Source organism: Triturus cristatus, chromosome 4_2 (genome assembly GCF_964204655.1).
Source record: "Triturus cristatus chromosome 4_2, aTriCri1.1, whole genome shotgun sequence".
NCBI classification, from domain to species: Eukaryota; Metazoa; Chordata; class Amphibia; order Caudata; family Salamandridae; genus Triturus; species Triturus cristatus.
In genome coordinates, this window is record NC_140586.1 from 452,262,723 (window position 1) to 452,334,811 (window position 72,089).

Below are 72,089 nucleotides of genomic sequence, written 5' to 3' on the forward strand. Positions count from 1 at the left end.
TCATCTGTCAGTAGCACTAAGAGACAAGTTCAAGAGTGAATGTGACTTCTACAAATATCATACAAATTTAAATCATTCTGTAATATCATAAACATATAAGATCATACGAATATGCACGTCATGTCTATGTGAACATATAAAATGAAAATCTATCCAAAGTACTGAAACACAAGCCATTTTAACCCGTTTGGTGTTGCATTCATTTGGCATCCTTTGCTCTGTGTGCCCAGCCATACAGCAATGTAGCTCTGAAATGGATGTTTCCAGTGTTCACACTAGGCCCTGAGTACCCAGCCAGAGAGCAATGCAGTTCTGAGTAGATTTCTGGCAGGAAGCACCATTGGCTCTAAGCCCCCAGTCACAGGCCCATGCAGCCCTGAGCAGACTGCTAGCAAGGACTTTGTGGGTCGTTAGCCCCCCCCACACCCCCCCCCCAGGCCCCCAGCCATAGAGCAATGCATCTCTGAACTGACAGCTGGTAGGAGGCGTCATGATTCCTGAGCATCATCAAGACAGATATGCAGCTCTGAGCTAAGTGCTGCTGGCCGGCATTGAGACAATCTGGACAGATTCACCTCCTCCAGTTAGTTTGGCCAAATAACTCACTTTGTGGGGTATTATAGATGCAGTACACACCTGGAGTCCACCCGAAAGATTTGCTGCTCCAGGAAATTTTGAATAAATAAATTGCAAATGTCCCAGAGCTGCAGGTATCCAATGTCTTGGGGGTTTTTGTGAAGAAAGAATGTAGGATAAGAAAGCAGTAACTTTAGGAAGCGAAGTGATGTGGGAGAAGGTCACGGGAAAGTTGAATGGAGTTTCATGTAGAATGAGGAAAGGAAAAGCTGGCAGGGGAAGGTTGTGGGAAAAGTGAGTAAAATGGCTCTAGTGAGATGGTATAGGGCAAAGGAAGGAAAAACGAAAGTAAACGAAAATAATGTGCCTTACCTGCACCACTGGTCATAAAGTTTATTCGGTGTGAACAGGAATTTATGACAGATACCTTGGGATAGATGTTTTAATATCCATTCAACTGCGACCTGTGTGTTTCAGAAGACATCATTTTCCAATGTATCTTTGAAACTGGAACATGCTCGCCCAATGAGTATTAAAGTCCATCTTTTAACAGTGAAGGGAGCCTTTAGGAATAATTGGGTTGTGTTTTTGATGATGGCTCCGCCCTCACCATTCAAAACCTTAACACCCCACTCCCAAAGTTTGGGTCTAGTTGTGCCCCTGCTTGGACTCCTTGGAAGGACCACAAAGTGCTGATTACGAGTCACAGAGGTATGGGGTGATTACCTCAGCCAACCCACCACTGGTGAAAACATAGGTCCATAACTTTGTGCAACGAGGTGGGGAAGAGGATGTAGCTCTACGGCTAGAGCGGTCGACCTTGAATATGGGGAACTGCGTTCGAGTCTTGGCAACAACGCTCAACATCCTGTGATTCTGGGCAAATCACGTAATCTCCCCATGCCTAACAAAAATGAATGTGTCCTTCTGTAACGAAACTCGTGCTATGTAAAGCGCTCTAATACCCGATGTCTCGGGTCTAGTTCCCGCTATATAAAACTCTAAAAAAAAAAATCAAAAAGATGTGATACCTTTTACTAGAGCAAATACCAACTAAAAAATGGTTTTACTTTCTGTCATTTTTTTCGAAGGAGAAGATGAATCATTTACACTGAGGTCTGATGCTCTTTCATCAATGATCATTCAGTGTACTCAGTGTTAGATTTTATCCAATACTGCGGTGTCTTTAGATGTATCTCAAGATGTTTGTGCTAGGGCATCTTTCTCTTCAATAAAAATATGTTTACTTTTTTTATTTGTGCAGTAATATTGGGCATGTACAATTTTCTTTGCCGCTGGAGCTATTGGACTCACATTCAGAAACAAAATTAGAAAAAGGGTAAAGGAGAAATTATTCAAAAGACAGGAGCAAAAAAAAAGTTGTGACCTGCATCGACATACGGACGGTAAATGGATCTAGCTGACAATTGAATGTGGCCTCATTAAGAACATATACTTTTGCGAAAGAAAATGCAGGAGGTTTGTGGAAAAATTAGAAAAGTGCTCTCCTGGAATAAAACATGCACATATTGTTTTTCTCTATGTTCTGCTACCATTATGCAGTGGCAATAATTTCATTTTCATCAGCTATTAAAAAACAGAAGAAAAGAAACAGCACTGCCAGTTCTACAGCGTCTGACAATAAAATCATTCCAGCACATGCATATTAGCAAATTAAAAGCCTTTCCACATCCTCAGTGAAGGCAGTAAACATAATGTGCCTTCTGTGTAAGCTCATCAGGAAAGTCAAATTGCTCCACATATTGAAAATACATAAAGCAGCACTTTTTTATCTGACTGGGGTGTCTGAACAGCATTTCGGTATTTAATAAACTCGTCCAATTCTCATTTTCCTAATCAACTTTTAAGGTATGTTATAAAAGGTACAGCAGAAGGCAGTATATGTATCACCCCCAGACATGGAAATTCACTACCTTGCTTTACTAATGGCAGATTGTGTGCTACACGAATGCAAAATAACAATCAAGATAAAAAAAAGTAAAGAGACAGGAAAACATGAACTACTTTTAGAGTCAGAAGGCTTAATAGAATGAACAAACTAATGGGGGTTAATAAGAAGCAGACAAATCCCCTTCCTTTGATTGCACCTTTGAACCTACTTTTCCCTATGGATATTGCACTGTTGTTCGCCTACGCTGCAATTTTCATCTCTCTACCTTGTCAGTTATAGGAAAGCACCAGACAAATGTCACTGCAATACAATATACTTTGTAATTTGTGCTTAAATTGCATCGGTTTTCACTGGTAATAGAGGGCATTTTGCAGCTCTGGCTGAAAGGGATGAAAGGAGCAATCTGCAGAAGCCAAACATCGGTTTTGAGAGGCGCTACTTCTCCATAGCACCAAATACTCCCCCACCAGGGTAATAGCAAGGAGCTAGATTTGGCTGGAACATGGGTCAGGAAGGACCCACGGACCGACACCTGCACACATTTGAAAATGATCATAGTCCCACTCAGCTACAATGTCTGTTGAAGCCGAGCATATAAGTGGGAGAGGGCAGTCCCACTACTCTTCTCTGAAAGCCTCCTGACCATGAACATCACTGTGTCCTTTATGTTGAGAAGTCACAGATGCAGGCGTATCTCATCTGCATGGACATGATACGCATGCACTGAAGGCGTCCCTCGCCCTCATGAGTCCCTTTCAAGGGGCAGGCTGTACACTGAGTCTCCTAACATCTCAAGAGGAACTGGATAATGATGACTTCTTGCAAGATATTTGTAAAGACATACTTACTCCAGGAAGAATCATTGGCGCTACACAAGTGCTTAATTGTTATATTCATGTTTGTGTTTCATCACTGACCCAAACACAAATTGTTTTATGAAAATGTCTGAGCCAACACCTCTACCACTAGAAATTCATTTCCCTTTCTTAGCCCTTTTGCTTGCATCATCTCTATCTCACCTACACCCTTGCATAGGTGACCATGCATGTAAATCGTTCCAGACACTGCCCCAATAGAAGCAGTCCAGCCATGATTGGAAGAACAGATATCATCTGCTGGGGAACGCATGTGAACCAAGATATGTTTCTGCCTGATTGCTCCTCATTGAAGAGGTGTGCCTTAAGTTTCTTGGCAGAGTGAACTTGCTACCAACATGTGTGAAAACAACTTGAAGTTAGTGAGGCTCTAAGAGGAAACATAAATTGATAGTTGACAATGCTCTAGCCAAAACAGTCGATAAATTAGGTCATGAACAACCCAAGACCACTTTCGCCCTTAATAGGGCTCATCAGGCAGGTACAGCTTGGTTCCAGTGGCACAGTGTACACAGGCCCACGTCTGGGCATACCAGTCCTACTTAGGTAGACACACTGAAGTATGCACAAAAGTGATGAAAGGAATAAGTGAAAAACTGGTTGTGAGTGGTTTGGATTCCAGTTCAAGGAGAACCTGACCTGGCAATTTGTGCTGGACCATTCCAACCGGAGCAGGGTCAACAGTGATTTCCCTATGGCAGGAACGAAACTGAAGTGGCATGGTGTGCAAAATAACAATGGACTAGGAAGCCGTCCCAAGTAGTTATGAGTGTCTGAGTTTAATTCAAGCATTCCATCCATCACGTTTTAGGAACAGACCTTTGAAAACAGTATGGACCTGGGGGAAATAATTCCGGAGGAATGCCCAGTTGGAGGAGAGAAGACACCTGACCCCACTCCAAAGATGGACTCAAGGACTTCTGATTTCCATTTGTATACAGGCACTGGGACTTTTTATCTTCAGGGCTAGTGCTGCTGTACCCCCTACACCGAATGGACCTGCTCAGGGGACCCTGGAAATGGGGCCCTTAGAAATCTTAGCGCCCTGGCAGGGAGAGCACTATGCCTTGGGCACTAAGGGTGCTGCTGATAAAGGCCCCAGGAGTAAGGTCAAGCACCCAGGCAGCAAATAGATCCTTTTTGAGGAGTAAATCAGGCTCCCCAAGAATAGTAAACGTTAGAGGCCAGAAGGCCAGAGGGAACCACTTCTGGTGGCTGAAGCAAGGAGCAAAACACAACTCTCCCCATACACATTACAGGTATTCTTGAATGTCACTGTAAGAGTATACCACCCTTAATGTTTTAAATTGTGTTACATTGGTTTATCATGACATATTTCTGCCTTTATTAATCTGGTGATATGCTGGCTAAGCCAGTAGAGTTGTCTTTTGATAACCATACCCCATTCTATTGTGCATAGCATATGTGTGTTGTCTCATGGTATTTGGGCTCAGGGCTTTCTATGGGTGTGAGCTGTTAGGAGGGTATCACCATAGGTATTTCCACCTGCTACTATGTATATATTTATAAACAAATTTATAGAATTGAATGCATAAATAAGTACTTTTATTTTTTGTAAGTGAAAGCACTGACTGGACAATAAGTTATTTGGTGTTGTTTAATTGGTTGCTGTAAGCGTAGCAGTATTTTCTCTCAGAAGCCAAATTTATTCCAAAATATATCACACTTCCTTGAATTTCAGACCAGTACTCGTGTACAAAGTATTTGATAGTGTCACACATAAGCAAACAAAAAACTTGACAACTAGAAACTTTCAAAACGCTGAGGGCCTCATTTATGGGTTTTTTGCCGTGGCACAGCGCAGCAGGCCTTGCTGGTGCGCTGCCCTACTTCAAAAGAAAAGGGCAGGAATGTGCAGTATCTATTTGATACAGCTCATTCCTGTCCTTTTCCCCTGTGCCAGCGCACAATGGGCTGCCGTGCGCCAATGCAGGAGGCTTTGCACTATGGTGCTAGGGTGACTGCGTTGTATTTTCCTCTTTTTTTATGCGTGCTGCAGAATACATTACACATAGAAAGAGGAAACACAAGGAGAAATAAAGATATTTCTCATCGTTGTGCCTTCCTTTCTCCTCCCCTGGGGAGACGTAGGTTTTTGGCACTGCCTCAGACTTACAATTTCTCATAAATCTGGGGCAGTGTTAAAAAGACTTGGATGTTGCTGGCACCCCCTCCAGCAACACCCATGGAACGCCCCTTTCAAGCATTTTTCTGTGCGAAAGGGGCACATATTTATAAGGCCATGAAAAGCCTCGTATCGTGACTTTACGTTGTCGTAAATTAAGGCAGAATGTGATTAAGCATTTACTGAAAACATTAGTGTTTCCCTTTTATCGTGTTTTCCTCATATGTTGGCCGAAGTCCGGACTCCATTTTGTATTGACATGCTGCCACGTGTTCACCACGAGGAGAGTCCGACCTCTGTGTTAGTTGCTCTTGTAATCTGCCTAGCAACAGTTATAAATAGCTCCCTCTTGTCCATCTGGCGCATGCCCAGACTTGACCACATCTGTTATAATTAGCTTTGCTTGACCATGTGTTTTCGCGGGCTCAGGGAGTGTGTTAGCTCCGCCCATGTATTGATTTAGAATCGAGAATGACCCTAAATGGTAATGTTCTTCGACTTCATGTACTATCCACCCACTCATGAGCCCCTCTGTTGTGTATAAAAGGGGACTGTGTACGCAAGTTCTGTGTGCTACTCCTTGCAATACTGAAGAGTGTTGTGTGGATTGTAGGACCACCCTTAAGGGTTAATAAACATTGTTTTTGTACTTTGCAGTTTCCGTGCCAACTTCCTTATAGATTTCGTTACAGAAGAGCGAACCCTTGTCTCTTGCGGGCCTAGCTGGGGCTTGTATTCATCAATTGGCGCCCGTCACGTGGGGCTCATCGGCGACTCGGATGCTCGAAGGACTGGTCGCGACGAAGGTGAGGAGTTTGGCCGGGGACGTGATCACTGCCAGCGGCGTCTTAGCCTTGGCATCCCGAGGTTTTTCTTCCTTCCCTTCCGAGCTGACCATCTGGGTGGCGCCGGTCATCGACTGAGACCTCTTCTGTCGGTCCTGCCGTGAGAGCCGTTTGGGCGATTGTGGAGCTTGGCAGTTGGAACCTGGACTCTTGATTGGTAAGAACCGTTGTACGGTACTTGCTCCGAGTTTTGAAGCCTGATCTGGCTATTTGAGTTTGATTGATGGTGACTAGTCATATTTTGAATTTGTCTTTGTGAACATATATGCGTTGCAACACATATAGGCAGGTAATGTGGAGAAATTTCTCCGGAGCTGTGTAAACTTGGAACGGCGCAACGATTAAGTGCCATTTTTCTTGATAATACTGCATATTTTGCATTATTCCTAACATGCCTGCTTTTAGCGCACTCCGTAAGTGGTGCTGCTGTCTGGGTAACCGGTTGAACCTCGAGGAATCTGCTCCAGCTCCCCCAGAGGGGACTCCTAATAGGGATATGTACGTGAAGCATGGTCTTTCTTCCATAATGTACAGCACATTGTGGAGGAAATATACCAAGAAGGATCCTGAGTTGCGATGGCCTTTGTATGGATCGTTTGATATGCGTAAGATTGAGTATGTGGAACAGTGTATGTGTAAGCGACGTGCTCGTCAGGATATGTTTGAGTGTGTGCGGTTATGGGTGAAGGAAGTGCGTGAGCGAGAGAAACGTGAGAAAGCGCTGTTTGATAAAGAGCAACGAAAGAATGATCATGTGCGAGCACAAGAAGCAAAGCGTCGGGAGGACAAAGAACAGACGGATAGACAAGAGAAAGAGCGTAGGCTGCAAGTTTCGGGTCAATATGTTGTTCGCCAGCCACTTTATCCTGTCCTTAATAATCCTGATGACGATTTTTATTTACTAGATCGCTCTCCACCCCCTTATGTTGGCGCATGTGCTCCGCGGACGCAAGATTCTGACCCGGCTTCGGGTAAGGTAGACACGCGGTCCATGTTACCAGCCGAGCAAATGGCTGAGCTTCGGCAAATTTCCTTCCGTGCGCTGAAAGGCAAGGTATCCCAGGAGGACTTATTTCAAATTTGGGGGCCATGGCAGGAGAGAGATAAAGTGTATTTTCTGGGTCATTTCGCGGATGAAGTGATTAATGCTTTCCGAAAATATTCTCATGTTTTTGAGCCTGACGAAGTGTCTTCGGATGCCAGAGCAATACGTAACGGTGCTTTTTCTCCCTCTAAGGCTCCTGAGGCGGCTCGGCGGCTGTTCGCCTTGCGGGACGAGGTACTGGCCCTTCGAGAGAAAGCACGCCAACGAGCGGAAACGGAGAAGCAGTCGGATTCGGTTGCAGCAGAGGGCCACCCATCCGCCTCCCAGTCAGATAAGGATGACATAGTGCATGCTAAACCAATGCGAGAGGCGGCGCCTTTGTATGTTCCTCCTAAGGGAGCGGGGACTAGCTCCGACATCAACTCCGTCGATGCTAAGGGATATTTCGTGTATAATTGGGTTTATACTCCATGGCATAGAGCCGATGTTATGGCGTTAAAGAATGCATTGCCTGACCCCCGCAAGAATCCAGCGGCCTTCTATGAAGAAGTCGAGGGGGCCTTGAATTCTTGCATTATGACCTTAGCGGATATAGATCTGTTCTTTGGCCTTATTCTACCACCGGACACGTGGCGATCTGTCCGAAAGGTGGATGATATAGTTGCTTTTAAGGCCCGGTGGTCTGACCTTGAGGATGAGGATAGGGAGCGGAAGCCCGCACAGAAACCTCCCCGGAATATTCTAGATCTCCCTGCTGCTATCGTGGCTAAATTAAAAACAATAATCCCCCCCAAGAAGATTGACTGGAATATGTTGGCGGCATGTAAGCAGAAAGTTGATGAGTCAGTGGCAGATTTTTTCACGCGCTTTGAAGAAACGTTCCATGATTTTAGTGGCCAGTCGCTCACCAACGACACAGGCCGCCACCTTTTTGCGGACAAATATGTGGCTAATCTGCTGCCGGCAGTTGCGGCCCGGTTAAAAGCGAGTGAGAGTTCTTGGTCCTCCGCGACACCGACGGCCCTTCTGACCATCGCCCAGTATTATGAGCGTCAGGAGCACGAGGCGAAGGGCCAGGAGGAGAAGAAGTCGAAAGATCTCAAAACGAAAGTTATGTTAGCACAAGTATATGGCCCGCCCCGCCGGGGTAATAACAATAGGGGAAGGAGCGGATTTTATGGTCCCCCTTCGGGCCGACCTGATTTGAATAAGAACCAATGTGCGTACTGTAAGCAGTTGGGCCATTGGGCCAGGGAGTGCCCAGCGTTGCGCGCTTCGCGGCAGGGGCACACTCCGGGTGGCCAGAGAGGTAGAGGGGGCTTCTCGAACTTTAGAGGGAATTCCAACGATAATGCCCGTTTCGATACTGCCGGACAGCACCGAGATAGCTCCAATGTTTTCGATCGCCAGCACCAGTATCATGTATCGGACAGCGATCGATTGGGATATCACGATTCTCAGCATGCATAGGAATGCGTAGGATGGGGGTCCGAATCAGTTGAGGTGCCGGTCGATCAGACGGGTCCTTATGTATCGGCTGAGGTTTTAGGTTCTACTGATCAGTTCCTAGTGGATACAGGAGCGACACGTAGTGCATTGTCTAGGTACTTGGTTCCGGGGGCTCCCCCATCCGGCTCAATAGTTACATCGGTAGGGTTTGACGGTACACTTTCCCGAAGCCCTCTTTCACAGCCCCTTGCATTTAAAGTTGATTGTTTTTCTGCGCCTTGTCCGTTTCTGCTTGCTCCGTACACACCGGATAACATTATGGGCCTTGATATGTTAAAGCATTTTAGGGCTACAATTCGCTGTTCCCCTGAGGGTGTGAGGGTGATTTTAAATGACAACTACCCCCGATCTGGGCGGATGTGTCCGATCTCAGAGGATGCGTTGTTGGCTACCCTCCCCCAAACTTTATGGGCAACGTCGGACACGGATGTGGGACAAATGGTGATTCCTCCGGTCCACATTAGTGTCCAGGAGGGGGCGGTACTACCACGCCTCCCCCAGTATCGTATTTCCCAGGAGGGCGAGGAAGCTCTCATACAGATTGTGCAAGACTTGATCGCAGTGGGGGTAGTGGAAGAAGTCCCCTATAATATCTGTAACAGTCCGATTCTCCCTATTCTGAAAAAGGACACGGATGCAAAAGTTTATCGGTTCATAATTGATTTGAGGGAGGTGAACAAGATCGTGATACCTCAGTACCCGGTGGTTTCCGATATCACGACGTTGCTCACCCTGGTCCCGCCTACGGCGACCGTGTTCTCAGTGATTGATTTGAAAAATGCCTTCTTTTCTATTCCCATTCACCCTGATAGCCGATTTCTTTTTGGGTTCACATTAAACAATAGATCTTATCGTTTTTGTAGAATTCCCCAAGGTTATACAGAAAGCCCTAGTATTTACAGTCAGGCTTTGAAGCGACAGTTGGACTCCTTTGCCTTACTCGAGGGGGTCGCCCTCATTCAATATGTCGATGACATCCTGTTGGCGGCTGACACCCTGGAGTTGTGCGAGAAAAGCACGATAGCCTTACTTTCCTTTTTAGCATCCCACAATCACAAGGTCTCTAGGAAGAAATTGCAATTCTGTAGACCAAAGGTGACTTATTTGGGTCACCTTTTGTCTAAGGAGGGGCGTGCACTCACACCAGATCGTATCCAAGTAATTTTGGACACACCGAGGCCATCCACGCAGAAGGGCGTGCGTGCATTTTTGGGTCTTGTTTCTTTTTGTAGACAGTGGATATTGGGGTTTTCACACATAGCTAAGCCATTACTAGCGCTCTTGACAAAAGACACGCCCATCCCGATCCCCTGGTCAGATGAGTGTGACGCTGCTTTTCAGCAACTAAGACAGGCCCTTTGTTCAGCACCAGTGTTAGGGACCCCTGATTATGCAAAACCCTTTTCGTTGTATGTGCATGAAAAAGATGGATGTGCATTATCAGTTTTAGTGCAGATGCACGGCGACAAGCAGCGCCCGTGTGCATACTTTTCGGCTGTGCTTGATCCTGTCGCCCGAGCATTGCCAGGGTGTTTTCGCTCGGTTGCGGCGACAGCTGTGTCAATACGGCAGAGTGAAGGAATTGTATTGTCCCATAAACTGTTGGTGTTAGTTCCCCACGCTGTTGATGCCCTGCTTAACCAAACAAAGACGCAGCATTTGACTAGTGCCCGTTTAACGGGATATGAGTTGACGCTTTTGGCTCCTCATATTACGTTGAAAAGGTGCGTGACATTAAACCCGGCCACATTGTTGCCATACCCCGAGACCCAGCCTGAGGCACAGAAAGCGCATGATTGTATTCTTGTGACTGAGGAACAAACAAAGGGTCGTATTGATCTCCAGGATACGCCCTTTTCAGATGTAGATGGAGAGTTGTGGGTGGATGGATCATGCCTGAAGCTACCAGATGGTACGACTTCAGCAGCGTATGCAATTACCACGTTACAGACGATAGTGGAGACAGCACGCATACCACAGAAATCAGCTCAAGCGGCGGAACTGATAGCGTTAACACGAGCGTGTGAGCTCAGTACAGGATTGTGTGTGAATGTTTACACAGACAGCCGCTATGCCTTCGGAGTAGCGCACGATTTCGGCCTACTCTGGAAGGAGAGAGGGTTTCTAACGTCACATGGGGTACAGATAATGCATGGGGAGTTAGTTCATAACCTTTTAACTGCATTGACATACCCAAAGAAAATCGCCATTGTTAAGTGTAGCGCCCATAGGAAAGTGGTTGATAAGATTGGAGAAGGGAATGCGTTAGCAGATCGAGTAGCACGGGAGACTGCGATGCAGCCCGGCACTACTGCCATGTATGTAGTGAAGTCACAGGTGGAGAGATGGCATGATGCGAAGGAGCAAGTGCGAGAAATACAAAAGACCGCTTCTGACAAAGAGCGGGAACAATGGGTTAGCGAAGGAGAACTGGATGACGAGGGTTGCTGGAGAAATAAGCAGATGGATAGATGGAAATTACCCACGGCCTTTGTACAACCTATGGTTCAGATGGCACATGGGCTAGCACATGTTGGAGCTTCCGCAATTGTGAAATTGCTTACCCAAGTCTGGGAGCATCCAGAGATTGCTAGCACAGCAAAGAGGGTGGTGCAGACCTGTATGATCTGCCTGAGGTATAACCCAGGGAAAGGCACTCGAACTCCAGCAGGAGGATTTGCGACACCCACTGCACCCTTTGAGGTTCTGCAGATGGATTACATCCAGCTTGAGCGCTGTAACAATTTGAAGTATGTTCTAGTAGTGGTTTGCGCCTTCAGTAAGTGGGTTGAGGCGTACCCTGCGAAAGACAATACTGCAATGACTACAGCGAAGCTATTGCTGAAAGAGTTTTTCCCCCGATACGGCGTCTGTAGACTTCTGTGGAGTGATAATGGCCCTCACTTTGTAGCGGATGTTATAAAGTATGTTTTGAAGGGCCTAGGCATCACTCAGAAGTTCCATGCCGTGTTCCACCCTCAGTCTGCAGGACTAGTCGAGAAGTATAATGGTACACTGAAGCTTAAGATCGCCAAAATTCAAGCTTCAACATCTTTGACTTGGCCAGACGCCTTGCCACTGGCGTTATTGTCAATTAGGTCGGTGCCACACTCTCGAACCGGCCTTACGCCCTATGAGATTGTATTTGGACGACCAATGAACATTTGGGGTCCACCAAGGCCTAAGGCTGTGTATGATGTACCTTGTGTGATGATGGGTGATTATCTGGCACAGTTAACGGATAACTTGGTTTCTATTCATCAACAGGTCCGAGAGGCGCTCCCTGATCGGTCTACTGGCGAAGGACATGGTCTCCGGCCCGGAGACCATGTGATGATAAAGGTCTTCGATAGATCGAACAGTTTGGAGCCGAGATGGATCGGACCTGAGCAAGTCCTTCTGGCGACGAGGACGGCAGTGCGAGTCTCGAACAGGAAGAATTGGATCCATTCCTTGCACTGTCGAAAGGTACCGCCCGGATTGGTGGAGTCTGCCGTGCTGACCGATCAACGAGAAGTCCTAGCAGCAGAGACAGGCCGTGTTGCGAGGCCAAACGACACTGAGGAGCTCTTTTCGGACCACACGACTTCTGGAGGAAGGCGATATCATCTGCGACCAAGGAAGTGAGATCTTCAGTACTGGGACATACTGTCAGGACGGCCCTTGGGTTAGTGAAACGGAGAGCCGCTGAGGCAAGGGGGGGGGATCAGCCCTGCATTAGTGTAGCGACACCCGTCTTGGCCCGTTGGTGAAGAAATCAACCGCTGCCCAAGGGGAAGAGTTCTGACAGACTTTTAGTTTCAGGAAGATATTAGGGTATTGTTTCCTTTGACATGGAGAAGAAGAAGATTTTTTGTGCGTTGGGGTTCATGCTAACAGTAGCTATCGTTGGTATAACCACATGGTTTGTGGAGGAGGCAACTCCAGCCCGAGAGACACTTGTGTTGACGACTCCAGTGCCTGCGGAGCACTACTTTTACACATTGCCATATCAAGAGTTGAAGCATCGACAATCCTATTTGAATAACACTTTCATTCAGATGCTGCATCACACCCACGTTGCTACAAATGCTACGAACTGTTGGATATGTGGGATGATGCCAGCCCATCAGAAGAAAGGAGGTACGCCATTCATACCACTTCCTTTCTCTCATAACGGCTCTTGTAGAGCATGGTACACTCTGTTGTTTGCTACTCGAAAACCGACAGTGGGACGATTGCTTTTCAGACTTAATAAAGAATGCCATCAGGATAAGAATGGATATCCACAAGCGAATGGAACAATTTGGGAATGGGAAGAGTACCGACCAGACAATGAATCCATTCCCTATATCTTCACGAACACTAGAGACACTATGGGGAAGGACAAGTTCGTGATCCAAGTGGCACAAGCCCAAGCGGACCTGTGTGTCCAGAGTGTGGGTTTCATCCCTGTTGGTGTCAGTGATTGTTTAACTGTTCTGAATATCGACGGACTGAATAACAGCACCTTTCTAGCATCTCATAATACCTATTTTGTATGTGGAAATAAAGGTTATTACCGTTTGCCGGCAGGGTGGTCCGGGGTATGCTATGTATCATTCTTATTACCTCCTGTATTCCTAGCTCCCGCATCTTATCATAAGGATCTGAAATTATTGAATAATGTGACTGTAAATAGGTATAAACGTACTTTATCAATTGACGATGTAGATCAGACTGATACCAGTCTGCAGCAGTATATTGATTTTAACTTAGGACTGTTTTTCTTTGTTGGAGCTGCCCTGAACAGTAGGAAGATCCGAAGATTGACGAGAGTGGTAGAAGCTGTGACAAATCAGACTGCTGCTGCTCTTGGGAATCTTACGGAGGAATTGCAAGTTACTAGAATTGTTGCATTACAGAATCGTATGGTATTAGACGTTATGCTAGCTGACAGAGGAGGAGCATGTAAAATTATTGGAAGTAGCTGTTGTGTGTTTATCCCTGATCATACGCCATCAGTTTATAATGCCATCAATAAACTGCATAAAATTGCAGCTGAGATCCATACAGAAAACGGCACTTGGTCCTTTTCTGGATGGTTTTGGGCGTTAATTACCGCCTGGGGATGGAAGGTCCTAACTGGTCTCTGCATTATTATAGCAATTCTGTTCTTTCTCTGTGTGTGTATTCAATGTGGACCATTATGTTGTTCTGTATGCATTTCATTCTGCATTCCAGATAAGAAAGCTATTGCCGAAGTTGCCCGCCAGAAGGGTCTAGCTAAAGAGGTTAAAGGAATGATGATAATTGACATATACGATGATTATTCTTGGAAGCCAGATGTCTTCAGTAAATGCTGAAAGGGTCGTCTGTCGTAAATTAAGGCAGAATGTGATTAAGCATTTACTGAAAACATTAGTGTTTCCCTTTTATCGTGTTTTCCTCATATGTTGGCCGAAGTCCGGACTCCATTTTGTATTGACATGCTGCCACGTGTTCACCACGAGGAGAGTCCGACCTCTGTGTTAGTTGCTCTTGTAATCTGCCTAGCAACAGTTATAAATAGCTCCCTCTTGTCCATCTGGCGCATGCCCAGACTTGACCACATCTGTTATAATTAGCTTTGCTTGACCATGTGTTTTCGCGGGCTCAGGGAGTGTGTTAGCTCCGCCCATGTATTGATTTAGAATCGAGAATGACCCTAAATGGTAATGTTCTTCGACTTCATGTACTATCCACCCACTCATGAGCCCCTCTGTTGTGTATAAAAGGGGACTGTGTACGCAAGTTCTGTGTGCTACTCCTTGCAATACTGAAGAGTGTTGTGTGGATTGTAGGACCACCCTTAAGGGTTAATAAACATTGTTTTTGTACTTTGCAGTTTCCGTGCCAACTTCCTTATAGATTTCGTTACAGAAGAGCGAACCCTTGTCTCTTGCGGGCCTAGCTGGGGCTTGTATTCATCAACGTGGCCTTATAAATTTGCCAGTGGCACATTGCACCACTGGGACGTCAAAAAAGTGAGGTTCCGGTGGCGCAAAAGTGCCTGAAGCTCAGCACAGTGGCATAAAGAAACTTGAGGGGGTCTCCCTGCAAAGTACATGCCCCCCCCCCTCCACGCACCCTACCCAATCACACCAGGGTCCCATGCACACTGCTGGAGGGGGGCCCCTGGAGCTCAGGCCCCAGGCACTGCGGGGGGGGGCTATTAATATGAAACTGGCTCAGCAGTGTAAATGTAGGTGGTAGATAGGAAAGTTCCCAAGGTAGCGATTTGCTCTCACCAGCATGCCATGAAAACATGAAATGTTACCTGATCGAAGAAGTTCTACAAAACAGGTTTCTTTTACAATTTGGCATACAATAACAGTCTTTATTTGGAGAATATTTTTTTCCGAAAATTAAGGAATTTACATGGACCGCTAATAAGCATTGTGTATTAAATTTGTACCTGACGTATTCCTGTTACTTTATGTTGAGCCTTCGCACAACATTTAAAGCTGTGTGGAAAGACGCATGCCTAATAACACATGGAGTAATTGCGCCACTACATTACATGTACATCAAATGTACAGTGTGCAAACCCTGATTGGAAATTGTGACGTTGTGTGGATTTTGCAACGTGTGAGATTTCTCGGTATAATAATTTAACATATTATGAATATTGCATGCTATATTTGCTCATTTTTGAATGGCTGTATACAAGAGAGCGTGCCACACGATTTAGCTGTTGTAAGGCACCTCACAGCTGGCGCCAATCACTGCTGGGGACCCTGATGTAATCGCCACTAGTATGAAGCGGTGTTTGTCTAAGAACATTTTGGAGTCGCTCTGTCATCGTGTCTCGTGCGGCCATCTCGAGGGTTGCTGCGTCTGTGGCAGCAGCCTCCCTTCTAGGTGCCATTAGGGGCATTCCAAGTAAACATGCTTCTGACCCACTCCTTGCATGCGCTTGGCTTTCAGATAACTTCCTTTCAGGCTCCAATACTTCGTCTCAGGGCTCACTTTACTTCACCAATTACCCGGACTCTAGGGCCCTTTAATGACAGACGTTGTTTGACAGAGACCAGGTATTTTCACAGGACCGGGCCCCCACCTTTCCTGGACTCCCCGGGGGCGAGCCCTGCCCCGGGCCTGGCGACTTCTCTCAGGGCACTGGCGCTCCAATTCCGACTGCGCCATTGCTGTTTCACAAAGGAATGCCCCTCCGTCCCCGGGCCTTTTTTTTATACTCATTAAATCACGGTAGCAGGACAAAGACACCCCCTGCCGTGGCTTAAATCCACAAATAGATTTACCTCGCCCCCATCCTCCCCACACAGACCTTGTCTTGCTTGATTCGCGCGCGCCTCCTCTCTATAGGACTAGAAGTCTAACGAGGCACTATGGGTACTGTATTAAAAAGTCCTGCGTGGCTTCAAGGTGACTTCTCGCAGTACCGGTACTCAACGTAACACACTCTGATAACCGAGGAAAGATGTTATTCCTTTATCTCATCAGGTTTGTGAAGCAGCCCTGCTCCCTCCCCGGGGCGCTGTTCTGAATTAAGCCACGCACTCTGTTGTCAGACATTCCTTTCAGGTTAGAGGCGTTATTCTCGATAAGAATCTCGACCTTTGTTTTCTTTTAGAAACTCAGCTCTGCGAGGATGATGACCCCTCCTCTCTGATCTCGCTGCTGATGGCTATCTTGTCCTGCTGTCAGGGGGTGAGGGTGGGGGCAGTGTAGAGATTGAAGCTGGTACTAACTGACTTATCGAGCGTGCCTTTTTTATTTTTGAAAATAGGTTTTGCAGTGAAACTCTTCTGCAAATGTAAAAGCAAATTCAGTTCATTTCTGAATACTTTTCTCTCTGATCGTGTGTGTAGGCTCTCTGACAGTGTACAGTGACTTAGCCTAAAATGGTACACCCCCCACATCCCCATTACTCATCTCAAACCATCTCCTGCTGAGATAAAAAAAAAAATCACCCTTTCAAGACCTTCTAACTTCTATCCCTCCACCGTCCTTTTCAATCCAACGAACAGATTCACATTCGCCCCGCTCAAATAAATCTCATATTTCCCTGTACTAATTCCCCACTAATCCTGTTTGCGTTCTGGAGTAGCGTGCTACTCGACGAAAAGCGCTTCAACACTTCATCATTGATAGCAAGCACTAAATACATACAAACCCTTCCCTCTTCTATCCCTCCACCGTCCTTTTCAATCCAACGAACAGATTCACATTCGCCCCGCTCAAATAAATCTCATATTTCCCTGTACTAATTCCCCACTAATCCTGTTTGCGTTCTGGAGTAGCTGCCACTCGCCGAAAAGCGCTTCAACACTTCATCATTGATAGCAAGCACTAAATACATACAAACCCTTCCCCCTTCTATCCCACCACTATCCTTTTTTAATCCAAATAACTAACATGTCCAACGCTCAAATTAATTTCATATTTCCCTATACTAATTCACTACTAATCCTCTTTGGATTCTGGAGCAGCATTCTACTTGCCGAAAAACGCTTTGACCTCTCGTCAAGGGTAGTAAGCGCTATATAAATGCAATCACAATTACTTCAGTTGCAGTGGTTCAGTGTGTTGGTGTGGCTCACTGCACCCAGAATATGAACATCATCGCCCAGCACCTGACCTTTCTTAAAAATGTATTGCAATATTCTTTTTTATAGGTCTGATGTTATCCAAGACCTTTTCATTTCTCTTAAATTATATAAAGAATATAGGGGCATATTAACAAGCCAGGAGATAAAATTATCGCCGCTTTAGCGGCAGAAAATTGCCGCTAAAACGGCGATGATGGGCTTGATAATATGCTCTATGGAATTCCAATTGAAGCCCATGCTAGACGTCCTTCACATCTAACATGGGCTTCAATTGGAATTCCATAGAGCATATTATCAAGCCCATTATCGCCGTTTTAGCGGCAGTTTTCTGCCGCTAAAGTGGCGATAATTTTATCCCCCGGCTTGTTAATATGCCCCATACTTTCTTATTAGGGCTTTTATCCAGCCCTCTTCATCCACTGGTCTGTTGTTGTTTCAGTGAGATGTCTCTTCTGCCCACTACAGCATGGGACATGTTGCAGTGGGTCAGACCTCCTCAGCAATGGGCTAACTTCACTGCGTGTCACTGCATTTTGTCCCTTTCCAAGGAATACATCTTGCACTGAGCCGTTCTTAGACTGTGAGTTGTTAATCCACCCTGCTTCTTTCCCTCTCTCACTTACCGCTTAATCATGAGACACGTCGAACCTTTCAACCCCAGAACATTGCTTTCGACACCTGTGTTCCAAGTTGAAATAATCACTCTGAAATACTCCAAAACAAATGCAGAAACTGAAATGCATCTACTTCTAAAAGCCTTGGCATCTTTGGTAAAGCAACGTTCCTGAAATACCAATTAAATGAAGAAGGCCAACAATTCCTACGCACAGTATAGATTGTAGAACAACCACCCTCCTTTTCATGATTCTCTTCCCAGGGAAAAAGCTGGAATTTACCTACTCGAATCTATCACAAAAGTTCAAAATGCTTTAATGAATTGTTCTGCTTTAAATGAGGCTCTTTTACTCCTACAATCTCATTCATTGTCTCTGCGTTCTTAACCTGTCAACCCCAGCTTACAAAATGTTAAAATACGTCTCTTCTCAACTAAAACAAGTGTTGGCAAAGCCAGTTGGTCTCACTGTTGGGACCTATTGGCTTTGTCAGTGGTTTTTAGTGCTGCTCTACACCATCCCTGGTGCTGTCCATCATGGATAAATTAGAAAAAATAAGAAAAATTAAACCTGTGACTGCATATTTCTGTGGGAGCGGATGCCACACATGGGCAAGAGAAAGCAAAGCTGTGCAGGGTAAAGAAGTACACAAAAGAGAGAGCTGGAAACCACGTGCACTCCGTGGAGTGATTCACCAAAAAGAAAACAGTAGTACCAGAGAAAGTAGGCAGTGTAAGGGCACAAGTAATACCTCAATGCTCTTGGAAGGGACAAACGCAAGTAGAGGAAGTAAAGCCCACACAAAGCAATGAAGAAGAAGCAAGCACATGAGAGTGACCATAAAGGCAACAAATAGTAAGCTATAAGCGGGCTCTGTGAGCTGACAATATGTCTCACAAAATATAGTGCATGCACTGTCTAAAAATGGTGTAAGGCAACATATGGGTGAATAAATGTGTTTGGCTTTCACCCTAGATAATGCATAGAAAGCCGTGCTGTACCTTGTGATGAACAATAAGGATGGTCGATCTGTTAGCTTCACTTGCCTAAAAATATATGGGCTGTCGGGTCGACTGAACGAAGATATGACTGATGGTTCTCCTTGAAAGTCCAAAACACACAGTAGTTCAAAGTAACCTGCCTGATCTCAGTCATCTGTTGCAAAAAAACACAACACCCCAGTACTAGTGTCTCCACACTGGCTCCTAGTTACGCACAACCCATCTTCAAGATAACCTGTTTATTCTTCAAAGCCATCCTACAAAGAACCCTTTAACGTTTAATGGTATAAGCGCCCGCTGCAGTAGACGTAGGTGTATAGAAACATAGAAATGCAGAAAGTTAGAAGCAAAGAGCTCTCTGTCAAAAGTTGGGACCCTAAACACAGAAGCGCCTATGTGCCCTAAGTTGATGCCAGTCTTTACATATATATATCTTTTAAGTTGCATTTTATAGCATAGATCTAGTGAAAAGGAGCCTTGCAGTGCTTTACCAGGAGCCTTTTTATTTTCAGCGGGAAAATCTGGAATAGGAGGTGCTGTTCATTGATCCCTTTAGTATATGTGCATTTGTGATCGCAGAAAAAACAGGATGTTATGAGATTGGCAACGAAAGAGACGAAACATACAATTTAGACTACCAGATATGTTTTTTTTATATTACCCAATTTCTATTTCCATTACACATATTTACAATTTTAGGCACAATAAATAATGCAATTTACCCAGAAATACACCATTATTACTTTGCAAGCTAAACCTGGGTTTAGAACCCAGGTTTATGGATTCCAAGGTCAGCAATTTCGCCCCTGGACTCCATTTCTTTAGTCTACAGAAGTGATACTCAAAGTACAGCCCGGGGCCCGCTTGAGGCTCTCCTGACCTTCACAAGCGCCCTCTTGACCTTCACATGCCTCCTGAAGGACAGCACTGGGCTGATGCAATTACATGACGTTAAATAAATGGTTACGCTGTATTTACAGCTATATCAAGTTAAAGAAAAGAAGCAAATGTGTCCTGCACCACTGACATTAGCAACACATTTACTTTTAAGCTATTTAGCATCAAATGTGCACAAATATAACATTTTATTCAAAATACATAAAAATGTATTTCCTTAACATGCTGATTTCAACTTAGTACATCAGTGCATTAAGGAGCATTATTTAAAGCTACACTATCCCTATGCCCTTTGAGGCTAATTCCCATTGCTAATACATATATTGGGTTGTTATTATACATGAACAACATTATAGTTTATTGAATCAATCACAAGGAAAGGTTTTGTACAGCACCCATTCAGAACTTGTGTATTTCAAAGTGCTCTTATATGTGATGATGAAGAAAAAGGAGGCAAAGTGAACTATAACAATTGCCTAGGATTACACAATTTGGTCAAGTGGGGAAGCCGGGATTGATCCTAAATTCTCTGGTTTCCCATTGTGCAAATCTCTTTCATTCCAATTCAATAATCAAGTTGCTGCCTTTTTACAATTGACAATTTCAAGGTAGCATTAGCAGACAGAGAAGGCTTACCCCAAGATGCAGTAGAGGGATAACGGCACAGATACGGCATAACACAGTATTGACAAATCAATGACTCTTTTAGAGACTAGGGAGCTTAATTTGGAGAGCAGTATGGAATAAAACCCTCAAAATAACTATGGCCACACCATATACATGCTTCCCTTCTCCTATGCCCACCTTCCCCCTTGCTAGTGAAGACCATCTCTCACCCTGCTGGCATCACTGCGGCCCTCAGGTACAACACAGACTACACTTTGAGGCCCCTGGGAAGATGTTTGTGTGTACCCTTGGTCTAGAAGGAAAATCCACGGCTTTCCTTTTCATCAAGCGCAAAAGCAGGTAGCAATAGACAGTTTCCCCTTCACACCCCCTCCATCAGTAAGTAGATAGGAAACCTCATTATGTAATTGTATTGAACCTTGCTGGCTGTGCTCACATTTTGAGATGAAACTAAATTGTGTAAATGCATGTGGCTTGTTGCCTGATTCTACATACAGGTAGAGCACTCAGATGCCTGAACCGGCTTGGTTCAAGCAGCAGCTCAACTGAACTTTAAAATGAATACATCCATAAATACATATACATAATAGATGTGTCCTTTCTTCACCCCTCTGTCATTAAGGCCGCTATTTGTGTCTGGGTTTGATTAATGTTGTTGTCCAGAAAGCTGTAATGAAGAGTCCCTTAAGCCCTGTTTGGATGCACAATGCAAAAAGAATACATAAGTACAATCAATCAATGGTTCAAAGTTATTTTCATTCTATTGGCTCTCAAAAACAAACAAAAAATATGCAACCTCTTAACAGGGTCACACAATAAGCTACACCAAAATAACTACGGTGTGTCATACGCAGCAAACAAGTTGCAGGCCAGACAAATAAAAGCGAAAGATTGATTTGATTCTGGCATTAGCACATTAATATAGGCTTTTAGCACATCTGTAAGTATTGGATATGATCTTATGATTCTGCAATAAATACTAGTACATGGCCATTAAAACTTTATTAACGATAAAATACTTGGTGGCAACAAAATGCGTTTGAATGGCTAAAACTTTTGAAGCCGTCTTCACTCCCTTTGATCTGTGAGGTGTGGTACACGATTTTTGTTTTTTTTGCAGCGAATTTGGAACCAGGACTGAATAGGCCATATAGTGGAATGCAGGGACATTGGTGGTAGGGTGGAAGACAGTAAGCTGCCTGCAGGGTGGATAGATGAAAAGCTAATTCGCCCATTCACCCGTAAAAGCAGGGTTGAGGGAGTATCACACAATTTACAACTAGCCACATAAAAGAATTGCTTAGTTAGTGAAATAATTCTCCCGGTTATTGTACCAGATCTTGAAGTATGGAAATATTTAATGAGCTTCTTTTAGAATGGCATGCAACAACTATGGCTTTTGGAAATTTGGAGAAGTTTGCTGAAAAATTAGGTATATACCTCCATAATTAAAAAGATTTTCCACAAACCCATTTCGACAGGACTGAACTTCATGGTTTGGCGAGTGTGGTGAAGGCAGGGCATCACCCACCACCACCACAGTGGAGGCATTGCCTATTCTACACTAGTTGTGCCAGAGGCATGCCTTCACTGCACTAGCAGTTGTAGGCCCACAGAATCAAGAGTTGGCTGCCGTGTTGGTGCCCTTTTTCCCTCCAGTGGTGTTGCTCTCTCCATTTTCTGTGTGGTACTGCTGTGGTTTCTATGGCAGGGCTAGACTCGAAGAAGGTCAGTGTAAAGGGTATCAGCGAGCTTGCTGTAAATAGTGTTGGTCCTCTGATACCATTTCCAGCAGTTTTAGGTCTGCTGTAGGGATGTACCTGACAGCAGAGCTACCAGCAGCACTACCATTGGCAGCATGGTTTTCAAATGGTATAGAAAGAGACATGTGTCAATTCATCGAGAATATGACTTTCCTTCATTGCTCTAAATGAGGACCTTATTGTTGCGAAGTGGAGAAAGCGGTCTGCATTGAAATGAGCTGATAGAAGCCTCATTTGTGCCCCTAGCTCAGTTCATTCGTGGAAAATTAAAAAAAGATCCTTGGTTTAATTTGACATCTGATTAATTAATTTCTCAATATAAGCCATCTCTTGCCTTTGGATTGCTCTATGATACTCACTTTATGGGCTATACAGAATTATTTGCCAGCTGCAGATTAGAATTTCATTCCCCATTGTATATTTTCTGACTCAATCATCTCATGTTGCACACATCCAAGTTAATCTTTTTTGGCATCCTTCTCGAAGGAGTCAAGCTAGAATGGTCCTGGAAAATGTATAATTCAGAGGTTCAGGAGGACAACTAGATTGGTGTCTACAGAAAAGGGGTTTTATCACCAATGGGGACTATTTTGTGGCATATATACCACCAACTATGTCTGAAATGGTTTGTGGTGGTAATGTGAGAAGGTGTTGTTCTTGAGTTTTCCATTCAGAATTTGAGATGAAATAAGATCAGGGAGTGGTAATTTGGGATGAGGAAAATCAGAGAGTGTTTTTTGTGTTTAAGGTTAACACTAAGTTGATGATTCTGCAAGTGAGAACCAGATCCAGTGTGCTACCTTCCAAATGTCTGCAGGAAGAGATCATTTGGGAAAATACCCACAGACTGTACACTTTCAACAACATTTGGAGCTTGTTTAGTTGTTGGTGGGGCTACTAAAAGGCTGAAATTACTCAGGAGCTGGATTCTCTGTAACAAAATGAGTTGGGAAGGCCAAGTCTGAAATTAACTTGATGAATGATGGATTGTTAGATTATGATATACACTCTAATGTGTTCAAATTATGCATAACTTCAAACTGTGAGTTAATAGCATGTTAATGGTGACATAATCATCAGTCCGCCACCTCTCCATATTGGGCTATTCCTGTCAGGATTTTTAAAAGGTAGTGGAAGAACAGTATCCCATGAGGAGACTTAATCTGATGAGAGCCAGATCTCTGTCACCCCTTAAAAAATGCATTACTCCTCCTCTATCATGTTTGCAAATTTCCAAGTGTTTGACTACTGAATAGGAATTTATTAACAATTCCAAAAAAGGTAGCAGTGGTATTACAATTTTTTGCACATAGCCAGAAAGCAATTGTTAACGGTTTACAGTATGGAAAAAGGTAATTGTATTTTGAAACAGTACTACTACAAACTTAGACCCTGACACGTAATGGGTGTGACCCCAGTTTTCACTGTGAGGTTTTGGCTGTCTATTAGATATCCAATAAGATTCTGGAACACACAATAAAAATTTGAGACAGAGGAGTCCATAATTAAGCATCTTCCCATGTGAGCCCTTTTATAGGTAGAAGACTACCAGACAGTCCAGCTGTCTGGCTTGCTAAAGACATCTTGGGGACATTCAGAATGCTGACCTAGGAATGCATTCCCCCCATTGTGTACCATTGGCTTTGTAGTTTGTAACTCACGTGTTCTGGCTTTCTATTTGCTGGTTTTATTTGCCTTAGGCTGTCCACCTTGAGTTTGTCCCTTCGGTTGCCCAAACATTTTTTTACTGTATTCTTCCACAAACCTGCTTTCTGTAAACAGGCCTGTAAATTGTTTGTTTTTATCTTGTCATATGCTGTGCATTCATAGACTGGTCAAATATCAAGCTCTCACTTCCGAGGGTGCTTGGTGTTTACTTTTCTTTCTCTGACTTCAAAGTGAAAGAATTTATGTCACAATCCTGCTGAATATCCATGTAAGAGGAGAGGGAGTAGGATGTTTGTTTTCCCTAGCACATACAAAAATAACTGTGCTGATGTTTTAGACTATATCACTATATTAGAGTTAGTCCAAATGAAGCACATTTTTTTGTAATTCTGAAGTGTGGTGGAAACAAATATTGAATACAATCAAAACACATCAATGCAGTAGGTGATGTCATTTGCACACATTATCATTTGAGGGCAGTTAAACCGAATGTTGTTGCAAATGTAATGGTCATTTAAATTGAAAATGTGTACTCCACTTTACACCACTCCACTCTATGCCCTTCCACACTATGCCATGCCACTCCATTCTACAATATCCCACTCCACTCTACCACATGCCACTCAACTATATGCCCCTCCACTCTAAGAGACTCTACCACATGCCATGCCACTATACTCCACACTGCTCCAATCAACACCACTAACTCCACGACATAACATGCCACTCCACTCCACTTACCCCACTCTACCTCACTCCAATCTACCCCACTCCACTCCAATCTAGCCCACTCCACTCCAATGTACCCCACCCTACTCTACCTCATTACAATATACCTCATTCTTCTCCCCAATCTACCCAACTCCACTCCACCCAATCTACCGCACTTAACTCAAATCTACCACACTCTATTCAAATCCACCCCACTCCAATCTGCCCCTCCCTAATTTACCCATCCCACCCCAATCTATCTCTCACAATAATATACCCCACTACAATCAACCCCACTTCAATCTACCCCACTCTAACCCAGTCTACCTCACTCCACTCCAATCTACCCCAAACCACTCCACTACAATCTACCTCAATCCAGTCTAACCCAATTCACTCGAATCTTCCCCAATCTACCCCACTCCCCCACTCCAATCTACCCCAGTCCACCCCACGCCATTCAAAGCCACTCTACCCCACTCCACTTTATGCCAATCTATCCCACTCCACCCCAATCTACTCCATATCACTCTATCCCAACAGAACGGCAGTCACACTGGTGTACATAATGGCTAAAACACATTGCCAAGGCCAATAGCTCTCACATAGGCAAGACCTATTGGTCATTTCTTTCCAAATGCTACAGCCAAGGTATTTCTTTGCAAATGCTACAGCCGTCCTGTCCTTGGATGGATTTGACAAGCAGGGCTACATCGATTACCGTTACTAATATCTGTGATATCTCTACAGACAACAAATTTAAGCCTTCAAGATACCATTTTGGGATGAGGATTACCAATATCCATCCCAGGATGCCATTGCACACCCAACCACTACTAGGAGACTGCTATTAACTAACTCATTAGTCATTATCATTGATGATTTCATTGAGGACCACCACTACTTTACAATTTATTTTTGCTTCTTATACCAAGTCTTCAAAAACTCTAACCGGACGAAACATTTGTTGGCTTCAGCATTTAGAAAGAAATAACTTGTCTGCAGCATTTGGAAATAAATAACTTAAATACAATTTGTATTGTGTGATCCAGTATCTTATTGGCAATGTGTTAGTTAAATATAAACTAAATTTGTTTTGGGCAATTGTGCCTGGCATGCAGGAGTGTGGTTAATACTGAGCTACATTCAGGAAACTGTGCATAATCCTTGACTTTGAATCTCTGATCAGTTATTCTTCAGTACAGCGCTAAAACATGGGCCTGAGGTGGTTTTGTCTTGAATTGTCATAGATTGGTAGCAGAGAAGAATAGACATAACATCCTTGCATCAAAGTTGATTGATGCATTCTGGAAAAATTAACTTGTGGAATGGCAGCTGGGTAGACGGGACAGTATGCATCCTCAGTCATCACCATTTCTGGTTTGTGTATCCACAGTACTAGTAGAGGCCTAGAGTAAACTCCGACTTCTGTAATTGCTTCTGCTGGGTAAATAGCATCAGTTGCACAAGCATTTTCTGCCTGTTTGATAAATTGAGTAAGTTTGAAAAGGTTGCGTAATTGCCGTCAAAGTCCCTGGTTAGAAACAGTATTTTAGTTCTACATGTGGAAAGTATAGTCAATCATCAAACCTCTGGGTATTCACACAGGATGGATTTCTTAAGTCTGCATCTAATATCATTTGAAATGATAATATGTGAATAATTAAATTCTGAAGAAGTCTTACTGTACTTCTGCAGGGGCAGTGGAAGGTGTGCTTAAAAGCATCTTAAAGTTAATTATGAATGAATGAGTGGAGTAACACCCCTGACAATCAGATTCTCAAATCGTAGTGGGTTGAAGGGACAGATGTCTATCTTGAAACATCTACATTGCTAAAAGTCGTGTAGTGCTCTGAAATGCAGTAAGTACTCAATGACTATGCATCCAGCATATGCATGTTTATTGATGAAAACATGTTTTCATATAAAGTTGGTCACCAAGCATGTACCTAATTAGTCATTTATGTCTCAACGTAAACATGATGATACCTGAGATCACTGTCCCTTTCCTCTCATTCAGAAAGTTGCGGTTTGTAAGGTCATTTTCCAAGCTATCTTCAAGGCCAGAGATGTTATGTAGAATTGCAGTAATATCTACAATCAGAGTAGTAGGTCTCATTTTGAGCTGGGAAGCCTGTGACACACAAAGGAAAGAAGAAGATCCTTCCAACATTCTGTTTGCGGAAGGAGGAAATGGAGATTCCATGGCAATCTAGTGTTTCAGACCCACGATGAAGGCGCTGGTGATCCTGATGTTCATTTAGATAGTGACTCCACTGAGGTTGAAGTAACTCAGAAGGAAGCCATTTGGTCAGGAAGGTATATAGACTCTAGCATACATATAATATATTGATTATGGTTGGAGTGCCATTGGACACAATTCGCTGTTTTGGCCTATTCATAAGAGGAAGAGTATACATTGTGCGATGGGGTGTGGGCACCTTGTAGCATTTCATTTTATTGGGCTATCTTTTTTCATCACCTCGATTGTGCTTACTTTAAACATGTACATTATTGTCTAATTAATATGATTCAAAGACACAATCATCCATCTATCACATGTATATAGCACATATAATCATTTAAGTTCTTTGCAGATCCAGTCTCCAGTTTCATCCATTCGAAGAGATGCAAATGAAGCCTAAGAGGGGTAGTAAAATGATATAGTTTCTAGTTCTTGGCTAAAGTGCCAATATACCCAGTGTAGCAGAATGACTTTTCTGCGTGTTCATCCTTGATTTTTAGGGTCAAGCCTGCAGGAGCATGCGCTAGTGCATGCATCTTGCTTGCAAAACAATATTGCTTGCAAAAGGGCTTGGAGCATGCCCACGGCTTACCATTTGTTTGCTTCAGCATGACTCTTCTTTGCAGCCGTGTTAATTTGCTAGTCCAGCCGAAACTTCATTTCCGATGCTTGCTGTGGAGTATCGACCAAGTACAGATTGATTCAAATTAATTAGGGCCTGCCCACTACTCCTGACGTGATTAAGATAATATTTGTTGCCCCTTCCCTGCTGCTCCATCCACAATGCTTGTATGAGTTTCATATTTCACTACCCCCACTGATTTTTTTGTCTTGTTCTGGACATTATTTTGACTGGTTTTAGGACACTATCAATAACATTCACACTGCATTGCTTCTATCTCCAAAATGGTGCTGCAAAATTTATTTTGCTCTATGTGCATATTTAACTCTTCAATACTGTCAATGAAAGTTGGCACAGAACTTGCATCCAGTGGTATGGAAGTTAACCACTATATTTGGCTGCAGTGTGTATTTGCAGCACCAAGATATATGACAAAAATATATAGCTGCCAGAAACACTAATGTCCTTTGGCTAGTATACAATTTAAAAGAACTGCAGTGATGCATGAAAAGAAATATTGCCTTTTCCATGTAGGAAGCCTATGCCATACGTTAAAAAGCCACTCATAAAGTGTGTTTCATAAGCCAACATTGTTTGGCGCTTAATAGTGTGTTGGTCAGTGACTAAAGATCCAAAAGCGGATTTTATTGTTTAGATTCATCTAGATTCTCCATGGACAGGACAAGGTATAATCAAAATCATGAATTCAAGTCTTTGCTTGGGAAACTGCTAGCAAAATGATTCAAAGATATTTTTCACTGATTTTTAAAAAGGCAATTTCATTATGAAAGTAGATTTTCAATAACATTATTGGAAAAACAACTTTACAAGAATGTTTTTTTTAAAACTGGCCCAGCATCAATTTTGCCATGTGCCTCATCTCCCGAGGCCATATGCACACATTCTTGGCTAAAGTTAATGTCTCTGTTTTCCAGGGGACAATGCTTTGACACTTCGACCAAAAAATGCAGGGTTGTTGTCCACTTATTTGGCATTAGCTATCCAAGAGGGGGCAGGAGCAATTGGCAGAATGAAGGGGAACTGTTGTACTACCTCTTTTGCCAAACAGGGCCTCTTCTGGTTCAGTCCCAGGGCCCTCTCAGACTCTCTGGCTCCAGTCCCAGCAGTGCAAAAACAGGTTTTGCCCCTGCCAGAGGGAAGAGACCTCATCTAAATAATAGAGCAGTTTAGAAAAAGATGCAGGGCTCCTTATGAGGGAAGAAGGGTTGCCATTTTGGACTTAGGGCTTTTAGAAATGTTCATAGTAAAGCACAGAGGAAGTACTACAAAAGAAATTGTGTATAGGGCAATAAAACAAAAATAAACAGGACTGGTCGGAAAAATGACCCAATCACTGTGAACTGCACAGGATAAGAAGGGCAAATCACTACCACCTCTTCAGAACATTCCCAAATCTGGCAATATATATATATATATGAAGAAGTAGACCCTGTTGGAAGAAAGGAGATTATTGCTGGCCCAAAGGGACTGTAACAGCTCGCCAAGTTTCAGGTAGCTGACTGCCTCTTTGACTGCACCAAGAACACAAAAGCAAAGAACTCAACTCCAGGAGGGCTGATATCATCACAGGGGTCTGGTGACTGCCTGCATGAATTACTTGGTTGCTGCAAGAATTACCCCAAAAAGCTTTAACGTAGTTGGATAAAAGTCTGACATGTTTCCAACCCTCGAAGAACTGGGACAAGGTGAAGAGGCTTGCAGAAGGTGGGTACAACCAACGGCAGGCATCTTATTGTGCTTAAATGGGTTTAGCAGGATCTTGCAGCTAAGGTTTCAGGCCTTGTGGAGTCCTCCTCAGCTACAGCTACCTGCCTTGCCCCTCTGGCAGATTATGGAACCCAAAAAGGTGACAACGTTTTATTGTAAAAGCTTTGGCCAGAGAAAGTAGCAAATTTATCCCATAGACAAAGTGATCTTGGTGGCTCCTAAAATCCTGCTTTTCAGAGCCTTAGGAATTAAAACCAATGGCTTCAGCAGAATGTCGATCTCTATGGACATAGCTACAAGTGATCCTTGGCGATTTCAGCCTTGGCTTTTGTGCCCCTGGATGACTTTGACCTCCAGAAAATAAGTCAGAAGGTAAAAAAATAACCAAGATGTCTTGCTCGGTGCATCCACCTCTGCTCTACTGCAGTTAGGTCCCAGTCAACAGGGAACTGACATTAATTGTACTTTACTTTTTTGAGGCTCTCTTCATCTTGTTTTACTTTTCCAAAAACACCCAGCACCCATACTCCATGTTGCTCTTTCCCTCATGTGCTTCCTGCTGCTGCACTCCATGTTGCTCTCTCCCTTGTGTGTTTCCACATGCTCCATGGTGTGATTCTCCTTCCACAGAAACTCCCTTCCCCAATGGTCTGTATTGCTCTCTCCCTCATGTGCTTCTCGATCCCTGGAAAACATATCCATGCTCCATGTTGCTCTCTCCCTTGTTGGTCCTCTCCCCCTGAAAATACGTCCGCCCCAGCACTCTGTGTTTCTTTCACAATTAACACAAATCCCAGCTCCATGTTCCTCGCTAAGTCCTTCCTCATGTATGTTCTCCCTAACAAGCTCCACTGCATTCCTTGAGGCTCTCTCTCCCGTCACTCCTCTGTGTTCCATGCGTCCCCTCGCAAACCCTTCTCCTCAGTGTTCCTTAGTGCTATCTCCCTCCTCTGCTTCTTCCCCTCTAGAAAACAACCCCCCCTGCCCCGCAATTCTCTCTACCTTATGTGCTCCTCCTTCAAAGTCCCGTGCCCTGTGCCCATTTGGATCTCTCCTTCATGTGCTTCTTCTCTCTCCTATCCATGTTGAACCCTCCCTTGTTTGCCTTCCACCACGTAACCCACACTCTGCCCTCAAACAGCATTGGCAAAACCAAAAGGTGCAAAAGGAAAAACCTAATGGCTTTGACAATGCTTGTTAAATATGGCGCTATCAATGGCCTTTTAATTTGACCAAAAAGCTATATACACATATAATCAGGGCCAATAGAATTATGTGGCAGGGGAGGACCGAATTATGTGGCAGGGTTGACTAAATTATGTATCAAGAAAAGGCAAATTATGCGGGGTATTGTGGTACATTTTCAGCTGGAATTACTTCCTTACTATGTAATTTTGCAAAAGTTAACACTGTCTGGGCAAAGGATTTACCACATTACTACCAGTTTAACACCCAAATAAAGCAGTACGCAACATAAAGGGGACCAGTTAACCTTTGTAACATGGTTTTCCACTGCGCAGCAGCATGTATCGGCACAGTTTTTAGTAATCTTTGATCCATTTGATCTAGAGCCAAAATTTGTTTTGCTAAAATCTCGAGATTGTGCAGCAGATCATGGATTATGTGGCAAACGTTGCAAATCAATGATTATGAGGAAAATGAAGTAGCCACAAAATCGCCAGCCTCCTTCCTCAATTGTCCGTTGGTGTGTCATTCACATATTTCTTCCGTAAAGAAAAGCAGATAGGCAGGGGTGATTGTTATGATAGAGTTGTAGACGAAGCAGCTGGATTTTCTGTCAAAAAGACCAAATTTGTATTGAACCTGTCCATGCTTATTCAGCCACCACTTTGTCTCTGATGGCGTGCTGGGTAGGGTGGCAGAATGTTGCAAACTATATGTTGCCTGTCAATTAATTTGCATCTTAAATCTTGTTTAAAAAATGTTGCCTCATTGTGGGAAAATATTTTTGTAAACGATATTTAGAACACAATATTTATGTCAAATGATATTTTTGACAATGATATTGTCACATACAACTGGTACGGTGAGAAATTCGGCCATTACAGTGTCATTAAGGTGTTGACATTGGAGAGGGAAACTGCCCAAGCTAAGACCATCCAGAATGCCATATTGCCACCCTTCTGCCCAGCAAAAAGGAATGATATGAGTTTACTGCACAGAAAACACAACGCCTGTCAGGGAATGGGTAAAGCCCCCATTTTACAGCTGCCCAGAATCCAAGAGATTTGTTTCTCTAATCCCTCTTCATCCAGGTTTAACGACTGGCAGTAAAACATGCAGCCTGCCCTGGCAGGTGGTATTTATTATGTAAAGTATCCCTCAAACTGTAAAATCAAAGAAACCTTGTTTAAGATGTAATACGTAAATAAATGTGTCCACATGGTGTTTAGTAATCTAAAAAGTCATTACAAATATTCAGCACTATACACAGCATTGGTTCACATACGATAGGAATGGTCTTGACACCAGAACATACAGGAAAGTGTGTGTGGGTAATGTAATGTGCAAACTTTGTGCAGTCTCATAATTCGAAAGATGTTCCATCCTCTAACAAGAAGTAACCACTTGTGTAGGAGACAGGGGCAAATACTACAAGTACACGGGACCACAGAGAGTATCTTCCCTGTACAAATTCTGATCAGTAAATCTATGAAAAATAAATGGGAACCATGATTTCTTATTTCACAGACTTTCCAAAGCTATATGTTAAATTAAAGCTGGCTGGACTACGCTGAGGGACTTAATAAAATAAAGTCCTTCAGCTGTATCAATAAGATAAAAGACATGCAAATAAAGATTATTGGGTAAGACAGGAGATTAAAAAATGTGAAACCTCTGCCAAACCTTGTTCAAACTCTACATCAGTGACATGTTGGAGTAGCATGGCCGGCATTTACTCAGATAGCAGCTTGGACGTAGTCAAATTTGGCTCCCTTCTCCCATTTCACAAAAAAACCTAATATACTTTGGGACACCGGGGACAGATCTCAACGCACCCCTGTGAATATCAGCGCCCCAGCTTGCCCATGTCACAAGCCGGCCCTAAGGAGCAGGGATGTCCAACCTAGCAGCAGTAAGGCTTCATTATTGTCCTATTTTTGGGATATTAACACAAGATACATTTATATACACTGAATAGACTTAGAGAACTCACTCACATAGTAGCAGTGGCATAGCTGGGGGGTGGTCCATCCCTGCCGGCACGTGTTTTGGGGGCAGTGGCCTCCCCCTGCTACCACCTGCCATCTCGGGGTGGCAACAGCCCCCCGCTCCTCAATGCTTTGGTCGCGAGGGGGCGGTAAAAGGAGAAAATAGCCACCAGCAAACCCCCGCTTTTCACTGCTGCAGCTGCGGGGTGGCAAACGCTGAGACTGCCGGGGGCGCCCAAAGGGCTAGCTATGCCACTTCATAGTAAGAGGTAATAATGTAAACCTGGCAGGGTTTTGGGCTACCTGTACCTATCATTCTTGCCCAAGAGGCATTCCAAGGTTCATCCCTAATCCTAAGAGATATAGTAAAGGACAAATTTATAAATGTGAAAGTTGCTTCGGACCGTGGTATGAACAGTACAGGATCTCTTATGGGTCACAGTTTGGATAGTATAACTCATAATATCAAGATAAAAAAGAATGATATATTTTATTATGTGGTATATCGACTTGCATTACGCAATGGGACTGCATATGCTTGCACTGCAAACACAAATTTCTTAAAACTGGCTCCAATCAAGAGACATTGCTTATTTCATATCATGGAAAATTAAAGGTCATTGTGCACCTCTAGTTAGAATAATCCTGAGATATGTGAAAACTATTGAGGGCCTCATCTATGAAAAGTGTTGAATCACAGCGCGAACGCAGCGATGCAATACTTTTCAGTGTACCCTACTAGAGACATGATGGATGCGCCACATTTATTGTACTGCGCTCCTTGTCACAAGGAAAGACAGATGCATCAGGAATCCTGACGTATCTGTTGGCACAAAACTCACACATTGCTGGAGTTGTGCCATAAGCATGATGCTCCAGCAATGCATGGGGGAGGCCTAATCACATTGCACTGCGTCACCCTAACGCGTGCCATGAGACAGGCATAAGGTAATGATGCAGTGGCGTCCTAGAAGTGACGCAGTGAAATCTGAGAGATTTCCCTGTGCCACTTCTATGAGGTGTTTTTGCGATGGCACGCCCACCCTGTATACATTATACCTGACGCAGGTATAATGTAGCGCAGAGGTTTACAGAGTGACACATAATAATAACAATAATAATATAAGGATTTATATAGCGCAGAGAGAAAACAAAAACTGTAACCCTACGGGTATCCAGGCGCTCTGACCAGACAAGATGTTTTATCGCACGAGAGGACAAGTCGGAGACTTTACGCTGCTGGGAACAACCATCTGCCTAGATGCGTCACTTTGTAAATAGGGCGCAACGTGGTGAATTATTTACACCGCTGCTGCGTCACAAAAAGTGACGCAACGGCAGTGTAAATGTTCTGCAAGCCTTCATAAATAAGGCCCTGAGTTTTTTGGTAGGTCAATACATGCCAGTAAGAAACTCTTCTCATTCCTGTTGATCTGGAGCCATGGTCCCTGCAAAAACAAAGTTGTGCACACAGAACTTGTTAATCAACATTTCTTGTCTATTACAGGTGAACAGAGTTGTCCTCACAATTCCAGGATAATAAGCATTATTCTCAATTTTGGAACATTGTAGAATAGTTTCTGGTGGTGGAGGAGTGATGACATGGGGGAGAAATTTAACAGCTTGGCCAGCACTGAACATGGCTGCTTCATACATATCCTGTTAGTTTTTAAACAGTTCTGTCAGCAGGTTTCTGATACCAAAGTATACTTCCACTGTCAAAACGGCCTTATTTTCAACTCTTACCTTTCTTGACGTTCCCTCACTGCATACCCCTGTCCACAAGATTAAACGTCAAATGAAAATGAAGCAATTCTGTCATGAGTGGCATAGTTTATTCAGTGAGTAGTTGTAAACCGGTAACTTCAAAATGAACACTCAGCCAGATCAAAAGAAACCATAATAGTCTGCAAACAGAACTCCTTGCTGGCAGAGATGTCAAAAAGGCCAAATGCATGAGCACACACCTTCTACAACAGCTCATGTGGACAAAGGAATGCAATTTTCAGGTGACTGTTGTTAGACGGACCGGGAGGGTCGGCCGAGGACAAGGGGAGAGGTCTCCGGGGAGAGCCGTCTCCAGCGATCGTACAGACAAATAACTTCCCCCCCACAGACAGATACCACACAAGGAGATGAGTTAGCGTTCTTTATAAGCACTTCGTAAGGTACGATAACAAGGTACAAGGAGGTCTGGACTCAGGGGTCCCCTCGATTCAAGTCTCTCAAGATGGGAAAAGGGGGTAGCGGGACAGTCTGGTTACCAGTCTGGTAGTTGAGATGGTATGGTGGGTAGCTCACAATCCTCGAGCTTGGTGGTCTAGCTGGTACGGGCCGCGGCAGCGCCAGCAGGTCCCGGTGAAGATGGTCGATACACGGTCCGCGGCAGCGCCAGCAGGTCCCAGTGAAGATGGTCGAGGTACGGTCCGCGGCAGCGCCAGCAGGTCCCGGTGAAGGTGGTCGTTACAACGGGCCGCGGCAGCGCCAGCAGGTCCTGACGAGGATGGATGTTGCAGAAGGCCGCGGCAGCGCCAGCAGGCAGGACGATAGTTCACAAGATAGGGCTACGGCAGCGCCAGTAGTCCGTCAAGGCTGAGTTCTCTCGGTGTCTCTCGACTCCAGGATACAACTGCCTTCCTGCTCCGGAGCTGCCCCAGTTATAGGGCAGGTGCCCTTTGATGTCCGGACCCTCGCACTTGGAGGTCGGAGGGTCCGGGATGAAGGTGTCCAGACACCCAGCGGGAGGGTGGAGCCGGTGCCTGGGGGAGCTGGAGGCGATCGTCACCTGGCGGGGGAGAGTCCTTGGCGCTTCGTTCTCCCATTGACCTGCCAAGTGGTCCGCTCACCTCCTGGGTGGATGGTGGTGCCGGGATGTCGGGGCCGGCCAGGCCCAGGGTTAGGGTCGGGGGGAGGCCACGCGGCCTCGCGGCGCAGGGCCCAAGATGGCGGCTTGACCCGGCCGAGGGAGCCGGTGGTGGCTTGGGCCCGTGATACATGGAGGTCCGAGGGCAGGAGTTCCGTCGGGAGACGGGGTGCGGGTGATTCTCGTGGGTCACGCCTGGCGAGCCGGGGCTTGGGCCCTGTCATGCGGGGAGGGAGCAAGCCCTTCGTGTGGCCTGTCCAACATGCGTCCCCCCCAGCTGAAGGCGGGGAGAGTCACCCATCTTCTTGGGGACTCTCCTCGTCGAGGCGGAAGAAGCGTGACAGGCCATCTGCGTTGGCGTGGTCTTGGCCCGGTCGGTGCTCCACGGTGAAGTCCATTCCCTGCAGGGAGATGGACCAGCGCAATAGTTTTGGGTTCTCCCCCCGCATCTGCATCAGCCACTGCAGGGGTCTATGGTCGGTTTGTACCCGGAAGTGGGTACCGAAGAGATAGGGCCGGAGCTTCTTGAGGGCCCACACCACTGCGAAGGCCTCCCTCTCGATTGTGCTCCAGCGCTGTTCTCGGGCCAGGAGACGTCGGCTGATGAAGGCCACCGGCTGGTCGTGACCCTCGGGGTTCACTTGGGAAAGAACCGCCCCGATGCCATGGTCGGAGGCGTCTGTCTGTACCACGAATTCCCGACTGTAATCGGGGGCCTGGAGCACAGGGGCGGTGCACAGGGCGGCCTTCAGCCTTTCGAAGGCCGCTTGACAATCGGGGGTCCAGTTAATCTGCTTCGGTTGGTTCTTGGACGTGAGACCCGTGAGGGGCCCCACAATGCTGCCGTAGTCCCTCACGAACCGCCGGTAGTAGCCGGTGAGCCCCAAGAAAGCTCGGACTTCGGTCTGGGTGACGGGGGGCTGCCAGGACTGGATGGCAGCAATTTTAAGTTGCAGTGGGGCCACCAGCCCGCTTCCCACCTGGTGCCCCAGGTAGGTCACGGACCCTTGGCCAATTTGGCATTTGCCGGCCTTAATCGTGCGGCCGGCCCGCTGGAGGGCCTGTAGGACCTCCTGGAGGTGGCGGAGGTGGTCGGACCAGTGGCGGCTGTATACAGCGATATCGTCCAGGTAGGCAGCGCTGAACTCTTCGAGCCCCGCCAAGACCTGGTTCACAAGACGTTGAAATGTAGCGGGGGCGTTCTTCATGCCGAAGGGCATGACCTTGAAGTGGTAGTGGCCATCGGGGGTAGAGAAGGCGGACCGTTCCTGAGCCTGGGGTGTGAGACCGATCTGCCAGTAGCCCGCTGTTAGGTCGAAGATACTGAGGTAGCGGGCGGCCCCCAGCCGGTCGATCAATTCATCCGCTCGGGGGATAGGATGAGCGTCGGTTCGGGTGACAGCGTTCAAGCCCCGGTAGTCGACGCAGAATCTCAGTTCAGGTGTGGTGCCGGGGGCAGCGGCTTTGGGGACCAGTACAACCGGGCTGGCCCAGGGACTGTCCGAGGGCTCGATGACCCCGATCGTGAGCATTTTGGCCACTTCCTCTTGTATGCAGGCCCGTACCCGATCTGGTACGCGGTAGGCCCGGTGTCGGATAGGGGGACTGTCCCCGGTGTCCACGTCGTGCAAGCGCCAAGGGGTGACCCCGGGAGTGAGGGAAAACAGTGAAGCGAACCGCAGCAGGAGGTCCCGGCAGCCCTGGCGTTGCTCTGGGGTGAGGGCATCGGAGAGCCGGACCCCGTCCACGGAACCGTCGTTCTCCTGAGTCTTCAGGAGATCCGGGAGGGGTTCGGAGTCCTCCTCTGCCCCACTGTCCGTAGCCATCAGGAGGCTGAGTTCTGAGCGCACAAAGTGTGGTTTGAGTCTGTTGGTGTGGAGGACCCGAAGGGGGTTCCGGGGGGTCCCTATGTCGATGAGGTAAGTGACGGGGCTTTTGCGCTCGACCACCTTGAAGGGCCCCGTCCACTTATCTTGCAAGGCACATGGTTCGGTGGGGGACATCACCCACACTTGTTGACCAGGTTCGAACTCGATGGAGGAGGCATTGTGATCATACCACCTCTTCATGTCTTCCTGGCTGGCCTCGAGGTTCGCCTTGGCCATCTCCCTGAAGCGCCGGGTCTGATTGCGTAGGGCCAGGAGGTACTTGAAGACGTCTGGAGGGGTCTTTAGGGGGGCCATCTCCCAACCTTCTTTGACTAGGCTGAGGGGCCCTCGCACAGGGTGCCCGTACAGGAGTTCGAAAGGGCTAAAGCCGAGGGACTTCTGGGGAACTTCTCGGTAGGCGAAGAGGAGGCACGGGAGTAGTACATCCCACTGGCGACGGAGGGGCTCTTCCAATTCCCCAATCATCCCCTTGAGAGTGCGGTTGAATCGCTCCACTAGTCCGTTCCCTTGGGGGTGATAGGGGGTCGTGAATCGGTAGGTGACCCCGCACTGTTGCCAGAGGGACTTCATGTATTTTGAGATGAAGTTCGTGCCTCGGTCGCTGACGACTTCCCGGGGGAAGCCCACCCGGGAGAAGATCCCCATTAGGGCCCGGCCAACCACCGGAGCTGTTACAGTTCGTAGAGGCACCGCATCGGGGTAGCGGGTGGCGTGATCCACCAGTACCAGGATGAACCTATGTCCTTGTGCCGTGCGGTGGTCCAGGGGCCCCACAATGTCTATTCCTACCCTCTCGAACGGGGTGGTGACCACTGGGAAGGGCTGTAGAGGGGCTTTCAGCTTACGGCCACTCTTCCCGCTGGCCTGGCACGTGGGGCAGGACCGGCAGTGGTTCAGGACGTCGTTCCGCATCTTCGGCCAGAAAAAGTGGGTCACTAGGCGACTGTAAGTCTTGCCTTGGCCCAGGTGTCCAGCCAGGGGGACATCGTGGGCCAGGTTGAGCAGGAAGTCTCTGAAGCGGAGAGGTACCACCAGTACTCGACTTGCCCCTAGCTCTGCGATTCTCTGTTCGCTGTATAGCAGGTCGTTCTCCCAGTAGACCCAGTGAGTTCCGGTGGAGTCCCCTGCGCTCTGGGCGCTGGCTTGTTGGCGGAGTCCCTTGAGGGAGGGGCAGGTCTTTTGCTCCTGGCGGAACTGTTCTTGGGTGGGCCCCCCTTCTTGACGCCACTGAGCCAGGCCGGGGAAGTCCTGGGGTTGCGCGTCCCCTTCGGTCATTGGTCCCGGGGGGTTGGCCTCGCCGTTGTCTTCTACTGGGGCGACCGGGGGCGGAGGTGCCGGCCGTTCCGGTTATTCTGGTCGGGGGACGGCACGGGCGGCCATGGACCGGGTGGTTACGCAGGCCCAGTCCGGGAGGCCCAGCATCCCCAGGTGCTCTCTTCTCTCGACGGTGGCCCACGGGGAACTCTCCAGGTCATTCCCCAGGAGGCAGTCCACGGGGGCATCATCCCGGACCGTCACTTTCAACAGGCCGGAGAGCCCTCCCCATTCGAAGGGGACGCAGGCCATTTGACACAGACTTTCGGAATTGTCGGCTGAGCGGACGGGGCAGAGAATGTTCGGCAGGATCTGCTCGGGTTTCACCAGGTGACAGCGGATGGCCGTCACACTGGCGCCTGTGTCACGTAAGGCCTCGGCCCGATGCCCATTAATGGTCACCCACTGACCGTATTTCCTGGTGTTGGCGGGTAGGGGAGCCCGCGGGACTATGTCTTTTCCCCCTAGGCACGCTAGAACCATGGCGGCCGGTTCCCACTCTTGCTGGGCCGGCTCATACTCTTCCTGTTCCTCTGATAGTCGTTCTTCCCCCAGGGCGGCGGCAGCTACCTGGCGGGGCTTGGGCGTTTGGTTCTGCGGGCAGCTCGGGTCATTGGCGTAATGGCCGACTCGCTGGCATCGGTGGCATGTGACATTGGCTCGGAACCCTGGACGCATCGGGGGGTTTCCCCGGCCGGCCGGGGGCGGGGTGCTGGCCACGGGTGTTGCCGGGAGGGTGTCTCTCCCTCGCCCCTGGCCTCCTCCTCCTCCCCGAGGACGGTGCTGGCCTTGGTTGCTTCGGTTCTGCTCGTGTGGTCCTCTCCGGCCCACTCGGGTGTTTTCCCATCGGTCAGCTTCAGCGGCGAGCTGCCGGGGGTCAGTCAATTTACTGTCGAGGAGGTGCTGCCTGAGCTCGACGAAACAGTTGTTCGACAGGTGTTCCCATACCATAAGGTTAAAGAGTTGTTCGTAGGTCGTTACATGGCTCCCCTTGATCCAACCCTCGAAGGCTCGGCTGAAATAGTTTACGTACTCCACCCAAGTTGTACCCGGGATCCGGGTGCAATCACTGAACCTCTGGCGGTACATCTCGGGTGTGAGACCGTAGCGGGTGAGGAGGGCAGCCTTCATGTGGTCGTAGGACGTCATTTGGTGATCTGGGAGCTGCAACAGGGCATCGCGACCTTCGTTGACGAACCTCCCCCATAGTCCGGCTCCCCAATCACTCCGGTCGATCCGGTGGGAGGTCATGGCGATCTCGTAGGCTTTGAACCACTGCTGTATGTCGTCTTCTCGGACATACTCTCGGACAACATCCTTGGGGATGTGGACTTTTTTCTCGGTTGCCCCTGGGGTGTGCGGTCGCTCAGGCAACCCCGGTTCTTTATTCTGTTTCCGAAGTTCTATTTCCGCCAGTTTGCGCTCGTGTTCGAGTGTTATTCTTTTTTCCTCAAGCTCTCTCTGTCTCTGTTTTTCTTCTCGTTCCTCTCGGAGCCGCAGGTGCTCTAGATTTAGTTTCTGCTCAGCCAACTTTAGTTCACCGTCCATCTTGAGTCGTGCCATTTCCAACTCGTGTAATCTGGTCCTTTCTCTTTCCTGGATCTCTTCCTGCGAGAGGCCCGTTCCCCGCTCCTCGGGAGCCGTGGCGTTCCCCTCTGGTGCGACACTGTTTTGGTCGGAGGATCCGGCGATCCCAGTTTCTGCCCACGACTCAAGGGCGCGCTTCAAATCATCTTTGGTACTCAGGCCGGTGGTAGCAATGCCTAGTTCCATGCAGAATTGTTTAAGTTCGCGGTGGCTATATTCTTCCAACTTATCCATTTGGAACTTTTCAGTGGAACCGCTATCTTTGGCTGACATCGTGGTTTTGTCGTGGGGTGAGCTACTCTCTGTACGATTACGCGTTGATTCGGATCGCGCCGCTGGCCACCAATGTTAGACGGACCGGGAGGGTCGGCCGAGGACAAGGGGAGAGGTCTCCGGGGAGAGCCGTCTCCAGCGATCGTACAGACAAATAACTTCCCCCCCACAGACAGATACCACACAAGGAGATGAGTTAGCGTTCTTTATAAGCACTTCGTAAGGTACGATAACAAGGTACAAGGAGGTCTGGACTCAGGGGTCCCCTCGATTCAAGTCTCTCAAGATGGGAAAAGGGGGTAGCGGGACAGTCTGGTTACCAGTCTGGTAGTTGAGATGGTATGGTGGGTAGCTCACAATCCTCGAGCTTGGTGGTCTAGCTGGTACGGGCCGCGGCAGCGCCAGCAGGTCCCGGTGAAGATGGTCGATACACGGTCCGCGGCAGCGCCAGCAGGTCCCAGTGAAGATGGTCGAGGTACGGTCCGCGGCAGCGCCAGCAGGTCCCGGTGAAGGTGGTCGTTACAACGGGCCGCGGCAGCGCCAGCAGGTCCTGACGAGGATGGATGTTGCAGAAGGCCGCGGCAGCGCCAGCAGGCAGGACGATAGTTCACAAGATAGGGCTACGGCAGCGCCAGTAGTCCGTCAAGGCTGAGTTCTCTCGGTGTCTCTCGACTCCAGGATACAACTGCCTTCCTGCTCCGGAGCTGCCCCAGTTATAGGGCAGGTGCCCTTTGATGTCCGGACCCTCGCACTTGGAGGTCGGAGGGTCCGGGATGAAGGTGTCCAGACACCCAGCGGGAGGGTGGAGCCGGTGCCTGGGGGAGCTGGAGGCGATCGTCACCTGGCGGGGGAGAGTCCTTGGCGCTTCGTTCTCCCATTGACCTGCCAAGTGGTCCGCTCACCTCCTGGGTGGATGGTGGTGCCGGGATGTCGGGGCCGGCCAGGCCCAGGGTTAGGGTCGAGGGGAGGCCACGCGGCCTCGCGGCGCAGGGCCCAAGATGGCGGCTTGACCCGGCCGAGGGAGCCGGTGGTGGCTTGGGCCCGTGATACATGGAGGTCCGAGGGCAGGAGTTCCGTCGGGAGACGGGGTGCGGGTGATTCTCGTGGGTCACGCCTGGCGGGCCGGGGCTTGGGCCCTGTCATGCGGGGAGGGAGCAAGCCCTTCGTGTGGCCTGTCCAACAACTGTGATTCGTCTAATAGAAGGGCTACCCTGCACGATTGCCCCATCATGACAACAAGATGGATGTCAGATAACACTGATGTCTGGAGCATTAAGAGTCCGGTTTAGAGCTTGGTGGACAGGGTATTCCACCGCAAACACAGCTGAGTAACCTCCCCGACAAAACCTGGGTCCATCCACCTTATTGAGTGATCGGTGGACCCTTAGTATTCCGTGGACAAGGCCCCCCTTGGTTCAGTCAATAGAATACTTCCTGTGATTTCCCAACAGAGAAGGGGCATTACATCATCTGTCCTATTTAGGGAAGATGCTCTAATACCTTATTTCCTATCCTTCACTGCCAGGTGTCTCCTGGCAGTGATGGACAAGAAAAAATCCCAAATTACCTCAAACCCTCATTATTCTGGGAATGGGACCCAATGACGAGCATGCCATGATACATCCATGGGAGGGGGGGTCCTTTATAAACCTAATGGGTTGTCCTAGCATGGGTACATAACCAGCTATCTCCTATCATTCCAATTTTGATTAGGTACCTTGTCCTGTTTGATTAGGTTCTGGCTAGAGACAATACGGTGTTCCATTTTCTCCTCAATCCCTCTTGTTGATGTTGAACCTAATCTTTTTGTGCCATATTGCAGAATCAATATATTAAAAAACTATTTATTATTTATTTATTTTTATAGGCAATATTACTGGGGAGGTCATACATTATTATGGACTATGGTGTTCAAAGTTGAATTCTTAGTACCTAACCCCATACTGCCACCCTGAGTAAGCTTAGTTCTGTTTGCCTCATTAACACAAGACTATGCTCAGTGGGTGTGAGAAGTTGGCCTGGCATATGCTGGTCACTAGTTCTAGTGGCCACCTTGCACCAGTCCAATTCGACTCTTGGCAGATAGGTTTAAAGACAACCTTTTAAAAGAAAGCTATCCTAGTGGTAGCTGTGGAGAGCAGCCTTCAGGCTAAGTCTCTGAGGAATGTAAAGCAGCTTGTTTTACCTTATAATCTCTTGAATTACCAAATGAAAGGACACCACACAGGTATATATATGAAATATATATGTATTTATTACTAAATATACTCTACTAATCTCTTTGTGAGATTAGTCCCAGGTAAACATTCAAAAGGTCAACATTTCTCAATAAATTAAGCACATAAATCACTGTAGCCCTAGGGGCGTACCAAACCATATACTAAGTAAATGGTATAACAAATTCGACAAGCAAAATGAAGAGGCCTAGGGCCTTGGGAATCGCTGGGGCTTCACTGCTGTAGTGTGTTCAGGTAAGTAACTAGCCCACAGGAGGCGCGTGCAGTGTCTAAACACGCACGCGAGTTTCTCATAGACTTCAATGCAAAAATGTCGCGATTTGTATTTTAAAGTTCTAGGGCACTTCTGAGTGGACAACAAGCACACAACTTACAGGGTAAGTATTTCGATAGCCAATGCACACTTGGGCACCGTAATGCCAGAGTTACCTCACCCAGGGAGTCCGGGTGCACAGGTGTCCTTTGGTGTCGGGTGGCGATGCTGATCTCAATGGGAATCGAGGTGTTCTTGCTGCTTGTGTCGTCGAGAGAGGTGTCCGTTCGGTTCCAACGATGGATTGGAGTTGCAGGCGACCTGGAAATTGAGGGGACAGAGTTCAGAGTCACTTGCCAGTGACCGGTGGCCTTCAGGATAGATGACCACAACTGTCGCGTCGCTTTCGTCGCTGATAGTGTTTTTGTCTCTTTGCCCATGTCGTCCAGGAGGGATCGATGACGATCAGCAGCTGGAGTTGGAGGGTCCCACGACGTCTGCAGCTGTTGGCGGTGTCGGCACTCGGATTTGAGCCAACAACCCTTGGCAACTGCAAGTCTCGGGTAAAATGAAGATGGTGGATGGCTCAGACCAGCAAGGTCCGAGGGACTTACCCAGCAAGGGTAAGTGAGAGTAGGCCCAGAGCAACCAGGCCAACCCTTGGAATAGTCGAGGATGTCTTCAGGAGGGCTACTAGCCAACGGGCAAGCAACCGCAAAGACGCCTTTGCAGGAAAACTTCAGCAACAGCCCACGGTCACTCGGGACGGGGTAGGCCGCTGATCTTTGGTTCAGAACCTGCTCGGGACTTGGACATTAAGTGGTCCAAAGCACAGGTTTGTAGTTTGTCGTTCAGGGCTTGCACTCGAAATCAGTGCACGGTTCCCTGGTATTGTCATTCCTCGTCGCTCGTGGGGTCCAGACGCCACAGCTTCGCTGGGGACTCAAAATGGCCATAGAGAGATCAGGAAATTGACTTCAGGGGACGCAGGGACTTCGGGCTCCGGCGGGAGCGGTAAAGTTTGCAACCGTTGTTCAGTCCTTAAGGTGCCTGCAAAGCAGGGGAGCCACTCCTTGGCTCCAAGGGAGATCCTTCGGTCTTCTAAAGGTAGTAGAACGTTGAAGGGACCGGATTCTTCTTCGTAGAGCGTCGTCCAGGTGTAATCTGAATTGCATTGGCAATATTTGGTATCTTATACTGTAAAGATGGGAGGGACTAGCTCTATGGCCACTCCTCTAGGAGGGCCAGGGTAGGGGTGGTTACACCCACTTCCCTTTGTCCAGTTTTGCGCCAGGACAGGGGCAGAGGCCCCTGAACCGGTTTGAGCTGGCATATGCACAGAGGAGCCTACTGCTCCCCCAGTGCAGGACTTCAAAGGCACTCTAAGAGTGCACCCACCCAGCTCCAATACACTAAATCCTGTCTGGAAGGTTGTGACACCTCCCTGTGACAGGAAACCCTTTGTTGAGCTCCCTCCACTGCGAGTTTCGGTCAGCAGCAGGAGGGCAGCCCGGTGTCTGTGCTGGTGGCATCCATTTTGTGATGCCAGGGCTCTAGAAGATTTCTACCGTTTGGTACAGTGGGTACATGTCGTCCCCTCTAGTAGGGTGGGATCATACTCCCACACCAGTTACTGGTGTGGGGGTATGATTCCAAAACGTTTGACACCAAACACGACATGTTTTGATGCAGTCATTCCAAAGTTAGCATTAACCGGGAGGTTATAATGCACTTAAGAGTATATGGTTTAACCGCATCCACAAACAGCAGCAGAGAATAGACTCTGCCAGCTGCAGAGGGGTCCTGCTCAGGCAGAAGCACCCCCTCACATAGTAAACCACGCACCCTGCCCTCCCTTGGGATTGATAGGGCCTACCATAGGGGTCACTGATAGGTTCATATGTGTGTGTATGGTGAGATATAGAAATCTATACCTCAGTGAGGAGTGCTAACACTACCTCACACAGGCTGCAGTAGCAGGCCTGTGGTGTCAGATTGAGAATGCTTCCCAGGGGTGGCATAATACATGCTGCAGCCCCTGGTAGGCCTGTGAAGTACCAATGCCCTAGGTACCTAAGGTACCATATACTAGGGGCTCACAAGGTACCACAGTATCCAATCACTAGTGCATCTAGTATGCACATCAAGTTGTTTAGAGAGATCAGGTAGACTGGGGCCCTGATTAGCAGGGACCCAGCCAGACTATAGCCAGAAACCAGTGTATACATCAGAAAAAAAGTGGGGGCAACACAAGTGCAGATCCTACTCTCCTACACAACCCCCCCCCCCCCAAACGCAGGGACATTAAACTAACCTTGACCAGTTGAGTATTCATGTTCTAAGTGGAAATACCTCGAGAGCCCATCTGCATTGGCATGTTGGGTCCCAGGTCTATGTTCCACTGTATAGTCCATCCCCTGTAGGGAAATGGACCACCTGAGCAGTTTAGGATTTTCACCTTTCATCTGTTTGAGCCATAGGAGGGGCTTATGGTCAGTCTGAACAATGAAGTGAGTGCCAAACAAGTATGGCCTCAACTTCTTCAGGGCCCAAACCACAGCAAAGGCCTCCCTCTCAATAGCTGACCAATGTTTCTCTCTAGGGGTCAGCCTTCTGCTTATGAAAGCTACTGGCTGGTCTTGACCTTCATCATTAAGTTGAGACAGTACAGCTCCCACACCCAGCTCTGAAGCATCTGTTTGAACAATGAACTTCTTTTTGTAATCTGGACTCTGTAAGATGGGGGCAGTGCACATTGCCTGCTTGAGGTCATCAAAGGCCTTTTGACAGCTAGCTGTCCACTAAACCTTTTTTGGCATTTTCTTGGAGGTTAGGTCATTTAAGGGGGTCACTATAGATCCATATCCCTTAACAAACCTCCTATAGTACCCAGTCAGGCCCAAGAAGGCTCTCACCTGTGTCTGGGTGGTTGGAGCTACCCAATCCTTTATGGTCTGGATCTTGCTCTGCAATGGTTGAACCTGGCCCCCACCTACAAGGTGGCCCAGGTACACAACCTGACTCTGCCCTATCTGGCACTTAGTGGCCTTGATAGTGAGGCCTGCTTTCTGCAGGGCCTCCAGTACATTCTTGAGGTGGACCAGGTGATCCTGCCAGGTAGAACTAAAGACAGCAATATCATCTAGATATACTGAGCAGTAAGTTTCCATACCAGTCAGAACTTTATTCACCAACCTCTGGAATGTGGCAGGTGCATTCTTCAAACCAAAGGGCATTACCACAAAGTGATAGTGCCCACCAGGGGTCGAAAATGCAGTTTTGGCCTTGACTTCATCAGCTAACTTGATTTGCCAATAGCCTGCTGTAAGGTCAAATGTACTTAGATACTTGGCTGAGGCCAAAGTATCTATTAGTTCATCTGCCCTTGGTATTGGGTAGGCATCAGTCCTTGTGACTGCATTGAGGCCTCTGTAGTCAACACAAAACCTCATCTCTTTCTTACCGCCCTGGGTGTGAGGTTTTGGGACGAGGACTACCGGGCTAGCCCAAGGGCTATCTGAGGGCTCAATAACACCTAGCTCCAACATTTTCTGGACTTCAGTCCTGATACAGTCCCTGACATGGTCAGGTTGCCTGTAGATTTTACTCTTTACAGGCAGACTGTCTCCAGTGTCCACCTCATGGGTGCACCAGGAAGTCTGACTTGGGGTCAGGCTGAACATATGTCTAAACTGCTGTAGCACTTGTCTACATTCAGTTTGTTGATGTTCAGTGAGGCTGCCTGCCAAAGCAACGCCATCCACTGACCCATCATCAGGGTTCTGAGAGAGGAGGTCAGGGAGAGGGTCACTCTCCTCCTCCTGGTCCTCATCAGTTGCCATGAGCAAGCTCATGTCAGCCCTGTCCACATATGCTTTAAGTCTGTTGACATGGAGCACTCTAAGAGGGCTCCTGGGAGTACCAAGGTCTACCAGGTAGGTGACCTCTCCCTTCTTTTCAACAATTGTATGGGGGCCACTCCATTTGTCCTGGAGAGCTGCTGGGGCCACTGGCTCCAACACCCACACTTTCTGGCCTGGCTGGTAAACAGTCAGTACAGCCTTTTGGTCATGCCAAGCTTTTTGTAGTTCTTGGCTTGCCTCAAGGTTTTTTGTGGCCTTCTTCATGTACTCAGCCATCCTGGAGCGGAGACCAAGTACATAGTCCACTACATCCTGTTTGGGAGGTTTGAGAGGTAACTCCCATCCCTCCTTCACTAGACATAATGGTCCTCTCACAGGGTGCCCAAACAGAAGTTCAAAGGGGCTGTAGCCAACCCCCTTCTGAGGAACCTCCCTGTATGCAAATAGAAGGCAAGGAAGTAAAAGGTCCCATTTTCACCTAAGCTTTTCTGGGAGGCCCTTAATCATTCCTTTCAGGGTTTTGTTGAATCTCTCAACTAACCCATTGCATTGTGGGTGATAGTGAGTGGTGAATTTGTAGTTTACACCACACTCCTTCCACATTGCAGTCAAGTATCCTGACATAAAGTTGGACCCTCTGTCAGAGATAACCTCCTTAGGAAAGCCCACTCTGGAGAATACTCCAATGAGGGCTCTGGCTACCACAGGGGCTGTAGTAGTCCTGAGGGGAATAGCTTCTGGATACCTGGTGGCATGGTCCACTATCACCAGTATGAATCTGTGCCCAGATGCTGTTGGAGGGTCAAGGGGACCGACTATATCAATCCCTACCCTTTCAAAGGGGACCCCCACCACAGGTAGTGGTATCAGGGGGGCCTTTGTGGTGCCACCTGTCTTGCCACTGGCTTGACAAGTGACACAGGAGCGACAAAACTCCTTTGTATCTTCAGACATGTGTGGCCAATGAAAATGTGGAACAAGCCTGTCCCAGGTCTTGTTTTGGCCCAAGTGACCTGCCAATGGGATATCATGTGCTAGGGTCAAGAGGAACCCCCTAAACTTCTGAGGAATCACCAGCCTCCTGGTGGCGCCAGGAGTTGGTTCCCTAGCCTCAGAATAAAGGAGCCCCTCATCCCAATAAATCTTATGGGACCCACTAGCACTCCCAGCAGCCTCAGCAGCAGCTTGCTGTCTGAGGGGTTCAAGAGTGGGGCAGCACTGTTGCTCTTTGCTCAGATCTTCCCTGGAAGGGCCCCCTGCCCCCAAGAACTCAACCTGTCCAGGCTCAAGTCCCTCTGGGGCAGTTCCTTCTTCAGGCTCTGCTTCTCCTCCCTCTGGAGGGGAATCTGTGATCTGAGACAGAGGGGAAGGCCCAGCCTTAACCCTACTGCTCCTCCTCTTGGGTAGCACCTGGTCCATAGTTTCAGGATCCAGAGCTGGTTCAGTTTTATGCATTTTGGCTTGTGACCTGGTCACAGCAAATACCTCTGCAGGTATGCCCAACATCTCAGCATGAGTCCATAATTCTACTTCAGACCAGGCTGAAGTCTCCAGATCATTGCCCAACAGACATTCGACAGGGAGGTCTGCACTGACTACAACCTTTTTAAGGCCAGTTACCCCTCCCCAGGAGAAATTAACAACTGCCAGGCTATGGTTGGTCCTGGTGTTGCTAGCATTGGTTACCTGGTACATTTCCCCCAGGATGATCTGTGTAGGATCCACTAGGTCCTCTGCCACCATGGTGACACTAGCACCTGTGTCCCTAAATGCCAAAGCCTGTTTGCCATTTATAATAGGCTGCTGTTTGTATTTGCCCAGGTTACTGGGGCTCACTAGGAATGACATATCAAGGTCTCCCTCACAAACAAGCAATGCCTGTGTTGGTACTCTGACTAGGCCAGAGTCCACATCAGAACCCAGGGTCAACCCTACTACACCCTTATTCTGTGCATTACCTCCACCACTGGCTGTACTAGGGGGAACAGGTGCCTTAGGGGCTGAAGTGGTGGTGGATTGGTCTTTGGACTTGGTACAATCAGAAGTCCAGTGCCCCTTCTGTTTACAGTAGTTGCACCAGGGATTCTTTTGGCCTTTTTTCTTGTTAGATTGTGACTCCCCACCAGATGCAGATTTTTGGGGCCCTTGTGAAGACTTCTGGTCTTTAGACTTATCCCCACCTTTCTCTGAGCCTTTAGGATCTTGCTTCTTAGTGTCACCGCCCTGGTTCTGGTTTTTCTGCTTCACCCTGGTTCTGACCCATTTGTCTGCCTTCTTTCCCAATTCTTGGGGAGAGGTCAGATCAGAGTCCACCAGGTACTGATGCAACAACTGGTTCTGGCAATTATTAAGGATCTGTTCTCTCATTATAAGATTATACAATCCCTTAAAGTCAGTTACTCTACTACCAACCAGCCAACCCTCTAGAGCCTTGGTTGCACAATCAACAAAGTCAGTCCAATCCTGAGTCTGTGTTTTCTGGGTATCCCTGAACTTCAACCTGTACTGTTCAGTGGTTAAGCCAAACCCATCTATCAAAACACTCTTCAGGGCTTCATAGTCATTAGCATCCTCTTCTCTAACAGTGAGGAGCTTGTCTCTACCTTTATCTGAAAAGGAGAGCCACAAGATTGCTGCCCACTGTTTCTGGGGGACCTGATGAACTTTACAGGCCCTCTCCATAGCAGTTATCCATTTGTGGATATCATCCCCACTCTGGTAGAGAGGAACAACCTTGGACAGGTTCCTATGGTCAGGAGTATAATCTCTGTTTCTAGGGACACTGTTGCTGCCATCAGGGGCATCTAACCCCTCCTTCTTTGAAGCTCTTTGGAGCTCGAAGGCTTCCCTATCTAAGGCCAGTTGCTTGGCTCTGAGAGCAAGCCTAGCTTCCTCATACTGTAGCAACTTGTACCTTCTCTCAGAAGAGGTCTCCCTGGGAAAGTTGGAGTTCTTCTGTGGGACAGATTCTCTTCCAGAGTGGTATGAATGGTCAGATTCCCTTGAGAGGGACCTAGGCCTCTCTCCCACTCTGTCAGTTCTCTTAAGGAGAATTCCTCTGTTCCTTTCAGACTCTTCTGAGTCTGGCCCTTCAATCACAGACTCCAGGTCATCTTGATTTTCATCATCAGACCCAGAGACTATGTTTGACCCACCCCCTGATCCAGACCCACTTGCTCCTAGAGCTTGTTTCAGGTCATCTGCTACTAGCAGATCTATCAGGTGCTGTGATGAGGGACTCCTGCCCACCCTCAGTCCTCTTTCAAAGCATAAGGCCTTCAGGTCAGTGTAGGCCAGGTCTTTGTACTGAGCTGGGATGGACCCACTGGCTCCATCCTGGTGAGGCATACTAGTGTTGTGCAGTGTTGTACTACCTACACTAGTTGTGGCCTACTAAACCTAGCTTGAGCTGTAGCAAGGGTGTGCTTATCCCTTTACACACAGCTCTAAGTTCAGTAGAACTTATTGATACTAGCTTAACTTTATATGTACCTTGAGTACCTTAAGTGGTTTTCAGTTAGTAATTCAAATTGAGATTTTCTGGTAAAACAATGGCAAGCTGTAATCCCACACGCTGCCCACCAATGTGAGAAGTTGGCCTGGCATATGCTGGTCACTAGTTCTAGTGGCCACCTTGCACCAGTCCAATTCGACTCTTGGCAGATAGGTTTAAAGACAACCTTTTAAAAGAAAGCTATCCTAGTGGTAGCTGTGGAGAGCAGCCTTCAGGCTAAGTCTCTGAGGAATGTAAAGCAGCTTGTTTTACCTTATAATCTCTTGAATTACCAAATGAAAGGACACCACACAGGTATATATATGAAATATATATGTATTTATTACTAAATATACTCTACTAATCTCTTTGTGAGATTAGTCCCAGGTAAACATTCAAAAGGTCAACATTTCTCAATAAATTAAGCACATAAATCACTGTAGCCCTAGGGGCGTACCAAACCATATACTAAGTAAATGGTATAACAAATTCGACAAGCAAAATGAAGAGGCCTAGGGCCTTGGGAATCGCTGGGGCTTCACTGATGTAGTGTGTTCAGGTAAGTAACTAGCCCACAGGAGGCGCGTGCAGTGTCTAAACACGCACGCGAGTTTCTCATAGACTTCAATGCAAAAATGTTGCGATTTGTATTTTAAAGTTCTAGGGCACTTCTGAGTGGACAACAAGCACACAACTTACAGGGTAAGTATTTCGATAGCCAATGCACACTTGGGCACCGTAATGCCAGAGTTACCTCACCCAGGGAGTCCGGGTGCACAGGTGTCCTTTGGTGTCGGGTGGCGATGCTGATCTCAATGGGAATCGAGGTGTTCTTGCTGCTTGTGTCGTCGAGAGAGGTGTCCGTTCGGTTCCAATGATGGATTGGAGTTGCAGGCGACCTGGAAATTGAGGGGACAGAGTTCAGAGTCACTTGCCAGTGACCGGTGGTCTTCAGGATAGATGACCACAACTGTCGCGTCGCTTTTGTTGCTGATGGTGTTTTTGTCTCTTCGCCCACGTCGTCCAGGAGGGATCGATGACAATCAGCAGCTGGAGTTGGAGGGTCCCACAACGTCTGCAGCTGTTGGCGGTGTCGGCACTCAGATTGGAGCCAACAACCCTTGGCAACTGCAAGTCTTGGGTAAAATGAAGATGGTGGATGGCTCAGACCAGCAAGGTCCGAGGGACTTACCCAGCAAGGGTAAGTGAGGGTAGGCCCAGAGCAACCAGGCCAACCCTTGGAATAGTCAAGGATGTCTTCAGGAGGGCTACTAGCCAACAGGCAAGCAACCGCAAAGATGCCTTTGCAGGAAAACTTCAGCAACAGCCCACGGTCACTCAGGACGGGGTAGGCCGCTGATCTTTGGTTCAGTACCTGCTCGGGACTTGGACATTAAGTGGTCCAAAGCACAGGATTGTAGTTTGTCGTTCAGGGCTTGCACTCGAAATCAGTGCACAGTTCCCTGGTATTGTCGTTCCTCATCGCTCGTGGGGTCCAGACGCCACAGCTTCGCTGGGGACTCAAAATGGCCGTAGAGAGGTCAGGAAATTGACTTCAGGGGACGCAGGGACTTCGGGCTCCGGCGGGAGCGGTAAAGTTTGCAACCGTTGTTCAGTCCTTAAGGTGCCTGCAAAGCAGGGGAGCCACTCCTTGGCTCCAAGGGAGATCCTTCGGTCTTCTAAAGGTAGTAGAACGTTGAAGGGACCGGATTCTTCTTCGTAGAGCGTCGTCCAGGTGTAATCTGAATTGCATTGGCAATATTTGGTATCTTATACTGTAAAGATGGGAGGGACTAGCTCTATGGCCACTCCTCTAGGAGGGCCAGGGTAGGGGTGGTTACACCCACTTCCCTTTGTCCAGTTTCGCGCCAGGACAGGGGCAGAGGCCCCTGAACCGGTTTGAGCTGGCATATGCACAGAGGAGCCTACTGCTCCCCCAGTGCAGGACTTCAAAGGCACTCTAAGAGTGCACCCACCCAGCTCCAATACACTAAATCCTGTCTGGAAGGTTGTGACACCTCCCTGTGACAGGAAACCCTTTGTTGAGCTCCCTCCACTGCGAGTTTCGGTCAGCAGCAGGAGGGCAGCCCGGTGTCTGTGCTGGTGGCATCCATTTTGTGATGCCAGGGCTCTAGAAGATTTCTACCGTTTGGTACAGTGGGTACATGTCGTCCCCTCTAGTAGGGTGGGATCATACTCCCACACCAGTTACTGGTGTGGGGGTATGATTCCAAAACGTTTGACACCAAACACGACATGTTTTGATACAGTCATTCCAAAGTTAGCATTAACCGGGAGGTTATAATGCACTTAAGAGTATATGGTTTAACCGCATCCACAAACAGCAGCAGAGAATAGACTCTGCCAGCTGCAGAGGGGTCCTGCTCAGGCAGAAGCACCCCCTCACATAGTAAACCACGCACCCTGCCCTTGGGATTGATAGGGCCTACCATAGGGGTGACTGATAGGTTCATATGTGTGTGTATGGTGAGATATAGAAACCTATACCTCAGTGAGGAGTGCTAACACTACCTCACACAGGCTGCAGTAGCAGGCCTGTGGTGTCAGATTGAGAATGCTTGCCAGGGGTGGCATAATACATGCTGCAGCCCCTGGTAGGCCTGTGAAGTACCAATGCCCTAGGTACCTAAGGTACCATATACTAGGGGCTCACAAGGTACCACAGTATCCAATCACTAGTGCATCTAGAATGCACATCAAGTTGTTTATAGAGATCAGGTAGACTGGGGCCCTGATTAGCAGGGACCCAGCCAGACTATAGCCAGAAACCAGTGTATACATCAGAAAAAAAGTGGGGGCAACACAAGTGCAGATCCTACTCTCCTACAGTGGGCATAGTAGCTCAGGCCCTGTGACATTTGTGGTAAATGCATTCAACCCCCATGGTTGAGACCCAGTAACCCCTGATTTCCTTGGGACTGCCAAACAGGTTCTGACACTTCCAGAAGCAATATTCAGCTTGGCTAGGTGCAGTTTTCGAATTCGTTTTTTGTTTTAATCCCTGTACGTGCAGTTTCCAAGAAAAATTAGTGATGGATAGGTTTTTGTAGTTTCACAGCTAGAATAGATGATCCCCCTGTGATCACAGGAAAAAGCATTTCCTTTCCAGGAGGCTTCTGACTTTTTCTAAGGATGGGTGAGATCTTAAAATGTTCTTGTGACAGGTATATCCTAAGGCAAGCCCGTCAACGCCCATCCGTGCCTGGCCGCCGCCAGACGCCAGACATGCTGTCGGTTTGGCCAGAGGTAATCCCATCTATTTTTGTGACGACCTTCTGGCTATTAGGAAGGTAGTGAAACCTTGTGGTGATCCTCCAGACATGCTGCCTGAGGGCCCTTTTTGTTGTAAAAATTGTGGCTTTAATTCTGGGCCACCACCCTGCTTCCTATTTCACCCTCCCCTCCCGGGCATAGTAATAACATTTTCAGTCTTAACTGTCGCTCTCTAGCGAAGCATTTTTATGATGTTTGGGATCTGCTGCAGGATAAATCCCCCGATGTTCTTTTTCTAATGGAGACTTGACTGTCAGCTGACACGGTGGCTAAGCCAGGTCTGGCGCTTCCCCACGGTTTCAGTATTATGACTCTTAATTGAGAGTCTGGGGGGGCGGTATTGCAGTTGTTGTCAAATCTTGTTACACCTGCACCTTTGCCAAAATGGCTCTGGTTGGCTGTGAGTGCGTACGTTTTGGGATTTCCTTTAACGCTAGCTACACCTTGTCTAGGCAATTGGTTTATCATCCACCAGGACCTTCTAAAGAGTTCAGGATAGCACTCACAGATACAGTTAGTTCGTTGGTAATGAGAGCAGTCAATTTTAGCATCATTGGGGATCTGAATCTGCATTTAGACAGCCCTCAGGACTCGGACTCTGTTAATTTTTTGGCTAACCTTGAGGCGTGTCAGATGATTCAACTGGTTCAAGGCCCCACCCATTGTGCTGGTCATCTGCTGGACCCAGTCTTTTCTAATCTTCGCTCCCTTACAGTTAACACTCCTGTTCCGGCGTGTTGGTCTGACCTTTTATTTAACACCTATGACACTGATAGGGGTAGAGCCCGCTCGGAGGGTGTTTCAGAAATCCTCTTTTAGGCGCCCGTGGCATAAACTAAACACTGAACAATTTCATGCCCTTCTTTCCACAAATACCCTTAGCAAGCCGGATGACCCGGACGCTGCTGATAAAGCACTGTGGGACTGGATTCTCCGGCCACTGGACTCGCTTATCCCTGCCGAGTGGTCCAAGTGCCGCAATGCCAAGTCTAGTCCTTGGTACAATGACAAGCTTGCCAGTATGCGTAAAGCATGCAAAAGGTTGGAGAGGGTGTGGAGACATGATTATGATCCGATCTTGAAGGGGTGCTATAAAGCAGCTATCAAGAACTATCACAGAGCCATCCAGTCAAAGCGGGCAGCTCACTTTGCGGATGAGATCAGGAGTAGCAGGAACCCCGCTAAAAGTCTTTTTTCGATACTTAAAGATCTCAAACGAGCGGGGTTATCCACAGTGTCTTTAATGTCATCGGCTGAGCAATGTGAGGCTCTCGCCACCTTCTTTGTTAAGAAAGTGGAGAACATCTATAACTCTTTTCCTCAAGCTGCTCTGTGTTCTGTCTCTGTTTCTAGTCCTCTCACCACACACACTCTTGCTGCCTTCCCGTCAATTTCCCAGGATGAGTTGCGCATGCTATGCAGTAAGGTCAAATCAGGCTCTCCCACTGATCCCCGTAAGCCGGAGCAATTTATGAAATCTTTACCTGTGCTCCTTACTTCTTTGGGCTGGTGATTAATATGTCCCTGTCTATGGCAGTTGTCCCTAGGACTTGGAAGCAAGCAAGGGTGGCCCCCCTGTTAAAAAAAATTCCCTGGATACATCCAAACCAGAGAATTTCCGCCCCATATCTCTCCTGCCACGGGTATCCAAGATTGCTGACACCTATGTTAATTCCATCTTGACAGACTTCTTGGAAGATAACAGCATCTTAGACCCTACTCAGAATGGTTTTCGTCTGGGTCACAGCACGGAGTCTGCCCTCCTAGCGGTGACCGAACATCTGAGGGTCACACTGAATGCGGGATGCACTTCGGCACTGATTTTATTAGATCTTAGTGACGCATTTGATACGGTCTCCCACCAGATTTTGCGGCAATGGTTGGAGGAGGCGAGTATTGTGGGCTCTGCCCTGGATTGGTTTGCCTCCTTTCTCTCTGAGAGGACCTTCCAGGTGATGGCCCCCCTTTCGCCTCCCTGACTCACACCATTAAACAAGAGGTGCCACAGGGCTCAGCACTGAGCCCCACGCTATTTAACCTGTACGTCCAACCGTTAGCAGTTGTGGCTAGGAGCAGAGGGCTGACAGTAGTATCGTATGCTGATGATACACAGTTGGTAGCGCTGGTGGCCTACAACCCCGGGCTGTGCTCCCACCCCCAAACAGGTGGTAAAAAATGTGTGTGACTGGGTGGACTCGGCCCTCAGCTTCCAGGTCTAAACTAAGAAAGTGGCAGAGACCTGCTTTGGAATACTGTGGGGGCTCAAACCACTGCTAGGGTATTTTGAGCCATCCATTCGGCAGGTTATCATCCAAGCCTCCATCCTGTCTAGATTGGATTACGCTAGCTCGCTCTACTTGGGGACTAATAAATCAGAGAATCTGAGATTGCAGAGGGTCCAGAATGTGGCGGCTAGAACTCTTCTCGGCCTCCCCAGAACTTGCTCTACCTCTAGTGCCATCCGCTGACTACATTGGTTGCCGGTGGCCAGATGTGTGGAGTTCAAGTCCCTTTGCATTGCTTTTAAAATTTTGAACTCCCCCTCTCCTAGCATCTTGGCCAACTTGCTTTTACCTTACACTCCCACCCGCCAACTTCGTTCTATGGGTCAACATCTGGCGGTGGTTCCTAGGGTGAGAATGGTGCTTGCTGGTGGGCACTCTTTTCGCATACTGGCAGCCAAACTCTGGAACTCTCTTCCAGTATATATCCAGTAGCCTGAACAATTACCTGGCATTCTGTAAGGCAATTAAGACACACCTCTTCCCTCCGCTTTAGGTCCTGTCGCCCTTCATTGAGAATTACTGTAATTTGCAAATATTGCATGTGCGAATACATCAATCCCAGGCTCATTGGTTTTTCCTAGTCACTTATAAAACTTTCAAGATATGTTTGGATTTCTTTCCATGTGATTTACGGTGAGTGTTTTTCATTTCTTCTTTTGTGTCATTTGGGTCCCACATGACTTTTTCAGAGACTCAATATTAAAGTGGTTAGGAATATTTGTTTGTTTCTTACACATATAGTTGCCTCAGCTATGTATCGACAGTCTTCTTTCTCTTGCTTTGTGGTTCAGCTGAGGAGGTACGGTCTTGTGCCCCATATTCCAGTAATATTTGCATTGGAATAATTTTACTTCCTTTATACCATTACATTTATTTATTACTTTTTGTTACTTTTAGATGTATCCTTATATTTTTGGTGTTTTTGTCACTTGGCTATTTATAGGTTTCCACATCAACCAAAAAAGAAGCCATGCAATTTCCATTTTTCAGTTTTTGCTGATTTACATTTCAACAGTAACCATTCTGCAAATTAGGGTAAAACCTGTTAAGCTGTTGTCAGGCTTAGTGCTGAAAGCAAAATGCATAGAAATGCAGTTCTATGACGGAATATCGAGAAAACAATATCAAAACAAGCATTATTTCAAAAGCCCAAACTTGGCAAACACATTTTGAAAACAAAGTAAATGTAACTCAGGGGTCCATTAGGATGTAGGGCGGAACTCCAGCGCCCGCATGGCGGTTGCGATCCACCCTACATCCTTCCCCGTCCGCCCCCGCCATATTAGAATGGCAGGGGTACCGCGGTGGACGGGAAGGCCGTCCGCCGCTTTTCCGCCGCTTTTCCGCCCGGTCAACGAGTGTACCGGGCGGAAAAGTGTTTAATATGGTGGCGGTGTCTGCTAGACACCGCCATCCATATCAGGATACAAGAGGGAGGCAGCCTTTCCGTGGTGGCGTTGCCGCCACGGAAAGGCATGCCGATTTTGAAGTTGGGGGCCCGTTGCGGGCCCCCAGAATGTTGGGGGGTGGGGAGGGCACATGGGGGGTACCTATGGTACCCCCTGCATGTGCATGCACAACATGGCAGGCAGCGCGCGGTGCCTGCCACGTTGTGCATGCATATGCATAACATGCATTTTTGGCATTGCGGCGGGTGATGCTGAAAGCACCACCTGCCGCAGTGTTAAAAATGCAGGATGCGCCCACCAGTGTGGCAAGCACATGCTAATCACCCACTTATGGCGGGCGGTCCCTTATTACGTCAGAATTTGTCCGCCCGCCAACCTAATGATGCCCTTAGTGTATAGCAAACCAAAACTCGCTATAGTTTAAAAACTGAAGTAAAATTAAATAAAGCCTAAATAAAACCACACATAAATTTCAAACATCTAACACTAGCAAATATAATTTTGTCAACAAAAAAAATCAAGCACCTGGGCCATAATCTCAAAGAAAAAAGAATACCTCAACAAGATTTGAATCTGTAAGTATACATTTTTAAAAATCGAATTCATATTTAATAATGATGCTGCTTAAAAATATAGTTATTGGAACAAATAAATAATGTATAATTTAAAAGCGTATAATTCTAAAATGTATGATTGCCCTAGCATGGGTCTCAGTAAATAAAGTAGCAAAACTCTACAACCTTCTAATAGAATCACCTTACTACTTCCGACACAAAGACAAACTTTGGGGCTCATTACGATGGCGGAACGATTACCACTGCTGGGCCGGCAGTGGCGATCATTCCGCCATCACAATGAGATTTACCCACCGCTATATTAGGACGGCGGTGGGTATCTCGACGGACAGAAAGTATGTCTGCCGCTTTTCCGTCAGTGGCAATCGTAACGATTGCCTGGCGGGTGGAGCAGGGCCACTAATATGGTGGCGGTGACTAGCAGGCACCGTCCGCCATATTAGGATGTGGCAAATAAAAGGCCTTTCCATGGCGGTGATGTCGCCATGGAAAGGCTGGTGGGGATTGGGTCCCCATTGTGTCTGGGGGAGGTGGGTGCACTTGGGGGGTACCTATGGTACCCCCCTACATTTCCCAGCACCAAGTGGCAGGCACTGTGTGGTGCCTGCCATGTGGTACAGTGAAATGCTATTTTACATCGATTTGAACATTGCGGCGGGTGCTGCTGACAATGTTAAATTGCAGATGCGACTGCCATGGTAGCGGTTGCATCCAAATTTGTGGTGCGCGACCGCTGCATATCTGGTGGCCGGTTCACACACTGCAGGGATGAAGGGCGGACTCAGGTCCGCCCGCCATCCTAATGAGCCCCTAAGTTCTCTAATGGACTATTTTGAAGATACTTGGGTTGGCAGACTGCACCGTTCCGGACATAGATGCCAACGCAAATATGACATGCCATAGTGGAATGTATATGACAGCACCATGGTACAACAAGCAAAAACATATAACATTGTGGAGAAGTAGCACAACTTCTTCCAAGGAAAATTTACACAAAGCCACCCTACACTCTCTCAATTCTAATAAAAGGAACAAAGCTACCAAGAAGTCAGAATAGAAAAAACTGTAAACAATTATAAAGTATCAAAACAAGGCAAAGAATGCGCAAGATACTATGTGACAGATTATGATGCGGCCCGGAAAGGCTCCGACTGTTGGTTGGAGCCTTCCTGGGCCACATCTCGGTTTAATTTTCGACCGCCGCATTATGATGCCGGCGGTCGGAAATTAAACCTACCGGCCATTACAGCTGCCTTCCGACGGCCAGTCGGAGGCCGGCCCGTAATCCCAAAGTGTGTCCTTTCCGCCCTTGGGATTACGATACTCGGTCTCTGGCAGGCTTTCCATGATGGAGAGCTTGTGTTAGGGCCAATTTATGGCCGTAGCACGAGCTTCCATAGAGGAATGGGAGTATGCGACCGAACAGGGTTCGGTCACATTGTGATTAGGCGGTCGGGACTTCCGACCTGATGTCAGTCGGCCACATTTCCGCTTTACATCCAACATCATATTCACCCCCTATATGTCCAACTATTAGGTAACAATCAGGCCTACCATACCTACAATCCATAGAACACTACTCTAAAAAATCCAAATATAGAAAAAAAATCAAACTAATTCATTTATAAATATTGTTAGAACCGTTTTTAATAATCAGTCGAAAATATGTCTATTTTACTATGAACAAGAGCTAGTCATATTGAAAAGTTAAAATTACCAAATTAAATAAGAATAAATAAATACATAAATAGTAAATTGTACATCGGGGCAAACATTGAAGTTTGAGGGGGTAGATTTTCTATTCCCACTCGTATCTATGCTACACTGGGGAAAGGGTTAAACTTTGAGCACTGCAGATTTACTATTCCCACACCTATCGAAGCTACATTAGGGAAAGTGTTGGACTTTGAGAGCTAAAGATTTACTATTCCTACTCCAATCTACTTTACATTGGCCTTTGAGAGGTCTAAATGAACTATTCTGGCTCCAATGTATAAGTTGGACTTTGAAGGGATTAAATTTGGTATTCCCACTTCAAAATAAATTATAATGATCAAACAATTTAACTTTTAAAATATATACATATATATTGATAGAAAACAATGTAAATCTACAAAATAAATAATTGAATTAAATCAAATTATAATTTACAAATAAATATTGATAATTCTAAAATGGTTGGTTACAATTTGTATAAAAATATACTTAGTTAAAAACGTCATAAGTATAAAATTAAATCATTTTACAATAACGTATACTTTTGAAATCATTTCAAAATAAAAATGTCAACATGACAGCTAACATTAGTCACATAAACTGAAAATTAAGTGAAATGCTTATATACTTTAATACATCTAAATTTACAAATAAATAAAAAATAAACATTACAGAAATTAGAAGAATACCACATAATAAAGATTGTATTTTAGTCACATACCTGAAAAAAATAACAATTCTAGAATTTTAAAACAAAAATACAACCTAATTTCAATTTTAAAAAAAATCCTTTAGAAAAATATGGATAAATATCAAAACAGGTAATACAAAAAATACATTTCATATATTTTGAAATAACATTATCTAAAACAATTGCTTATTAAAAACAGTTAACCCAAAAATAATATATACATTATAATACATTCCCCACTAATCCCTATATCCTTAATTAATAAAGAAGGCAAATACTACATATTAAATTCTACCTTCACACACTACAAAAACATTTTTTAATAATAATTTAAGCAAATAAATTCAACAAATTGCAATAAATGTTAACATTTAGATTTATAAAAACAATGAGAACGTATTTAAAAACTACAGACCGCATACCACTATAAATGCAATATCATGCTCCTAAAGTATTTCATAATATAAACAAAAAAATACATGTAATAAATATAACATTTTAAATATTACAATAATATAGAAATAAATGATGTACCATTCCTCTAGGTTATATACAGCAATATTTTTAACTACAATATTAGATACAATACTATAAACATATTTCTTACTTGCAATATTCAAAGTATTTTAGTTATGACGAAATAAATTAAACTAAATTATCATAAGATGATAGTTCCAACTTGATATTTTGGTTGAAAACTTAGAAATGCAGCAATAATGTATATTAAAAATATATATGTGCATTCACTTTGCCTTATATACGCTGCAAAAACATAAATCAACTAAAAAAATCAACTGGAACAGCTCACAAATTTAATTTTTACGCTAATGTTGACACCATGATCCAAAGGATCCTCTTTGGGTTTTTACATCCCTTACTACCCTACTCTAAGTCACTCCCTCAGTGAGTACAGTCTGAAAAAATATATTTCCCTCGCCGATCAATGCAGAAACCACAGATGTGAGAGTCTGTCAAGAGCCTGATGTGCAAGAAGTGGAGGTCAAAAAGCAACTACTACCACATTGCCGCTTAAAAAAGTACTTAGTACCACATTTCTCCATACAAAAATTAGGATGTTTCCACACGGAAAGAAAGACCTCCTCAGACAAGTGGCAGAAATAAAACTTTGCTTCATCATTAGTGAACAAAAGGAAATAGCAGAAAGTTCCACAGCACAAAATAGGTAATGCTGCATGAATCATCACAGGCCATACAATAAAATAGAATGCTGAAAAATGCTATTAACTGGCTATTAGATCATATGTATTCAGTGTGTTTATTATGACAATACTTCTACCACTTGTTGTGACAATAAAGAACATGGCCATTGTATTGTATTGTATGAGCTCAAAGAATATGTAAGGCCAGTACAATGGACTTTATCTATTATAAATAAAACTCTGTCAAGTTACTTTGTCTATGGGGCAGGGATTGGTTTGGAAAATGTTGTGGCTTCATTAAGTAAAATCTCAACGGGGCGAAAAATTAAGCAAATTCTTTACAACTTGTCCTGATTCCATTTTAAGCAACTGAGCAAGCAGAGGTTTTGCAGAACTCTCTCCAATCCATGTAGCATCATCACATTTGCATAATAGGAAAAGGTAGAGCAAAGGGACTGTTGCTTTAATTTGAGTATCATTTTGAAAGATGAGCAAAGGTATACAGTGTAAAAGATGTGTGAAATCAATTTGTTTATTTTGACCCCTTTGCACAACTTTTAAATAATGTTGCTCATTCTGGTCAGATTCCATCTTCAAAAATTGTTTGCTTTATTCTGGATTACACAAACTATAAGAAGGGCGAAAAGCTGATTTGCTCCATTATTGCTTTATGTTGAATGGCTCATTTGTAAAAGAATTAAAGAGTGAGCCCATAGGTTGGATTTGGCCCCCAAGGTTGTATATTGCATACTCCTGTTCTAAATAATATACCTAATGGGTTATTCTTAAGCAAGACATTTCCATTCCAACCCTCTGGGTGTGAACAGAGACTTAGGGCCTTATTACGAGTACGGTGGTCCTGGGACCTCTGTAATCACGGTGGCGGTCTGACCACCACCACCCATCTGCCCTAGTATGAGTTTGGTGGTGAGACCACCACAAGACCGTCCCCTCCACCTGGATCAAGGATCCCACTGTGGTGGCAGTCTGACAACTGCCGGAATATGCTGGCGGTGCCATTGCCAGCACTGCCAAGCATATACACCACTCTTTTCACTACGCATAAAATGGGTGGCTGACATGCAGGGAAGGGGGTTCCTGATAGGGCCACAGCTGATTATGGGGCTAGGAGTTAATGCAGCGGGCACATGTTGTGGCCCCGGGAAATGCACCCTCGTTCCTGTATAGTGTGGCATGCATAACATGGTGCATGCCACGCTGTGTCAGAGCATGCTCCAGGCACTCTCACAGCCGTGGTGTGCTGGTTAAGCTTTCCTGTGAGCCTAACATAGCTGCCACCATGAGACCACTGCAGTACCGCCCACCCTGGATTTCACTCATAATCCGGCAGGCGTGCTCACCATGGCCTTGGCAGTCTTCCTGGGACCGCCGCAGTGGCGGTCCAATTGGAAGACCGCCAATTTTGTAATAAGGCCCTTAGCCAAACCCTAGCCACAACTGTAGGCATGTCTATCATTGGTCCAGGAGAAGTGCAAATCAATTGTCAGTCAATCAGTCAATCAATCAATACTTTATTTGGCTTGTTAAAAGCATAAAAGCAAAACAAGCAAATCACAACAGAATTATTATATATGTTATCAACATACATAAATTCACTGCATATAGATTAAAATACATAAAGCAACCCAGAAGTCATAAGTAGATAAAAGTAATAAACTGCAGTATCTTCCTAATTCTATATGTGTTCATTACAGTATTAATTACAGCCAGGCAAAGTGTATGAGGACAACATTCTAACTGAAGTGGCAAGTAAAGTTTAATGAAGTAATCTACCCATGTGGCTAACAAGGCTTCCACACTAGAGGGAGGCATAATCATTCAAAAATAAAGACTTTGTAACCTTCCAAAAGGCACTGCTCTGGTGGGTTGCACCTGCTACAATTAGTGACTCCCAAGCTTCCATCATGATACGGTTCTTTCTTGCCGCAAAACCTTCTTGTATCGGTATCTACATTTATAAACTTGCATTGATATTCTGGGTGACTTTATTTAGGCAGTGTTGACTTTACCCTGGGCAAGGGAATAAACTTAATCAACACCTCTTACATGCTTTGCCCTAAAGGTCCAACAGAAGTTGTTAACACGGATTAAAGAGAACAGCAAAGTGAATCAAAAGATATCAAGATATTATTTCATCTGCGTTCTCGTCTAAGCACATGCGACATGCCATTGCATTTGTAGTCAATAGTAGAAGAGTGTGATTCACCATTGACCACTTTATCCACACCCCATTATTTCTGCCTAAACCACCATCAGGAGTCTCCTCAGTTAGAATATTACAGCCTTGTCCAACACTATTGCTCACTTTCAGTGGATTATGGTCTGTAGTGCAATTCAGGGCAAACAAAAAGTCAGATATAAAAGAAGAAAGAGCCTCTGGAAATAGAATATAATCAATGGTGCTGTAGGCCCCGCATCCAGTAAATGTAGATGCCAAGGGACACAAAAGAGGGAAGATGCCTAATGAAAAGACAAGATTATAATTAAGTAAAAAACGACTAATTGCCTCACCATAGGGATCAGGAGTGAAATATCATTGATCCTCCCCACTAGCACTAGAAACTCCACAATATGCAGTAGCATTAAGTTTAAATAAATGTTCAATGAAATTATCAGCCCAAATAATGAAAAAGCTAGTCAGTTCTTCAGATATGTATTTACTCACATCACTTTCGAGGGAATTAATAATATCAATCTACTGGTCACCAAAAGTATGATTAACTTAAATGGGATTCTACAAACCCTGTATAAACACCTGGTTCTAATTCATGTAAAAACTCAACTGTAGTAAGTTTTGGCAGTCAACATCTGACGTCACAATGACTGCTTCCAGAGCCAGCAGCCAAGATGAAAGGAAGGTCAGGCCACAGTTTAAAGCAAGAAAAATGAAGATTGCATTTCTTTCTTCAGCTCTATTTTCCTAGCTTACAGTGACTAGCAAAAAGAACATGATTATTTTTTGCATTCCATAGATAATTATAGAAAAGTTAGAATCATTCTGAAGTACAGCTTTAAAAAAAAAACCTTCTTGTATTGAACTGTTTCTAGTATTTTTGTGAAATAAATATAAGAAATATCTAACAGGTTTAGATGTGTTTAATTTTGCACTGAGGTCCTATTTTTATTCTTCATGTTTGCAAACAGACTGTCTTTTATTTGAAAGAACTATGTACCAAGGTTTTAAATGATTTGAGGTAAAGGTGATATGTGACCATGTATTACATAGGATTAACGACCCCCTGCCGTACATGATAAGGATATTGCAAATCACATTGGAGTCCACACCCATATATAGGAACAAGGCTGAAGGCCGAGTTCCTTTATAAGGTTATGGAACTTCGAGGTTATAAGGTTATGGATGGCCTCGTTCCTCTATATGGTTATGGAACTCCCAGGTGACTTGCAATATCCTTATAATGTATGGCAGGGGTTACTTTATCCCTTCCTTAAATGAAAAATCATCACCAAGATATTGTAAAGGTCCACCAGAATGAATATGCAATAATGGATAGAACTCAGAGACAGAAGAAAACATACTACCTACCCTTCACTCACCTGAGACAAAAGTTGTTATTGTACCTTTGACCCTGCCTGTCCTAGACGCAATAGCCGGTGTCTGAAATGAGTTATAACCATCTACTTGAAAACTATTTCGGACCCAACTCTCTTGAACACAAAAGAAACAACAAATTGCTTCACATATTTAAGCCAATCTAGACTGTCTAATTTAGTGCCAATCCCTGCTGTCTTCAAAGAAACAAGCTTAACAGTTCTGCACAAAGTTTGATTCACCCCTAGACAGTGTGTACTGCTAAAACATATGGAACTGGTAATATTCAGCAGAAGGGGAAGTAAATCCTATTGGAAAGAAGAATGCTTTTAAGTTTTACTGTAAAATAGTCAATCATTCTCATCTAGTGAAGTGAGTGGTTCAAAAGAACTGGAAGTGGGTATATTAAATAAAGGTTGAGGGCCCGATTCACAGAATTAATCTGAGACAAAATCCTAAACTTACTACTTTTGGTATTCACAGAAGGCACTTACTAGTTTTGGTATTCACAGAATGCACTTACTAACTACTTTTGGTTAAAGTTACTTCTTTTGGTTAAACCTACTACTTTTGGTATTCACTGAAGGCATTTAGTAGCAGTAAAGTTAGTTTACTGCTACTAAATGCCTTCTGTGAATTCCAAAAGTAGTAATCTTAACCAAAAGTAGTAAATTTAACCAAAAATAGTAACTTTAACCAAAAGTAGTAAGTTTAACCAATTTAGTAAGTGTATTCTGTGAATATCAAAAGTATTAGGTTTAGGATTTTGTCTCAGATTAGTTCTGTGAAGCGGGCCCTGAGTGTTTAAAACATCCCTAGTTTAGATGTAGTATACCTTGGTTTGGATCAATCAGGTTGTCTATAAAAATAACCAATGGAATCCACCATGATTTTATTGTAGACACCCTTAACACAATATAAACTATTTAATTAATTGTATGCCCAAAACATCTCTAAAACCTACCACCTCACCATCACCAGTTTAGGTCTTAAGCCTGTTTGCCATCCATGAACCCCCTTTGACTAGAATAATCCTGCTATGCAATTGTTGACTGACACCCACTCGTATAGCCATCCAATTAGTGACTTTGCTTTTTAATTCATGACAGTCCTATTTTTGAGTAATACATAGAGGATTGGCATCCTTAAGCACAATGACAAATCAAGTGGCCTTGGGAAGTAATTGTAGAGAGACCAATGTTACTGAAGAGCTAACAATGAAGATATAGGAGCTGGAGCAGAGTTTTCATCTTTTCACGTCAAAGTTAGTTTATCAAATACATGGCCTACCAGATCACAAACCACTACTTCCTTTGAAGACCAGCACATGGATTAATGTAATCACAGTTAAATCCTACTGGCAGCTCTATATTCATATCTAACCATAGGCACACTGTATGTGATTAGGTATATCCTTAGACCGGGCCTTAGTCAAACACTTAAAAGATTCTAGAAATGTTGTCACTCTAGACTCAATAACATTTAATTTCTCAAACACAGATTCACATATGTTCATTGATGTCTTCCAAAACTTTGATGCAGCCAAATGATTGAACATACAGCTGCTGTTGCAAATATTTTAAATCATCCCAAATAGCAGGGATGACTGGAATGTGATATAGTCATATTAGATGGTGTTTTTGGCTTTTGGTGTGTTACACAAGGTTACTTCTTCTTTTTGCTGGTGGCAAGCTTGTGGCCACAAGGGTGGCATCTGAAGTAATTCTCATAGGGTCTTTAGAGACACAATGATTGCTTCTGGATGGTATTAATTACGTTTTAATTACATTGTTTCTTGAGTTAGTAGAGGTGACATAGGACCAGTTGATAGAGCATTGGAATCTAATATATGTCGTTGAGTTGTATGGTGAAAAGCACACCATGTTTCCTCCACAGATACAATTACATTATTAATCACCCGGTGGCATCGAAAATTACAAATCAGAAAATTAGCAATTGACAATGATGCAATGCCTTCCCTACTGACTAATATGCTTGTTAACCTCTTACCCATTGCCAGCCACACTCAGGCTCTGCGAAGATGCTCAAAATATAGAGCCAAAACGGCTGGCCCAAACCAACCTCCTTCAGGCTCTGATAGGCACAGATAGGACTGTCTTGGCCTGGTCTTGGACCAGGCAGAGCCCTGGTGTGTCCTTTATGTGTTCCGTCCTTTGGGAGTGTCCTGTGTACTTTGTAGTGTGAGTGCTGCACCTTCTCCTCAGAACTGGATTGTGGGCTCTGGAGTCCTGCCACAGCCGATGGGCAGCAAAACAAACAATTGTATGTCACTTTGAAATATTTTCTGTATTAAGGAAATGATTACATATTTATAATATTCAACATATGTAAATTTGTATTCAGTGGATATTCTTGAAGCATTGAATGTCTTGGGTCTTTGTGAAAAAGCAATGTAAACCAATGAAATTCTCTGCATTAAAAAAAACCCACAAATGTACTGTTGGGTGGTATTGGTTAGATCTGATTTAACTTCCAGTCAACTTAATGTCTCAATTTCTGTATTTCATGTATTGCTCCTATTGAGGCATAGACCTTGTTTGAAAAATAGGACATGGCAGTGAAATTAAACATTTTGTTCCTCACACTCCACATGGCCACTCTTTGCAGCATTGCCCCGGACAGTGCATAATCGTAACTCAACAGGGCTTCAAAGCATTGTAGTGAAGAAGCACTGATGCTTTTGGACGGGGGCGGGCGCATAGGACCCGAGGCCTCTCTGGCCCGGGCCCCTTCCCGATCCAGTGACGTGCCGGGCAATGGTGGTTTCAGCCTGTGCCAGTTTTCTGTCACCTCACCTCATGAGAGATGGGGTGGGGTGACAGGAAGTGTGCTGTGTCATGGGAGTGTCATATCGCTTCCAACCATTGCAGCCGCGATGGTCAAGTGGTATAAAGATTGCCTGCCCGTAGCCCTTGGCCTCTTTTTGGAGCTGGTCATCGCAGCGGCAGCATGTGGACTGGAAGCATTTTCCTAGCAGTGCCTCAGCTTTCCCATGCTGCCTGCATTTCATGGATCTCCTCTTCATGTCCAGCAGCGGGCTCCAGGGGCACAGACGGGGCACTGTTTTGGCCCTTTCTCTGTCTCGTGCCCCCTGCGCCGCCCAAAACCGATCGAGTGCCCAGGCCCCGGGTCACATCGCTGGACTCCCTTTAATTGACAGCATCTTTGTGGTTCAGGTCATCTCAGTTTTAACCCCTTCTTCATCTGGGTCATATAGTCAGAGTCTTTAATTATCCGCATCCGTGTGGTTTAGGCCATCTCAGTTTTAATCCCTTCTTCATCATCCGAATACTCTCCCAATTGGGGCTACCGCATCTACACAATTGAGAGAATTTGCCCTTGCCTGCCCTGCCCCACTTCCCTGGCCCGGCATGACTGACCTGTACCAGCCCTCATGTTGCCTTCAGAGATGTCCAGCCTCGGGGGCCAGGAATGCGGACCAGGTGGACATCAGGTAAGTGCAGGGGACAAAGCGGTGGGAAATATATGTTTGAGGGCCGCACATACTTTATGTTAAACATCCCAGCTCTTGTCTTTTGGCATTCCTTCTTATGCACAGTTGTGTCTGTACATGTACCTCTGTTTCACATTCTCCCTACAGGATATCTGGCATATTTCAGTGGTTGCATCTTTGTAGGTGTTGGGTTGTACCCTGGTAACGGTATTTTGACATTTTTTCATTCCCTGGAATTCTGTTATTAACCTTGAGCCTTACGTGTCATGGCGACTCAGCTTAAAAGAGGCCAGGTGGGCAAAAGGAAGCTTGCACAATTATTGAACTTAGTGCTGGCAAAGCTGGGCAATGGGGGGGTCTGATAGTTCATGGTCAGAGTCAGAGCGGCAAGAAGTTTTCCTCAGGGGAAGAACGTCCATGGAGGTCCCATGTCCCCCCATGGGCAGCATTCCCACCGATGCAGCGCAGGGTCTTAAAAACAACGCGTGCTCCTGCTGGCAAAGAGGGCAAGATGGAACTCACCACACCCCTAGGTACTTCTGAGGCCCCTATAGCACCTGTCCCACTGACGGCGACTCACCCGCCATCCCCAACTGAGGCCACAGCAACATTGTTCAGTTCTACCACTCAACCGTAGCCTAGTCCTGCAGCCCCCCAACAAGCAGCAAACAGCCCCAAAAATAACTCACCCACACTAGCAGAGTCCCAAGGGGCTTATGTGGCCTTAGATAGCATTAGACAGGCACTATTAGCCCTGTCTCCAGGGCCTGAAGCAATTTGCGGTGAGCACCCTTAACAGCTCCCTTATTAGCTCCACAGCCTTCCACCTCCCTGCCAGTCAGTGGGACTCCTGCCCATGGGCTCAAGACCCCTTCTCCACAGGGACATCCAACAGACTTATGTGATGTTATCCCACAGGCTCTGCTATCAGTAGCTCAGTTATTCTCCAAGCTGAACACACCAGTGGTTGGGGTTACTCCTTCTCCCAAGCTAACTACCCCCTGGGCCCCATCCAATGACATTATGGAAGCGATTGAAGATCTTAAAAAACAAGTAGAAGCCGTTGGGTTGGCACGTTTGGTGGGACTGGGGGTGCCCAGGATAAAGTATTGGCCGAAGCAAAGACGTTATGGGCTAAGGAACCTCCTAGGGCAGACTCAGAGAAGAAGACCGACCTGGGTGGGGAGAAGGTGGGTTCAGCACCTAGCTCTGCGGGGAGGCAAGACGCTTTGTTATCTAGACCTGGGAAGTTGGCTTCCCACATCCCACTGGACGTTAAAAAGAAAATATGGAAAGGGGAATTTGTAGATATATTCTCTTTGATAAGAGTAAATAGGAGGGAATGCGACCAAAAGGATGAGGAGAGTAAGGACACCTCATCCAAGCATAAGAACGCTAAGGTTGAGGACACAATAACACATTTTTTTGAGGTTCAAAGTATACATGTCAGTGATGGTAAAGAGAAAACCTGAAGTCGTGACCTTTATGATATTTTACTCTAACAAGATATTGAAAGCACACCATGTTTACCAGACAGAGGTCAATGCATGGCTCAACAGTGTGAAGAGCAAGATTCCTTAAAGCCGATTTTTCATCAGCAACAGACAGGCGAGAGGAAGGGCTCATGTTAGGAAAGTCTACACACATCCAGCTGGATCCTGTAAATATAAAGCACAGTTGCTCCTTTTGCAGCCCCCCTTCCCATCCAGAATGCACATGCAACAAGAAGTCAAGGGATAAAGGGAAAGAGGGAGCAAAATCTTCCAGCTTGTTGTGAGTTGCGGTCCAGATTATTAGGCTGATTCCATGTCTGAAATTGTACTTGAGCAAAGACACAGATAAGATGCTATATATGGGGTTTTCTTTAGGTTTTAGGATCCCTGCACTCTCTATGACTCCCATCCCACACTGCAACAAATTACTGTCATTCGGCACGCATCATGAGGTTGTGTACAACAAAATAAGAAAGGAAAGTGCCTTGGACAGAATAGCCGACCCCTTTTCTGCCCCTCCCTTTGAGAACTTTGGGCCATATTATCAAGATCAGCGTTAAAATTATCGCCGCTTTAGCAGCAGGAAACTGCCGCTAAAGCGGTGATAATGGGCTTGATAATATGCCCTTGTGAATTCCCATAGAAGGCCATGTTCTGGTGTGAACATGGGATTCTATGGGAATTCACAAGGGCATATTATCAAGCCCATTATCGCCGCTTTAGCGTCAGTTTCCTGCCATTAAAGCAGCGATAATTTGAACGCTGATCTTGATAATATGGCCCTTTGTGTGTTCCATGTTGGGGGTGTTCCCAAAAAAGGATCCAGGGCAGTTCAGGTTGATCCACAACCTCTCGGCTCCCAAAGGTTTTTCAGTGAATGAAGCCATTGACCTGCAGTTATGCTCAGTGCTTTATGCATCAATTGACCAGAGTATAGCAAAACTGCACAAACTAGGCTGGGGGTCTGGCTGGCAAAGAATTTGGGGGCTCTTACTACCATGATAAGTGTATGCCAATGGGGTGTAGCATGTCCTGCACTTATTCTGAACAGTTCAGCTTACAATGGATAGTCACTTTACACACAGGCCACAGAGATGTAATTCACTACTTGGATGATTTTCTGGTCCTGGGGGCTCATGACTCTGATGTCTGCTCAGGGGCACTGGATGCATTGATCTCCCTCTCCCAGGAGCTAGGGGTTCCCATAGCGCCTGAAAAGACGGTAGGTCCCTCCACAAGTATTACATTCCTGGGTATTGAAATTGACACCGTGGCCAGAGAATGCTGTCTCCTTTTTGAGAAGGTTCAGGCCTTCAGGCAGACCATTGACACAGTGTTGTCTTCCAGAAAGTGACACTCCATCAGCTCAGGTGTTAGCTGGCCAACTGAATTTCGCTTTATGGATCATTCCCATAGCTCCCCCCTTTTCTTGGTCTATTGCTGGGTCAAAAGCCAGCCTCAGAGAAAAACACCAACATGCCCGGCTATCTAGTGAAGTTAAGGAAGACAGAATGGGGTTGGGAGCACACTGCCTCACATTCCATGTGTCTAAATATTTACAGCACCAACCTGTACCAACTCTGCTGAACCACTACAACTAATATTCAAGTAAGCAATCACTGTGAACTGCCTTTACCACAATGCTAAGAGGTGAACTGTGCTGGGAGGTGAGGCAGTGTGCTCCCATCCCCCTTCTGTTTGAGAAGTTAAGGAAGACTTGAGGATATGGTGCGCCTTCCTGCAGCAGTTTAATGGCTCTGTTATATGGCCTTCACACCCGATTCCCAGCTGCGCCCTAGGCCTCTTTACAGGCACAATGGGCAGTGTTGGTTTTGGAGCCATATTGGGCTCTGAATGGTATAGGGGAGAATGGCAGGTTGCGTAGCAGGACAGCGGCATCACTAGCAATGTCACCTTTCTCGAGTGGTTCTCTATCATTGTGGCTGTGACCATTTGGCTGGATGCAAAAAGAACTATTGATGGACAGAATGTAGAACAATGTCATACATTCACCCCAGTACAGAGATCTGGGCCTAAATCCATCGTTTTTTTGCTCACAATGCCATTCCCGTTTGGACCCAGCCATATGCAAATCCGTCTTGACCCTGTGCCTCATAG